General features: G+C 37.9%; 2 protein-coding genes across 2 annotated transcripts in view; one reads left to right on the forward strand and one right to left on the reverse strand.

The window, feature by feature from the left end:
- LOC127622853 (long-chain specific acyl-CoA dehydrogenase, mitochondrial-like) overlaps positions 1–343 on the forward strand; it is a 12260-nt gene extending 11917 nt beyond the window's left edge. The window contains exon 11 of the mRNA XM_052096963.1: positions 1–343. This exon is cut by the window's left edge and continues 115 nt beyond it. The gene's annotated coding sequence lies outside the window, so the exon portion shown is untranslated.
- Positions 344–8163: 7820 nt separating this feature from the next.
- On the reverse strand, positions 8164–60361 carry LOC127622862 (tumor necrosis factor alpha-induced protein 8-like protein 3). The gene is made up of 2 exons (XM_052096977.1): positions 60161–60361; positions 8164–13901 (listed from the first exon to the last, which is right to left on the reverse strand). The coding sequence occupies exons 1-2, from the start codon at positions 60204–60206 to the stop codon at positions 13339–13341; spliced, it is 609 nt and encodes a 202-aa protein (XP_051952937.1). The 5' UTR covers positions 60207–60361; the 3' UTR covers positions 8164–13338.
- Positions 60362–64980: the final 4619 nt, after the last annotated feature.

A 64980-nucleotide genomic window follows, 5' to 3' on the forward strand; every position in this document is an offset into this window, starting at 1 on the left:
TCTTTATGTAGTGCCTTTCAGTGATTCTTATGACTAAATCAAGAGCTTCACGGATTGTTTGTTGATCATGAAATGATCTGATGAGTTATTCAACATATACAGAATGTGAACCTGCCATGTGACAGTCTGTACATCATATGATGTCTGTAGAGAGAATGTCTCTTATGTTTGTGACTTCACGCTGTACATATGGATCTGTTAAGCAACAGTTTCCTGCCAGACGAACACTGCAGCACTTTAGAGATGAGAAAAAATTTAGAGTTGTAAAGTTCCACATTTTTGTAGCGATTTGATTGTGTGAATGTCACAAATTAATTTGTATAAAGAAATCAGTCTTTATAAAGATGGTTGTCCTGTTTGTATCTAAAATAATTCTTTCTTCTTCCAAAGACATCGTTCACAAAACAAAAACAGTTTATGAATGTTAATCATGCATTGTGTTATGAATAGTGTAAACTCTGTGTGTGTGTGTGTGTGTGTGTGTGTGTGTGTGTGTGTGTGTGTGTGTGTGTGTGTGTGTGTGTGTGTGTGTACAGTGTGATTAAGCAGAGGTGGGTGGTCTGTGAGAGTTAGTTAAACAGTGTTAAAAAGAGAATAAAACCAGAGTGAACAACTCTCCTGCCATCTCGCCCTCGCTCTGTCAGGGGTATAATTATAGACCCATTTTCCTTTTATTCAAAGATATTAAAATATAGATTCATGCAATGTAAGTTGAGGGTAACTATGGATTGGAGATAAAATCAGCTTTCAGAAGCAAGTTTCACTGCCGCTCAATTCACGCAGAGTTACACAAGAGTCATGTCGATTCACCAACGTTTTTAGATGATGTTTTTGAGTGATTCTCTAATTAATCACTGGATTGTAAGAGAGAACTTTCTTAGAGAGCAAAACTGTAAGGCGAAAACAATCTTTTTTTTTCAAGCAGGTAGAAAAATGTAGCAATCAAAAAAAACATAAGAGTGACATAGACAAACCTATTTAATATTTATTGTCTGAATTAAAAAATTACGACTTGGAAACATTTGTAGATTGTACTGGAAAGGTGTACATGGTATTAGCAAATTCACATGCACCTTTCCAAAATGGAAAAGACACCTGTTATTGTACAAGTACAAATAGTAGGTCTACAACTAAAAACATTCGAGTTGGGTGTAATATAATTACTTTTCGTCCAAAAAGTAGTGTAAAGTACATTCTAAATTCTTGTAATAGGACTGCAGTTACAAACTTTTCAATTAGTGAAGTACATTACTTGGGTTGCACACATTTTAAATAATATTATTTATGTAGAATACATTTAAAACATGAATTATCTTCAAATGTCTGTGTTTCTGTGACAGTTGAAGTGTATGCCTAATTAAATTAAAAGTATATTAATTAGTATTAGTGATTACTTTTGATATGATGTAATCAGTAAAGTATTTGATTAACTGAATATTTATTTAAGTACTAGAAAAAAAAAACACAATCAGAAAATGCTGCTCAGGGACTTTTGGGAACACTACTGAGTGATGTCTTAAATCAATTTACTGAAAGAAACTGTCCAAATGAACTAATTCATTTAACTGTATCTGACTCAGCTAGTAACAATCCTCCGCCCCTGAAGACTTCAAAAGCACAGCTTTGAACATCATGGATGTTTACCAACCCTTTGTCATTTGTCTTACTAAGAATCCCGTTAGTGCACACTGTGTGTGTGTGTGAGTTCATCTGTAGCCTGTCGATGCTTAACGCTTGTCATGTCTTTCTCTGTTCTCTAATACTACTATTATTACATTTATGTGCGACCCAACCTAGAGCTGTCTGCTGCTACAGCTAAATTTGTGCTCCCAGTCGCACATTCTTGATCTGTGAAGCCACTGCGTGGGAGATCCAGCACACTGAAGCTGTTAAAACCGTTGTGTCATTCCTCATTAGCAGCCTCAGACAGGGTCTGCACATTTATTTATTTTTTTTCACATTTTCTGCTAAATGGATTTGAACGAGCAAAGAGAACTACACAATTAGTCATTGAAAGCATAACCAATTTAGCCTAAATATTTGAATATTTTTTAATATGCATCTACAAACACGCAAGACATTGACAAGCAGTCTCTCTGTTCACACTGAAAGTGATGAGCTTACGTAATGCTGCACAATCACAGCCAATCAGAACATATTTGATATTTAATGTTTAGCGTCAGTCGCTAGTCCACCTCTTGAGGTCAGGAGAGTGAGGTTTATACACATTGCACAGCTATCTATCAGCTGGGTCCCATTACACTCTCCCCCCTAAACCTTACTCCCATCCGGGTCATGGCACCATTGTGATGCTCCTGTTCTACGTGCTCTGTACAGGACTTAAACTGGTTTCTCTGGTATGGGAGGCGGGTGTGCTAACAAGGAGGCTAAAGGCTACAGCCCCTAGCGTCAGTCACTAGTGCACCTCTTGAGGTCAAGAGAGTGAGGTTTATACACATTGCACAACTATCTATCAGCTGGCCACTGTTACGCTTGCATCTGATTAGGACATGGTGGAAAGGGGCATTCATACTGACAACAACAACGCAACAGGAAACCATTCATTTTCAGTGAGAGTGGCTGATTTAACCCTCACTGTAAAAGAATATTCCAGGTTGAATACAAGTTAAATTCAATCGACAGCATTTGTGGCATAATGTTTCCCATGGAAACACTGATCACGTATGCCGACAGCGCCAGAGACACGTGGGAGAAAAATAACTAAACAAACAGAACAGACCAACGTACTCACCAGAACCATAACATAACCAACACTCTTAGAAACATAATAAACAATTTGATGGGGAAAAAAAAAAAACAGACTTGGTATTGGTAATACCAGCTTGGTATTATTTAAAATTTCACAAATTAGTCCTGCTGATCTCATATAAGGACATACCTTTTTAGGAAAACTATTTGCTCCAAAAATGTATTATTATTAATATTATTATTTTATTGCTTGTTTATTAGGGGCTACTACCTACACATCAAAAAGGGAAATGAAAAATGCACACAGCATTCACGCCTGGGTCTCAGGACGTTAAAAAATAAAAGCAAAAATCTGGGTTACTGGAGGAAGTGGAACTATAGAAACAAATGGGGACAATTTTTGGAGGGGTTAAAAGCAGAAGTGTTTAGCTTATAGTCAACTAATGTAAAGCTAATGGATCACCCACACACACAAAACAACAACAAGCGACTGAAAAATGTATTTTCATGTAACCAAAACCAAGATTTAGATTGAAGAAATAACTTATATCACTTGTTGGTTTATTGTATTTCACCAGGTTTATCACAAACCCTTTCAACATATGAATTACATATATCTATAATTACATTTTCACGAGTTAAACAATGGATTTACTACATTGGAAATGCAAATTGTTCATTTCTATTAATGTATTTAAATTTGCTAGATTTGGTATTTCATACATCTGGAAATGGATTTCAGATATCAAGAGAATTGAAGAGTAATTAAAGATATCATAAAAGATTTTCTTACTAGTTACAACAACATTAAAGATATCTGATATGAATTAAGGTAAAAATAATCTATAATTAATATAATATTCATATTTGGTGTAATGGTTAAGAGTCAGGACTGATCATATACTGTAAAGGTTGTAGTTCCTAGTGGATTGATGGAATATAGTCTCAATGTTGTTCTATTCCTCTTGTGCTGTTGAGGACTGTCCTTGCAGTTAGTGTGCTATAAGTCATTTTGAATAAAAGCGAATGGATGGCTAGTAATGAAGAAAATGTTCACCAGATGTTTATTGTTAAACCATCAAATGTACACTGTTATACAAGCTGTACACTCACTACCTTAAATTGTAGCAAAGTGTCATTTCTTCAGTGTTGTCACATGAAAAGATATAATCAAATATTCTAAAAATATGAGGGGTGTACTCACTTTTGTGAGATACTGTATCTCTGCTTGATTTTTCGGTGATGGCATGGATGTCGTCCTTTCAGTCAGCAGTTGGATCTACACACAATGGATTTGCATTCCAACCAAGCGCAATGCGTTAAGGAATACTTTGAGCTAATATTGGAATTTCCCTAGTTTCCCCCCCATGGCTTGCCCTGGGGAACGAGTTGGTCAAGGCAATGCTTTTGTTCGTGAGGGTGTTTCGTGCTATCTGGGTACTATGCGTTGTTCACCCATTATATGTTGGGACCAGTTTAGTTCTTACCTGTTTTTTCAGTACACCAATTTAGCTCAGTCTCCCCTTAATTTACACTGGTGAACGAGCATTGAATATTTTCAGCTTGAGTTTTGCCTCTACTTCCATGACCAAGGGTTTTGGGCACACATAATATAATTCAATGTACTATAAAAATAGGTCTACACACGAGCCTGATGGGCTTGTAATGAAGGATGAGCCCCAATTCAGTGAATGAAATTGGACCGTATAAATGTATCTGTTTCTCTCCTGTTTGCCCTTCAGTCAGTATAGGGATGAGTTCGCTGTTGTATGCGCCTCAAACGTCTGACAACCAGAATATGGTTCAGTTTTCCCCCGCAGCTTGCTGTGGAGCGAACATTAAAGAAAGCCACTGTCTCCATGACCAAGAGTTTCGAGACATGCATAACAGAATTCGATGTTCATCAAGCATAAGTGTACACAAAACACACAGTTAATATAAGCACCACACATTGTCCCCCATAAGAATTCTGGGACCATTGTTGCGAGCCTGCTTGCTCTCAATTTCCTTCCATGTTCACACATTCTTCCCCGTTCTGTGCTAGGGAAGATGGTTTATCTGGCATTCTCTGCTGTAAATACATTCAGAGTGACTGCTTTGATCTGCCTGATCTCCATGACCAAGGGTTTAGAAAAATGTAAGTGTACACAAAACATAGTGAACATAAGCACCACATGTTGTCCCCCCCATAAAGAATGCTGAGGCCATTGTGGTGAACCAGTTTTCTGATATGAACATCTTTCTTAGATTCGCTTTCGGGGCAAAGTGTATCAATGTTTCATCCTTCTGTTCGGACTTGCACTGGCACCACGCACTTTCACAAAATGCATGGATGTGGCATTGATGCCCTTGAGGCTTTAGGGCATCTGCGTTTTGAATTATCTTGACGATTGGTTGGTGATAGCCCACTCCTGAGACTTTGGCTGCCCAACATCGAGATGTCATTCTCAGCCATTTGTGCAATCTAGTGCTGTGTGTAAACCTAGACAAGAGTGTTCTGTTTCCAAGGTAACAGACTCTGTTTCTAGGGGTGGAGCTAGATTTGCGGGCGATGGAGGCATGTCTGTCCCCAGTTCGTGTACTCTCATTCCCCCGGGGTCTAGTACTGTTCAGAGTTGGATGTGTTCTCCCTGCAAGAACATTTCACAGGCTTTTGTGGCTCATGATCGCGGCTTCCGCTATCATTTCCCCAGGCGTGTTGTATGCAAGACCGTTTCAGTGCTGGATGAACTCCACAAAGGGACTTCAACCACTGACGCATGCATTCCGTCTCTTCAAAGTGATGCGTGGGTGCTACCGAATTCTGCTTCCATGGAAACGGACATGCCTTCTGATGTCGGGCGTGTTTGAGTTGCTGTTTGTGTGAATGAAAACCGCATCTGCACCTAATAAGCAGACGTGGCTGCGTACATGGGAAGATCTTGCATTTAGATGTGATGTCTGTGCATATACAAGTTGTGAACTGTTATCATGGTACTTTGGTGACAATTTGGCTGTTTGTTACATAAAATAAATATTATGTGCTTGAAAAGAAAAAAAAAGCTGTTTGTTTGACGAATGACAACAGCTACTAATGTAAACAAACATTTTAGCATGCATCAGAGGAAGATCTTGTTTGATGAATTGACTGTGTGTATAAGATCTGCAAACATTTTATCATGGTACTTTGGTGATGAGTTGGATGTATGTATTTAAAATAAACTTATTCTGTGGTTTAAAAGACTGTAAGAGTAACTCTTTGAGCAAATCAAAGGTTTAAACAGTACCTGTTTTTGAGTGTATAACTGTAAGATGATTGTGGTTGTAAAGCAACATAGCAACTTGGCCTATTAATGTAGCCTGTAGATTACAACAAGCATTGGCAGACCAAAATATATATATATATATATATATATATATATATATATATATATATATATGTATATATATATGCATATATTTAGTAAAAGCTGTATTTACAAGAACGCATCCACTTACATATAAGTTATGAACAGGTGTAGCTTTTTGCCCTGTTTTTTGCTTATAACTTCAGTAAACATAAACATGCGGTATGAAACACATGGTTACTTAGAGCAGATGCTCCAGATTCAAACAAACCCATATACAACATTTTAGTTCTTTTGTTGGTTTAATTACTTTTCTGGATGGATTCAAATGTTAACTGCAAATACCCTCGATCAATGAATCATTAGCAACCCTAATAGGTATTTTACAACAGCTATGAACGTGGCTAATCCAATCAGAAATTAGATATCTGTTATTTTCTAATTGGCATATCAGCATGAACCAATCAAACACATACAGACAATAAAACACAGACCAATTAAATTAAGTTGAAATGACAAAGGGACACTTGAGGGAGTTCATATGGAATATTTAATGACAGATAATAGTGCTACATCCTGGGGTTACTCAACAGGCTTGTGGAATAATCACATTTCACTCCTGCATGTACACACACAAATTTACATGCTGAAACATCAGTCTCTGAAAAGACCAAGCACAGGATCATGGGAGCTGCTGTGACACAGAGTTATTTACAATCTTTCTGCTGCACTTCATCTGTTTATTATGGCTCACACTCTGTTCAACAAAGGTACGTGCCATTTTTCTGATCAGCTCTTTTTTTGATCAAGCTTTTGTGATATTATAGGAATAGTTTATTCAAAATGTACAATACTGTCATCATTTGCTCACCTTTGCGTAGTTCCGAGCATGTATGACTTTCTTTCTTCTGTGGAACACAAAATGAGATTCTCTGATGACCATTATATATATTTTTTTATATAATTTATTTAATTTTTTTTGTCATTTTTGGAGCTTTGAAGCCTCAGTCCCCTTTCCTCTTTATTACATTGAAAACAGTACTCTGGAAATTTTTTTGAATTACGTGCGATTAAATAAAGAGTGAACTTTCAACTTTCACATAAATGAACTGGACATCCTTCTTGGTTCTTATACACAAGTTAAGGATGCATTGCTAGGCCATTCTCAAAGGATAGTTGGGTCCAGTTTCATACAGTGCATTTAAAGGGGCTTGTAATTTAAAACGTTCCTGAAGTTGTACACAAAGTGCAGGTTTATGGGACACAGATTCATTCCGGCTTTGCACTTAACAGGATTTTCCTCAAACAATCACCTGGTATGTTGGCGATACAGACCAGGATTTGACTTTAATTTGCACCTGGGTGACCATCCCTACAGGCTGGGTTATAATTAGGGCTGGGTGATATAGCTAAACACCTGATGACAATCTCAATATTTTTATGTTTTTGATGAAAATGCCACATGGAGACTTCAATCAGAGTTATGAGTCGATGCACTGACAGTTTGAACTGATTCATGGAGGTGAATCAACAGCGTTTTTGCAACTGAAGTTATAACAGATTCATCCGAATAATATAAAAAATATTTGTATGACTGACTTTCCAACAGGCACAAGGATAAAGTGACATTTTAAATATGCATATAGGAAATTACAAAGAATTTCTTAATCAGTGCAGTCAATATTTCTAAAGTGTAAATCTTATTAATGAAAATGTGCATGTTGTGATTTCAGATCGGACTGCCGTGATCTCGACTTTGTTTGCGGTCTCTGTTAATTGTTCAGGAGATTATTAAGTGTAACATTAAGACACAATAACATATAAAATTTCCACTACTTTAAGTGTCTTTGTTAATGTTTCACACGATTCACACGTGATTCTCATGTATTCATTTATAGCCTAAACCTGAGCGTGATGTTACATTCCTGACCTGAAGTGATGATTTCACGTCTTTATATATTTATGTCCACATCAGCTGATTAAGAAAATGATCTGGTTAAGACTTTATTCTGAAAAAATGAAAATAAAAGTTGAAATGCTCCATAGAGTATTTATTCATCTATTAATATTCCTCCTAATGTAAAACCAAGAAACTGAAGTCTTATTTTCTTCTTTAAACTGTGCTGCCTCTGTTAAGGCTCTATATAAATTTGTGCCTTAGTGTAAAAATTCCTGATAGAATCACGGGACTTTCACCTGTTTGTAGGCTATATTGGTTTTATTTTCATCTCTTTTAATGTTTGAATTTGTATTTATTATTCACTGTAAAATGTGTGATTGACATTTCACATTTTGCTCAACACCTCCTGCCTTCAGAATAATGTTGTTACACATGAACAGACAATGCAGATATTAATATCAGAAATACCTGGAGAAACCAGTTAACAACATATTCATCAGTAAATGTAGCCTACAAATTCAGCGACGTCTAGTAAGAAAAAAAAAAGAATAAAATAATACTTTAAATTATAGTTGTATAATAGCAATAATAATAATAACAATGATAGGCTATTATTATGAAAAGGCATATACAAGGCATATTTTATTAATAGAAACTATAAATGTAAGAGTAACATTTAAAATGTTTTGACGCACTTCCTTTTTAAGCCCCGCCCACACCCGGTTTTATCTGAATACAGAGACAGATAATTTTGTCATATGAACCACTACAGATACAAATACAGAATATAGCTGCAAGCAGCAATGCGGATTCCTCCTCAAAATGGCAAATCATTTCAAATTGATCAGTAGATGGTTGGGGATAAACCCTCCCAATTAAGGAATTCAAAAACATGTCTTTGTCTGAATCCTAAACGAAACATTTTCAATGTACAGGAAAATCCATACCGGACCTTATGGATCCTTGGGGCTTTTTTGTTCCCAATGAGAAATGAGGCATGTACACCAAGTTTCAGAAGAATTGGTTAAATGGCTTGGAAATGGTATCACTTTGAAAATATGTTTTTGGGGCATGGCCTGTAGCGCCACCTATGGGCGAATGTGGGCCATTCTTGGTTTGTGGGTTCCTGTTGGCCTGTAGTATCAATGTACAAAATTAGAAAATATTTGACCAGAAAATGGGAACTTTGGAGTGACCTGTAGCGCCCCCCTAGGGGCGAATATTGGCCATTCTTGGTTTGTGGGTTCCTGTTGGCATGTAGTATCAGTGTACAAAATTAGTAAATTTTGGACCAGAAAATGGGAATTTTGGCATGGCCTGTAACGCCCCCTAGGGGCGAATGTCGGTTATTCTTGGTTTGTGGATTCCTGTTGGCCTGTAGTATCAATATACCAAATTAGTAAATTTTGGACCAGAAAATGGGAATTTTGGGGCGTGGCCTGTAGCGCCACCTATGGGCGAATGTGGGCCATTCTTGGTTTGTGGGTTCCTGTTGGCCTGTAGTATCAATGTACAAAATTTTAAAATTTTTGACCAGAAAACGGGAATTTCGGCTTGGCCTGTAACGCCCCCTAGGGGCGAATGTCGGTTATTCTTGGTTTGTGGATTCCTGTTGGCCTGTAGTATCAATATACCAAATTAGTAAATTTTGGACCAGAAAATGGGAATTTTGGCATGGCCTGTAGCGCCCCCTAGTGGCGAATGTTGGCCATTCTTGGTTTGTGGGTTCCTGTTGGCCTGTAGTAACATTGTACCAAATTAGAAAAATTTTGACCAGAAAACGGGAATTTCGGCTTGGCCTGTAGCGCCCCCTAGGTGTGAATGTCGGTCATTCTTGGTTTGTGGATTCCTGTTGGCCTGTAGTATCAATGTACAAAATTAGAACATTTTTGACCAGAAAATTGGAATTTTGGCATGGCTTTTAGCGCCCCCTAGTGGCGAATGTCAGCCATTCTTTGCACAGTACTTCAGAGTGATGTCATCTTGAAGCATGTTAGGTTTGAAAAACCATCAGTCAAAATTACATTTGATTTATTGACACGTATATATTGTTAAAATTTGGACATTTACATAAACACGCCCCTTTCAGCCATTTTGTACCATATTCATTTTTCCTAAGTAACGTTTTCAAGGATGTCCATTCTACACATGTACCAAATTTCAAGTCAATTGGAGCTACGGTTCAGGAGAAGAAGAGTTTTTTAGGTTTTTGCAAATTTTCAACGTACGGGAAAATCCATCATGGCGGAAGTTATGGGTCCTTGAGGCTTTTATGTTCCCCATGAGGAATGAGGCATGTACACCAAGTTTCAGAAGATTTGGACAAATGGCGTGGAAATTGTATCACTTTGAATGAAAAATCACTTTGAAAAATCTCTACTTTCACTTTCACTTCTCTCTTAAGATTTCTTTTTCAGTTTTTTTTTTTTTTGTGTGATTTAACACATAAGCATATCACAAGCAATTTTATTTCAAAGACTATCTAGGCACATAATAACACTGCATAGCTGTGACTGTTTATAACTATTTCAAAATGTACAAGCTCACACTTTAAATGGTGAGTGCTTTGTTTTTTAAATCATTAATAGCAACAGATCCAGTGAAAAAATGGAGATTGAGTGATTGTTTGTACATTTTAAATGCCATTCAAACACGTGGCATTTTACAATGTAAGAGAGAAATAAAAAAAAATTAAAATAATACCATTTGTACTTTTCAATTACTTGGGGTGTCAATGCTCAGGGCGAAGGCTAAATTGTTACTGTCTCTTTAAAAGGCTTTTATCGCATGATACGATATTCAAGGCACAGTTCAGTTTAATCTTTTGAGAACTGTGAAGTATCAATATTTTCGTTCTGTGCCATGCTTGTTGCATCTGTATTCATTTCAGAGATTATGGGTGTGAGATGATAAAATACAGACTGCGTGAATGGTTGATGGTTCACTTGAATTTTGTGACGTGTTTCAGAAAAATAATCGCCAAGACAGAGACGGCGCACCCGGATTATTTTCTTTATTTTACAAAAGCACAAGGTTTTGTTGTTATTGTAATTGTACACAAATAAAAGGACACATTTCATAGTTCGTAATGATGTCTCGCATGTTTCTGTATGGGCAAAAATGACGCAGTATTTTATTTAAGTTGTTTCCGCTGTTTCGAGAGAAAAATATAGCAGGACGTCACATGGAATAATGCCAGAATTCAATATAATTATACCAGATTTCTTTCTCAACTGTTTGTTCACTTGAGACATAACAGACTCCTCAATATATCATGTATTTTGACAGTTTGTTATATGAAATTGTCCGTTCAGACGCAAGCAGCGAAAGCGAAATCTTATCGGAGTGCGAGCGTTTTAGACGTGACGCGGCTCGCTGTGTCACACAATCTGCTCGCAAACATGTATTTTAGTTGTTTTCACATTTGTTGAGTTGAATAGTGTAAAATCGCTTGAATGTTCAAACAGGCAAACATTGTATACAACCGACAAACCTTCGTGAAGATGCGAGCAAAAATGATCTCGCCTCGCGGATTGCGTGTTGTCAGAGACAATTAAACAACATCATACTCGGAAGTTTTGATACGTTAGGTTAACGCTGTCTCGATAGAGAAAAATCTAACAGGACATCACAGCGGCATCACTAGACCCCTTCAATAATTCATAATTCAATATATTGATACCCGATTTCTTTATCAACTGTTTGTTCACTTGAGACATAGCAGACACCCCAATATATATCATGTATTTTGGTGTATGAAATTGTCCGTTCAAACATGAGGCGAAAGAGAACTCTCATCGGCGTGCGAGCGTTAGACGCGACGCGGCTCGCTCACTGTGTCACACAAACTGCACGCAAACATTTATTTGAGTTGTTTTGCCTTTGTTGAGTTGAATAGTGTAAAATCGCTTGAATGTTCAAACTGGAAAGCATTAAAACACACAATTGACTTACCTTCGTGAAGACACAAGTAAAATGTCATTTGGCTTCTAAGTCTGGAGCTCCACCGAAATGCTTCATTAGAGAGATTGCTACAGAAGAGCTGTATGTGGTAGACAGAGTTACTCCAGTAGAGGGAGCCTCTTTGCTCAGCCAATGTAAGTGAATGGGATTTTACATGTGGACCGTATTTATCCAGTAGAGGGGGCACTTTTGCTCAGCCATTGTAAATCAATGGGATTTTTAAAATTTTTGATCATCTTTTGTGTGTACATTTACATAAACACGTCCATTTCAGCCATTTTGTATTGTATTCATTTTTGCTAAGTAATGTTTGGAAAGACATACATACTACACACGTGTGCCAAATTCCAAGTCAATTCAGGAGAAGAAGAGTTTTTTAGGTTTTCCAAAATTTTCACTATACAGGAAAATCCATAATTATCCTTACGGAGGAATCTAATAATGGTTTCACTGCACACCAATAGTTTTAACAGTCTTGAACATTTCCATACATCAAATATCCCACACAAACTTTTCGAATGATGGCACAAATGAATCACCGATTCAAATTTCTAAGTTGATTCATTGAAATAGATTTTTGAACTGATTCAATGAAATGAATCAAATAAATCAAACTTAACAATGAACTAGCATTTTTGCTACAGAAGTTTATGCTTAAGTCATAACTAGTGAGTCGTGAGACAGGAAAGCATCGCAACTTAACGGCCAAAAATAAAGTACATTAAATAATTGCGACATTCACAATGTTGCTTAATTTTATTTCTCCATCACACCATCACATATATTTAGGGTGTCATTCACAAACCTTGCACACGCATGTATTATACGAAGATGGTTTGGGTATGTTTTATGCAAATTAGTAAGTGCTTGCACACACTTTTCTCATTTAGAACAATCCGGATCCATCTGTGGATGCAGAATTTTCAGATTGAATTTCATCTACAGATGTGTTGAAATGTTTCAATTGGTGCAATTAGACCGAATGCAAACGCATGACCAGATGTGATTTTTTCCATTCAAAACAATGACTGCAAAATTAGAAATATCAATGATTTTTGTCCGAAAAGTTATTCTAAATGCCCGCTACTTCGGCAGGTTTGACAGCTATGAAAGAAGTCAAAAAACTATTGTTAACATTGCAAATATATTGGGGACTGTGTGCTTGACATAGCGATTCATGACTGCTTTACAACGAATGCAGTCCACTGCGAACAAATGCGAAAGTCACATGTGACTATCCGAGACAATGTGTGCGGTTTTAGTAAATGAGACCCAATGTTTATATTTGATATATTGCCCAGCCCTAGTTACAATGATATCATTAAGTTACCATGACACCCTATATTTCCCATAGAAACAACAACACATGTTTCGTAAAATCCCTCACATTAAATCCCAACAGCCTGATGGAGTCTAAGAAACCGCAAACTGGAGGTTTGGTTAAAGTACACCCTCATCCAGGAGTTTGTTTACCCCATCACAGATCTTCCTCAGGTTGAGTCTGTACTCTTCAGATGGGCCATACAGCTCAGTTAGGAAATCCACATCTGCGAAATGGTTGAAAACATGGTCGATCCGCCCGTGGGAGCGTGCGGTCAAGTGATGCTCCACCAACTCATGAAGAAGGTCCCTACACTCCATCAATAGCTCAGAGAGAATGCCGCGGTCAAATGTATACTCCACCTCGTAAAAGCTCACCACCGTCATGGCCGCCTGGTTCATCTTCTTTTTGAAGCGCTCCACGGTCTCCATCTCCTCAGAGCTGAACTGGTTGTTCCGATAGAGGATGCCGATCTTCAGTGCAATCTTGATGATGTCTTTGATTATCTTGTGGGCTTCCTTCTTGCTCTTGGTGTACTCACGACTGGCCTTGTAAAGTTCGTCCAGAATTTCGCTACTGGTGTCGTCCGTGAGGAGGTTCGCCACTGCCATGGTGGCCATTTTACTCAAGATCTTCTTTTGGGCTTGAAGGGCCAAACTCTTGGAGTTGAAGCTCTCTTGACCTATGAAGAGAAAGGACAAAGAAAAAGCAAAGTTAGCCACTCAAAGAAGTTTTCCAATAGAACAATTTTCTGTGAATGGGCTATAACGTTTTAAACACTGTGTCGAACACGTGTCACAATCTTCAAACAGAATGCTGTACTGAAAGGTTTAAATCCTTAAGACATAAAAACATTTCAAATCTTCTGACACTCGAAACCCATTCTGCTCTAAAAAGGCTGTCTCAAAACAATAGATACAGACACAAATTCACTAAACATTTGCATCACTTTTGCACTTTTGTATCAGCACTAAACCCTGCATCATAGTTACTAACAACACAATCCAGTTTAACCAGGCACAGTCATTTCATTAGGATACATCGAAATTATAAGTGGTTCATTACACATTTTGCGGCAGTTCCGAGGTGAATGGCACTGAAAGTGAGTAAAATTTTCTCAAACCGTTGAGGCTTTTAAAGTTAATGCTCTATCGAGTTTTAAATAAACAAAACCATAATTCCTATCCTATACCTTAAACCTAAATAATAGTGTCATAAAATCAAATGTGACATGAAAGAAGCAATTGCTGAAGCATCCACATTTTGTGGTGCTTCTATTAAACTTTTGGCTCATGTGTCGACTTGCGTGCTCTTCAGGATTCGCTACGACGCAATTTGGTCGCAACTCAATAAGCTTGTACATATAGTAGGTTGTATAATGCAAACTCTTAAATGTTAAGTTTTATATTTTAGACTATAGGCACTAGAGTAAAAGTGTTTAGATGTCATGAGATTGTGAGAAACAGGGTGAAAAGTTTGTGTTTTTTAACTGAAAATCTGCCGTGTTACTTGTGATTTGTGTGAAAGTGAATAAAAGTCATTGTTGTTGTTGCGCCTCTGATGTTCATTTTAGGAAATTTCTGCGATACGTACAACGAGCCACTTAAAAATAATTTTACAAAAATGCCGGTATAGTGATTCTATAAGATCAGTTTGGATTTTTCGACTGTGTTTGCACCATTGCCTTATTTGCATAATTACTTTACTGTTTTTGCACCCCATTCACTACAGATAGCGCATGCAAATAAACAGCTGCTTAAAAGTAATTGCAAAAATGGTTTAGAAATGTGCAGCTAGTTCTGAGAAAAGCTTTAGCATCCTTTGTTTGTAGATGCACTTTATTGGATATTTTTAAGTGTGGCTTAAATGTCTAAATGCTTATTTTGGGGTACTGTGCAAGTCACCATAATTGTATTTTGTGCAAAAATTCAGCGCTGTCAATTCATTAATGGTTTAAACAGTGCTAATGAATGGTGTATATATATATTAGCTGCCTGGTCAGACTGCTCAGATTGTGCTTTATGACGTGCAGTCCATATAAGCAAGGTAAGCAGTGCTTACCTAACAGAAGGGTGAAATGAAAAATTACACTATGAAATATTTAAATATAACTGTTAATATAAACTACTGTTTTCATTCAAATTCTTCATCTTTCATCTCAGTTGAGCAGAACAGACAGTTATTCATTTATTCGGCCCTTTCATTCAACACTGTTCCTTCATTCAAAGTCATTTACTACAGTCGTTACTACAAATGGCCAAGGTAAGCAAGCTTACCAAAATGAGTAAGCCAATCAGAAGCTCCTTTCACAAGTCACGCTATCTTTAGTTTTGTGTCAACACGTTTTAAGTTCACGTAACTAATGCATTATTAAGCGCTAAAATAGATATTTCAATGTAAGCAATGACAACCTATGCAGATTTGGTAAAGTTAATTTCAATTAAATATCGAGAAAGAGAGGCTATTGAACTTTAACAAGCGGGTTACTTTTACAACAAAGTGACAGAGATGTTCATTCTCAAGGAGAGATGCATGGATTTTGTTTTTCAAGTAAAGGTAAGTTAATATATTTATACAAATCTGTGCTACTGATACTAGGTCATTGTTTCTGTTTATTCTGAGGCTATGAAGTGGTGATCTGGCAATCATGTCCTTCTTGTGGTATGTTTTATAGTTCTAACTTTTAAAAATAAATATATTAAAAAATGTAGACTGCCGTGTCTACGTTACATTTGCCTTGTGCATTCAGGTTAAGATTGTTGTCTTTGGATGTCAGATTAGTTAATTGTCGCTGTCCATTCCAGTGGTTCTGAATTTCGGGAATAGTGACATGTGAGGGCTTTGATGAAACTTGTAACTGGGAAACTTTTTCTTTTTGCTGTATGTCAAAACAAGCTCTTCTGGCACTATGTTTCATTGTATGATTTAATGGACATAAACATGTTCGGCTCAATATATGACAATCTTTAATTTGTGTGGTATGAGCAATATTAATGTCCTGCAATTTAAAAACAATTGTTTCTATTGACTGGTGAGTTCTAAGGGAACAATTTATATCTGTAACATATCCGCAACATTAAACACACCTGTATAATGCGTTTTGGACACAGCATTTAATAATGTGTATTAAAAATCTTTGATGCTTGCCCAGTCTCAAAGCCCACGGCACATGCCTGTGGTACCCAGATTTCCTCATTGGGTGTGTTAGAGAGATCTTCGCTGTCACTAGGTCTGCAAGTCAAGTTTGCTGAGGTTTGCCGTCTCTCTCTGATCTGTTGAAGAGGTGGAAACTGCACGTTCAATAACTCCATAACAAGATCTGGGCCAAAAATAGGGGAATTCATAAAATGAATTGTGTTTAGGGAGGGCTAAGGTATGTTTTAGATCTGATAATGGATTGCAAGCAGGATTCTGTGACCTGAAAAGCAGATTCATGGTTTCATTTTGGCAGGTTTGTCCTCTGAATCTTTACAAGGTCAAACGTCATGTCACAGCACTTTGATGCTAAACAGACTGAGTGAAACGCTGGAGATAATCGACATCAGTGATGTGTACTGTACACTCATTTCCGAGGAAGTACACAGCCGCAGAAGTTTTCGGTCTTTTTCAAGACGGTACTGTGGAAATGATTTCATTATCTACTAGACATATTCCTCTTTCATCTCGCCTGTTAATAATGGACTTTTACATTTGACTTTTAAATTCACCAGGAAGTGTGTGTGTGTGTGTGTGTGTGTGTGTGTGTGTGTGTGTGTGTGTGTGTGTGTGTGTTTAAAGCACATGCAATCCAAGTAGCAACAATGAGCAACAGTTTTGTCTTGATTTTAAATGATTGAAATAAAACTTGGCCAAACCCGTTGGAAAGAATATCACAAATGAGATCTACTTAATATCTCTGTTTTTTCCAGACAGTAAACTTTACTGAACTTTTACTGAAGTCTGATGGTTCTAAGATGTCCCTGAAAAGTCCCTGTCATCTCACATTTGTCTCCTCTAGAGTTTCAGAAGAAATCTCAGCAATGTCTCAAACTCATTTTATAGCTCTATAATCTGACTATATGCCAGCAATATTATCATATAAATGTCTATTTTTATTTCTACTAAGTAATTTTAGGTACAAATGAGAGACAAATAGACACATTTGATACTGAAATTAAACAAAACTGAGGACATAGAACTTCCTAATGGAGAACTGCTTTGAGAGAAACCCTTTTATTGCCTAGAGGTTGATGGAGCAACCTATAAGCAATAACATTTTGCTCTGCAATATCTATATATGGCTTTCAACCTAAAATATCTGCTCCCAACGCAAGATACAGTATGGACAAAATACTGTAGGATGCAGCATCACATGTATTGCAGAGAAGGCAATCCTAAACTGAGTTAAGAAAAATTTCAATTATATTTCATCCTATACTGAAAAGGATCAATAAAAAAAGATGTCTAAGCTAATTAAAAATGGATTATTTTACCCTTTATTAGGGTTAAGACTCTTTTCACATTAACAGGTTTGGAGCATGGAAGTAAACTTGCAGGGTAAACGTCTATAGTGGTGAATGGAAGACCAGAGAAAATTAAATTCTTGCATTCCCATTTGTGCCAACATCAAAAGAAAAAAAAACAGTATTAAGTTCCCACAACTTACCACAAGAGGTAAAAAATAATAATAAATAAATCGAGAGTGGTGCCAAATGTACTGTCACTTCATTGGCAGCTGTATTTGAAACCCCATTGCAGCAGTGCTAACGGTTTTTATTTTAATTCTATTAAAGATAAAGTAATATAACTGTTCTAAATGTGCTCTAAATTATAAAAATGCATACAGGGCTGGACTGGGAAGAGTCTAGCCTTTTTTAGCTAGATTTACGCTGCTAAATGCATCATCACAGATTGTGAAAAGGGTCCATTGCGTGTTAGCGTAGCAATATGCTTATACCAGTCTCTATTGGAATTAGTTAAAGTTCCTGTGGTAGGGCGGAGGGCGGGGCCGGGTCGTGATCCTACACACCCGGTCCCGCATTAGGCTAATCAAGCCTCCCGAGAGGGATAAATGTCGACTGCAGAGGATCGTGCGGGAGAGAGAGATCGTTAACAGACATTGTCTTCTGTTTTAGTTCATTATTAAACTATTATTTATGTTGAAAAGCCGGTTCTCGCCTCCTCCTTTCCATGGATCCCTTTACAGTTCCTTAGTAGTTCAACCAAAAAAGAAAATTCTGTCATAATTTGTAAATCTGGACTTTGCAGGTTCATAAGCGGTATGAGAAAAGCTAGTTCACAGTGGCTTGCATTGTTTTTAGCGCTAAACAATGTGAACAACTGCTACTGTGAACAAGCTCCTCTCATAGTGCTCATGATTGCGCAAATGACCTAAAGATTTTTAATGCGAAATTACTGACATTTTTGGTTGTTTCTTAACAAAATCTGAACTATGATGCACAAGTGGCATGAATTTCTTTGATACTTTTGGGTCCTTTATAAGCTTTAGAGTGAGGCACTATCCAATGCCATGGTATTGAAAAAGCGGACCGGGTTCCGGATTCACAAAAAAGTTCTTAGGATAAGTAAGAAGTTTGTAAGAACGTTCCTAAGTGCAATTAGAAAGTGAGTACATGACAGAAATGTCATTTTTGGGTGAAAGTTTCCTTTACGTTTTTTTGCACTTAGCATGTTTGTTTGGTAAGAGAGTTGTTATTCTTATGAAGTTTAAAGAGGGTTTGGATGCAGCCTTCGAAGGTATCTTCCTACGTGGGCAGTAGACAGCAAAGCAGCTCTCTACGGCACCCTGTGTATTACACCCTGTGTGATATCGCAGGGTTTTGTAAGAAGGCTGTGTGGATTTATCTTTGGCAGAGCTGGTGAAATGGCACAGGGAGGAGGGTATTGTTTATCTGTAGGAGGCGCAGGCAACCTGAGAGGACATTATATTTAGATAACTCCCAGTTCACATGACACATTACAGAAGTGATTATCATTATAGATGCTGGTCTATCCTCTTGCAGACTGCCCGTCACTCTCCATTAGTGCCTCACACAAATCACCGTTGGGGTTGTCTGGAAAATACGTCATTTGAGAATGGCATTTGAATGCCACAGAAATGCCCGACCAGAGCCCCGATCTCTCTTATTTCATATACTGAGAACCAGAGTTAAATTCCCCTCTATACACACACAGCAGGCTTTCAGGTGAGATGTGTTACCTCAGTTTGAACATGGAGGCGTGACCTTTAACAAGTCAATTCTTAACAGGAATAACAACCCGTCTCATTAATAACCCGACCCGATAAAAGTTACGGAACACAGACGATCACCTCACAGCTCACAGCATGTCTGATTTTCGCATCACACATCTCCCCTTCCATTGTCCACCGATCGTGGAACTCTGCATAGGGCATCGATTTGTAATTGTAAAGCATTGAAAAGTAACAGCATCCATCTCCACAACAAGCCACACAATTATAATTTAACAAACGGTGTGGGATGAGTTACAAACAAAGTTTAATAATTGGGGATTATTCATATAATAACCCTCAGTATGAATAATAGTAATAGTGATGTTCACCTTAGCAAACACCCCTAAAAATAATCACCCAAATGATTTTTAAATAGCTCTGAATTTGGAGTCTGTATTGCGTGTGGTCGTTTGACTGTCTCAGAGTTACTGCTCCTCTATGTCAGTGCTGTAGTTTGTTATTGATGTGAATCAGGTCTTTGTTTACCATCTCTCTCCGTGATGATTTAATGTGTGTGAGTCACACACGACCTGTGGCATCAGCACCGCACTGCAAGTGCCGAAGCAAACCTGACTCTCTCTGTCCTCTTTAGTGCTGTTGTTTTAGGGGCATTGAGAGTCAGCTGAAAACAACACAAACAGAAAATGTGTGTGTGTTTAGCCATTCTTTGGAACAAAAATGGCTACCCAGGTAAGCTTGAGCTTCATTTGAGCAAACTCTGTTTTTTCGGTCTCGTGAAGGTGTGTCAGTTTTGACCTGTGTTCATCACCATAGCAACTTATGCTTCACGCCTAACCTGCTGGTTTTATTTTGGATCGCAAACTGATGCTAAACCAATCAGCTGTGAGTAAAGTGACATCTCTGACACAATGAAGACACTCCCCTGTATCTCTCGCTCCAAATTAAAGCGTAACTCACAGGGAAATGCCCATATGCCATTAATTTATATATACCGTATATATTAAATAATATATAAAAATAATATTTATAGTAAGATATCATAAGATGTTTTACTTGAGAGGTCCTGGAACCTTGTATCTTTTGAGGAACACATTAAACATGTTATTATTGTGTTTCTTTGCATTTCTTTAAATACTGTACCTGTAGGCAGTGCATGATGCTGAGAACCTGCTGAGACATTTTTTTTTGGCATTCTCATAATCTGAATCATGTCATTTCTGTGCCACTAGCACCACATAAAATATGAATTAATTTTTATTCTTAGGGTATGAGATAATACATTCTCAAATTGTGTAAATCAATTAAATTTAAATATTTGACATAAACGGAAATTTCACAATTAAATTTGATGTAATTTTCTTGTGTAAATCTCAAAAATGGACAAAAATTATATATATATATATATATATATACACACACACCCACACACACAAAACAATTAGTTCCGGTCCTCAAATCTGATTGGACGAGAGATGTTCTATGAGTACTGATGGTCTCACACCACTTGGATGCTCCACTGTGTGTATCACTCCACTTGTGATCATGAAGTGCAGATGTGTTAAGAGCCATCTTTCTCTTTACATTTAGATGGTGGAAAAAGACAATTTTTATGTGTAATATGAGCAAGTTGGTGACGTGAAGTGAGTCAGCGTCATTAGTGTTTATATTCAACAGTACTCCATGATCACTCGTATTACTACTACACTACTAAAGCTAGGACATAGCTTTAAATGGCTTTAAACTAATAACTGCAGCATTAAGGCTTATCACAGCTGAGGGACACAACAGACTGATTAATTACACAAAATCAAGGCGCTTACCTCTTACCGGAGTTTCCACACTGGAGATTATGGTTTCTATAGTGAAAGACTCTTGCACACCGACTACCGCGAAATAGGGAGAAATACCCCCGCTTTTTTTCCACTGAGAAAATAAGATACATTTCACCAAAAGGACATTATCTTCAGAAAGCTGACTAACAGACTACAGCATCATCAACAGGTTTTTGAAAAAATCAAAATTTTTTCAAATGTACTTGTCACTTGAACTGTTGTATATATACAATATCACACTCGCAATTGTGCTATATGGCCCTAAATCACCTTGATAACCTACAGACTCGTGCCTAGGGCCATATCGCACTCTTGCTCGTGTGATATTGTTTATATATATATATATATATATATATATATATATATATAAGAGAGAGAGAGTGTACTGTTGTGATACCATGGTACAATAATGGTACTTTGATATACACCGATCTGCCAGAACATTAAAACCACCTGCCTAATATTGTGTAGATCCCCCTCGTGCCGTCAAAACAGCTCCAACCCACATCTCAGAATAACATTTTGACATTATATTCTTCACACCACAATTGTACAGAGTGGTTATCGGAGTTACTGTAGACTTTGTCAGTGCAAACCAGTCTGGCCAATCTCTGTTGACCTCTCTCATCAACAAGGTGTTTCCATCCGCAGAACTGAATGTTTTTTGTTTTTGTCATTATTCTGAGTAAATTATAGAGACTGTTGTGTGTGTGTGAAAATCCCAGGAGATCCGCAGTTACAGAAATACTAAAACCAGCCCATCTGGTACCAACATTCATGCCATGCTCCAAATCACTGAGATAATCTTTTTCCCCATTCTGATGGTTGATGTGAACATTAACTGAAGCTCCTGACCCATATCTGTATGATTTTATTTACTGCTGCCACACAATTGGCTGATTTAAGATATACTGTTGTGGTGATGTCGGCGTGGCCTAGTGACGTCTGTGGAGAGCGAGGCCGGGAAAAAGCGAATGGTAAGGATTGACACCTGTGGGAAATTAGCTCTAACAGCTGTTCTGCGTTTCAGTGAAGCTAGAGGATGATAAAAAGGGTGTCCAGGCTGCCGGAGGAGAGAGAGATGCACGCTGACTGCTTCATGCATTTGATGTTGTGCTGAAAAGAAGTTTGTTGATTGACACTGAAAAGTGTAGAAATAAAACTCATGTTGGATTGTTTACCTGGCTCCTGCTTCCTCCTTCAGAAAGAACTCAAGAAAGTCAGAGACTTTGTCACAACTTTATGCCCCCAAAAAAAAACATTAAACATGGCATTACCATGTCCAAAAAAATAATGATACCATAGTCCGTCCTTTGATTAATGTCATAGATGCAGCAGGCAAAATTTCTAGTTCATAATCTGGATAATAATGACTGCAGTGTGTCACAGTGGGCAGACACTGAGCCCAGGGCTCTCTGGTACACATAATCCTCCCGTCTTACCAGTCATTTATGATGGTGACAGAGAAAGAGCTGCTAATGACTGCTGAGGTGTCACAACATCACACTAAATTCACCAGACAAGCTCACAGCAGGGGAAAGAGTGAGTGAGTGAGTGAGTGAGAGAGAGAGAGAGAGAGAGAGAGATTGACACAAGTAATGTAGGTACTGTGACAACACTAGACATTACTAAGAGGTATTTTTGGCCCACTAGCAATGTGTTTGTGTGTGTGTGTATCTCCGGAGGTCCTGCTTTAAAATCAATGTAAATTGAATCAGTGATGTCAGTGTGGCCAGTTTAATTGACTGACTGAAGAGGGGAAACAGGCAAGAGAAAATATAAAATATCATGTTAATGTAAATGTAATTCAGTTAACCTCAATGAGGTATTTATCTTTGTCTATGTATGTTTGGGTCAGGTTTTGCCTACATTGTGGGAAACAGGTTTGATAAACATACAAAATATTGTCTTAACATATATGTAAAAATGCAGAAAGTTTTGTGTTAGGTTTAGGGTTAGGGTTAGGGTTAGGTTTAGGGTTAGGGGATAGAAAATATGATTAGCTCAGTATTAAAACAATATAAGCAGGTTTGGGGAGAAACAGATTACTTGTAATGTTGTTAGGTAGTCAGGATAAAAAAATTAGGTGACTGTTATCCATTACAGTTACATAAATACCCATCGTAATCAGATTACAGTTACATTTTCAAAAAAATGGATTACAAGTTTTAATATCTTACTAAGATAGATGATAGGTGTTCACAGTCAGGAGTGCCTCGTACTGTTGCATGTGTAAAAAACACCTGTTTCACATCAGCACTCTGCTCTCCAGACAGAACATACATTATTTTCTTGGAAAGTTCGACATTATTCGCTCTTTAAAAGAGAAAAGCGAAACAACATTGAAGTTCAGTGGAATTTATGCCTTCCAGCTGTGAAGATGCTCTCATTATCCAAGGACCTGAGAATTTGAAGGTCAAAAGAGCCACACAGAAATGACATTAGCTAGGTTAGCTAAAAAGAGATCTTATTAATATGTGTTTAAATGAGTTAGCCTTAGCCTTAGTGCTAAAATAAATCTGTGGCCCTCATCATTTTGCGGGAGCAGGAATAGCTGCCAATACTGACATGATTTGCACATCATTACTGTTACGAAAGTTGCACATATTTGAAAGTTTTAGAGATCATATAGATTTTAACTTGACTTTTTTTACATATGAGCCATTGTGGTAATCCAAAGGTAATGAAAAGTAATCTGATTACATGACTTTCATATTTATGTAATTGGAGTATGTTACTAATTACATTTATTGTTAAGTAATCAGTAATCCATTATAGATGACATTAAAAAAGTAACCCTCCCATCCCTGAATATAACTCAGTGGAAATGTTCTCACCGGGATCGTAAAACGCAACCCGGTCTCATAGATTCACTTTACTAAACCTAAATATTTGCTAAATAATTTTTATATGGCTTGTTGTATATACCGCAGCAGTTTTCTGGTACAATGAACATTAGAGGTGCTATAAAAACTATTACTTTCATATACTTTCACACAAATCATGAGTAAAACGGCAGATTATCAGTTAATAAACACTTTTTACCCTGTTCCTCACCCAATGATATCTCATGACATTTAAACACTTTTACAATAGCGATGACTTGTAAGGTGATACATTTTAACATTTGCATTACATAGCCAACTACTTTTACAAGCTTTTTCAAAAGTTATCAAATTGCGCAGTCACTCAACTGATCGAGCATAGCACTTGCAATACAAGACACTGGATATGAGTCCTGAAGAGCATTTAAGTAGACATGTGAGCCAAAAGTCTCAAGAAGCACCGCAAAATGTGAAAACGTGACTTCAGCAATTGTTTTTTCATGTCACATTTGCTTTTTATGACACTATCAGTTGCGTTTAAGGTTTAGGGTATAGGGAGGTCGGTTTTGTTCATTTAAAACGTAACAGAGCATTGACCTTAATAACCTCATCTGTTTGTGAGAACATCTAACTCGCTTTTAGCGCCACTCAGTGGACAATTCAACTCGGAACCCATGTGATATGTGTAATCAACCAACGTAATTTAATTTAGCAAAAACAATTACAACATAGTCACGTAACATAAAATCACCTACACTGAGGGGACCAGAGAACTGTCCCTGAGGAAAATAGCTTAATAAACATCTTAAGTAATGTTTACATGAAAATTAAAAAATGCAGAAAGGTTTGTATGGTTCAGGGGTGCGGCAAAGAAAATATAATTAACTCACTATATATACACTCACCTAAAGGATTATTAGAAACACCTGTTCAATTTCTCATTAATGCAATTATCTAATCAACCCATCACATGGCAGTTGCTTCAATGCATTTAGGGGTGTGGTCCTGGTCAAGACAATCTCCTGAACTCCAAACTGAATGTCAGAATGGGAAAGAAAGGTGATTTAAGCAATTTTGAGCATGGCATGGTTGTTGGTGCCAGGCGGGCCGGTCTGAGTATTTCACAATCTGCTCAGTTACTGGGATTTTCACGCACAACCGTTTCTAGGGTTTACAAAGAATGGTGTGAAAAGGAAAAACATCCAGTATGCGGCAGTCCTGTGGGCTGAAAATGCCTTGTTGATGCTAGAGGTCAGAGGAGAACGGGCCGACTGATTCAAGCTGATAGAAGAGCAACTTTGCCTGAAATAACCACTCGTTACAACCGAGGTATGCAGCAAAGCATTTGTGAAGCCACAACACACACAACCTTGAGGCGGATGGGCTACAACAGCAGAAGACCCCACCGGGTACCACTCATCTCCACTACAAATAGGAAAAAGAGGCTACAATTTGCAAGAGCTCACCAAAATTGTAAAAATGTTGCCTGGTCTGATGAGTCTCGATTTCTGTTGAGACATTCAGATGGTAGAGTCAGAATTTGGCATAAACAGAATGAGAACATGGATCCATCATGCCTTGTTACCACTGTGCAGGCTGGTGGTGGTGGTGGTGTAATGGTGTGGGAGATGTTTTCTTGGCACACTTTAGGCCCCTTAGTGCCAAATGGGCATCGTTTAAATGCCACGGCCTACCTGAGCATTGTTTCTGACCATGTCCATCCCTTTATGGCCACCATGTACCCATCCTCTGATGGCTACTTCCAGCAGGATAATGCACCATGTCACAAAGCTCGAATTATTTCAAATTGGTTTCTTGAACATGACAATGAGTTCACTGTACTAAAATGGCCCCCACAGTCACCAGATCTCAACCCAATAGAGCATCTTTGGGATGTGGTGGAACGGGAGCTTCGTGCCTGGATGTGCATCCCACAAATCTCCATCAACTGCAAGATGCTATCCTATCAATATGGGCCAACATTTCTAAAGAATGCTTTCAGCACCTTGTTGAATCAATGCCACGTAGAATTAAGGCAGTTCTGAAGGCGAAAGAGGGTCAAACACAGTATTAGTATGGTGTTCCTAATAATCCTTTAGGTGAGTGTACATACTTTTAGAAAAGAATCTGAACCTGTTTAAACTCCATCTGCCATCTTTACCACTATAGCACTATGGATGAGTGTATATGTTCTTGGATGTGTGTTTAGCGCATGCACATTAATGTTTATGTGCTATGTTTGTACAGAAGGGGGTGTCTTGATGTGTTTAATTTTAATCTTGGTGTGGAAAATATAGTCTGTCAGTGATTATGTTTATTGCAGTTTACATTTGTAAGTGTTTAAATCCTCTTCTACACTAATCCTGCAGATTTCTGTTATAAATATGTATAACATTTATCATTGATTTTTACAGCTGTTGGAATACTAAGCATTGGATCAAATTAACAATCAAAAATTAAGTTCTGTCATAATGTACTCTAGTTCCAAACCTGTTTGCCTTTATTTCTTCAGTGGAACACTGAATGAGAAGTTCAGCAGAATGTGCAGGCTTTTGTTTTCCATACAACGAGAGTGAATTAGGACAGAGCCAGAGCCATATAGAGAGAGAGTTGCGACAACTCCATTGACTCCAATGGAACGTTTTTTTTTACAGCAATGGCGGCTCCTGGAGCCTCTCAATAGTTCCCGGAAGCAGCAGCAAACACATGCCGTGCCGTAGAGATGCAGCAGAACAAACCGTTTGCGACGCACTTTTAAAAGGTGAGACGTTTAAAGAATAATATTATCTTATTCTGAATATTATCAGTACATCTAAATAAAAATAACTTGTAAATTAAAACCTTATAGTTGAGTATTACTCATTAAATTAGGAGATAAGGGATGTTATCGGATAACTAACAGATTAGGTAAAGATTGGAGCTGGATAAAGTTAGTAACGAACACCCTATTAATTGTAAAATCTGTTCTCTTGATTCAGTTTCATCCATCGTTTTTAAAAAAAATTTATATCGTAATATATTATTACAATTTAAAATAACTGTTTTCTATTTTAATGTATTTTAAAATGTAATTTACTCCTGTGATGCCAAGCTGAATTTTCAGCCTCATTACTTTTGAATGGCAGTTTATATACGAGTATGCTTAAGTTGTTTTAAAGCTGAATATATTGTGTATATGAATAAGTATTGTAAGAATTATACATTAGATATATAATATTTATAATACATAAATAATTATATTACTATATATAGAATTGTAAGAATTGTAAACAATAAGCTTCATTTCACTAAATTTTACATTTACGTAACTGCTGCTAATAGTTAATAGTTCATTGACCCATTGTGCGGTCGCGAGCTGGAAATCACCTGTCACCGGCCTGTCTCTGTACTATCTGAAAAGTCATAAATATGACATTAGTTACCATGAGATTAGTGAAAACAATGAACATGAGGTAACATAAAAAGGCAACAGAAACCCTAGCCTGAAATAAGTTGAGGCAAATAACGGTAGCTGAACACTAATCCTCAAATATTAGCTGATTTGATCTTTAAAAAACAACATCGCTGTAACAACATACTCATGCTACATACATATGTCGGTGTGTTACATAAATATATAAAATAAATGCATTTATTGACTACTATTTACCAGAAATCGCAGTTCTGTCACTCTACTCTAACAGTTTAAAATGCCCGCCAAAGCATTTCCTGGAACTATCTGAAGTCTACGTGAATCACGTGACGATCAAGCATTTAGAACTTCCGTTGTCGCAACTCTCTCTCTACATGGCTCTGGACAGAGCTATTGAACTCAAAAAACACATCCCAAAATATTCCAAGACATCAGCAAAATTATAGTTTTGTGTAGGGAACAGACCAAAATGGGAACGGACCTAAATGGATATTCACTTAAAATCTTCTTGTTACCGATTGTCATTGAAGTGATTTTCAGAATCTGGAAGACTCGCAGACTTTAAAGAAATTTTAAGATGACATTTATTTGATGGATTCAACTGGTGGTGGTGGGGTGGTGGAGGTTGCCGTGTTAGCACACTGAAACAGCAATGTGATAGATTGTGAGCAGACTTACTGTATAAAGCAATGGCTTACATGTGATTGGCTGGGAGTTACCCCGCTAATGGTGCGATGATGTACAGCTGCTAGTCTTCCCGCTAGACCTACGCTGTGCTTATATTTATAGTCAATGAACTTAAATTTTGGTCTGTTCTTCTCACAAAGGAAATATATGTCTTCAGAAGAGCACAAGGCTTATGGACTACTTTAATACGGTTTGTCCTTTACGGAGCTATAGACAACCCTCATTCCCATTTACTTTCATTGTATGAAAAAAGAGCAGCAGGGACATTCTCTCTATCATCTCCTTTTGTGTTTAGCAGAAGAAAGTCATATGGGTTTGAAACAACATAAGGGTGTGTACATGATTTTTGGGTAAGTAATTCATTTAATTCTTCCTGTTTCCTGTGCCAAGACAAAATAGCAAAAGGAACAGCAATTCATTTAATTCTTCCTGTTCCCTGTGCCAAAAAAAATAAATAAAAAAAATAAATTCCAATCTCTGAGACTGAATAAACTGTTCTGATTCAGACTGCAGTGTGATTGAAGATAATTTCCAGTGCTGTGATCACAGAGTAATTACAGCTGGATCAACAGCAGGTGACACTATGTCCTGTTGAACTTAATTCTGGTCTGGTTTGATTTTGGGGAGCACTGCTTCATGTTCTGATTAGACACAACATTTGGAGAGAAATTGTCATATATCATCACTATGTACTGGGTGACTGTGTTCTTATATTTAATTTACATTTATATTGTGTTTAAAATGTGAGGTTTTGTTGGCCAGGAAGTAATCATGTTCACATAAACAACGGTGAGCTAGATTTGGAGTACATTTTTAGTTGGGGTTTGGGTGTGGGTTACACTCAAAACGAATTTTAAGTTGATAACAAAATTCCATTATTTAAAATAGAGTATTATTTAACAAAGTAAAACAATAATAAAAAAAAAAATACATAATATTTTTGTATTTGTTAAAAATGACACTATTCAACTAGATGGAATTTTGTTATGAAGTTGAGATGGGAAAAGTTAGTAAAACATGTTTCCCTGTTGACTGTAATACGTAATTTACAACTCGCTTTTGGCGCCACACTGTGGACATCTCGCCTCAACAACACTTCCAGCTTTGGCCACTGGGGGCAGTGATTCAAATTTCAATACGAATAGACCAATTTAGCCGCAAGACTTTCAACCTACTGTCACCGAATTCACAGTGTAAATCAGTCTGTATTTCAAGAGATGGACTTCATCTGTAAGCACAGAATTCCTGTTTATTATAACAGATTAATGAGAAGGCAATTTTAATGGTGTTTGCTAAGGCAAGTATCATTATAATATTTAGGGTTGGCGATGTAAACAAACCCCAGACGACTTACATTGAAGGAGGAACTAAATTCACCGTGTCGCAATGTCCTAACACCAACACAGTCTGTTCTCATAGAATCACATTACTGTATTTACATTTTTGTAAAATTATTTTTTGGCTCATTGTGCATTTTGTGCCAGTTTCCTGGTGAAATGAATACTAGATGAACAATGACTTTTATTCACTTTCACACAAATCAAGAGTAAAATGGAAGATTATTCAAAAACAATAATAAAAATAAACACTTCTTATGACATCTATGCCTTTACTATAGTGCATGACTTGGCGATATATTTAGATGTTTACATAAACTAACTAAATTCACAAGCTTGTTCAAGTGCGATCAAATTGCGCTGTAGCTGAAATGATAGAGCATTGCACTTGGGATGCAAAGGACCGGTGTAGTCCTGAAGAGCACACAAGTCGACACGTGAGCTGAAAGTGTTTCACAGAATAACCAAACATGACATGGTTGCTTAAGCAAATTGCATATTTTTCATCATGACAACATGCTAGCATCATTGAGTTTTGCATGGGTAACAACCACTATATCTGTTTAAGATGCAGCACAGCACAGATATAAAGTGTGAGATTTTGTTCAGATCTATTTTTCCTCCAATGTGTGTGTGTGTGAGTGAGTGTGTGAGTGAAGCTGTCAGCTGTGATTTCTTTCAAACACTTAAGACTTAATTAAAAAGGTGTTGAAAACACAACACTAAACACAACACGTGCGCCGGCAGGCCACTGTCACACCCAACCCCCAACTGTGCCATGAAAACAAATACGATGCTTTACATAAACAAATGTTGTATTTGTGTTCCTGTTCTGATTTGTCTGGATGGGATTGTGGTGTAGATATTATTAATATTTTGAATGAATAATATTCATATCTACATATAATTCATACAATAGTCATATCTGCTGAATGACTAAACGATAGGAGGCATGTAATTCGTACAGTTCGGCATGCGAGTCATTCGCTTTCAACAAGGAGAGAAAGGGGTGAAATGTACAGAGACAAGTTAATAGGTCTGCACAAAACAAGATCTCCAATTACTAGATGAGATTATATGAGGAACACATAAACAACAAAATTAAGAGTTATGTTTACCATTATACAATGTACTAAAAAGTTAAAAGTGTGATAAAAGCAGATACACGAAGCATATATTTTTGTTAAATCACTTACATAAATTCTTCTGTTAACATATTTGTTTATCTTTAGCAATAAAGACTAAATTGTCCATGTGAGGCAGGACTACTTTTCTAGGTTGTCCAACTATTCGTTCCTGATGTAATTCCTGTGATTGGAGTTTGTAGAACTCAGTTGTATGTAAACAGTTGCATGTAAACAGTGCTTTATAGACAGTAGCATCACTTCCTGGTATCCTTGCAAAGATATCAAACACAGGTTTACTTTTTTTGCTGCTCATGAAATGAGTTGAAAGATTGAACTTTACAAAGAGAGGGTTGGTTTGCAATTCACACAGACTGATCACACTGTGAAATTCGGCAAAATTGGGTTGAAAGTTCTGCTGCTGAAATCGGTCTGTGCTTACTGAAATTTGAGCCACTGCTCCAGTGGTCAAAGCTGGAAGAGTGTTGACCAGTTTCCAGGTGGAATTTCTTAACAGTGCCACCAAAAGCGAGTGGGTAAGGAGCTAGAAATATGACAAAAGTACTTGAATGTGAATTTTGTTAATTTTAATTCAAGAAATGTGACAATTAACAAAACTTAAGATTTTATGGCATTTTTATTATATATATATATATATATATCCAGTATTTGATATACAGTATTTGAAGTTCCATTAAGTGTCCATTTAATCTATTATTATATAATGAAGGAAACCACTTTGCACTGTCAGGGTGTTAAAAAATGGAACAATGTTGTTTTAATTCTGCTGGATCTGTTCTGTTACCCCCAAGGGGTTCTTTCGCTGCACTCACAGCTCTGCCATGCATGGCTGGAGAGTTTGCCCAGAACAGAACCATACTGCCAAAGCCAACAGATTGCTTTAATTGTCTACAAGTAAATAAAAGTATTCATTCAAGTATACAAGTCAAGTATTCATTTGATGAAGTGGTCCTGACTGAACCACTTTTACAAACTGAGGTAAGTCTAAATTATTTTAAGTACTAATCAACAGCTACATATGAGGTACATAGACATCACTGAAAATAACCCTGGAATATTACTTCAAGTATTTATATCTGCCTGCCTTTCCGATATCTCAGCCTCGAGGTGGGTTTGCCACCTTCAACACTTTGATAAGACAGAACTCCTCATCAAACCAGCCAGCACATCAATCGACAACAGGGTCACCATACAGCTAGACTTAGAAGAGTTTGATGACCACTTGAACTACACTGCCTACATCTTGACAACTTCTCGCCTGGTAATTCACATTTGCAGTTGTTCATCTGGAAAACCAGACCCATTTCTTGATGTACAAGCTGTGCAGCTGCTGGCCTAAGCTCTTGCCATCTCAACACTGGACTACTAAAATGCTATGATGCTCTAATGTATAACATTGTAGCAACCCACATCAGCCTTTTTCCACATCACTTTGTAAAGCTCAAACACTCATAATTTAAAAACCACTAATAAGATGATCTGAATTTCCTGTTCCAGTTGGTTTCCTGTTCTGGTTGCTGCCGGCTCGCTGCACGAGTCTGTTTGTTTGTAGCTTGCTAGCCTGCTTAGCATTGCTTATTCCTCCATGCTCATCGTTTTATTTGACCATATGCTTTATTTCCCCCCCACTTTTCTTCTGTTTCAACTGCGTGTATATTACAGTGGACCCCCGTTTTGCTTCTTTTCTTTTTTCCGCTGGTCTACATCTTGCATTTAGACTGCGTGCATTAATTTTCTCCTCTGTGTTTTACACATATTATTGTATCCAGATAATTTACTGATCAGGAACTAACACAACAACAGCAAACAACTGCATGAGGGATTCACATCGATCTCAAACCCTCGCTGCTCAAGAACAAACATAACAACAAACAATTGTGTTAAGTCATGCCATCCGCTCATATTATTGCTTCCTGCATTGCATTCCACGTGTTTACTCTAGCTTCTTCCATCAGCAGACAAGGGGTTTACATGTTATAAATGTAAGGAATTAGTCAGTCTGACAGAGAAGTTTAATGAGTTAGAGACATGGATCCGAACGCTAGTGGAGGTCAGTGAGAAACAAAAGCCGGTAGATGTGGGCAGTAGAGCAAGCAAAACACACTTTGGTTCTGGCTGTAGAGCCCCCACAGCTGAGAGTTTGGGTGACACCTCAGCTGCATACCCACTCAGCAAAGCGACACCACTCCCCTGTTCCTGTTAGGGTTTCCAATAGATTCTTCCCACTCAGTAATGCATCCACTGAGATTCGTGTTGAAAGAGCCTTGGTTTTAGGAGATCCTATTGTATGGAAATAGACAATATAGACTCCAGCCACTATTGTTAAATGCATTTACGGTTCCAGAGCATCTGATATCAGATAAAATTTACAAGTGCTGGCTAATGCCAAACATAGAATTTCTACAATTGTTATTCATGTCAGCACTAACAATGTCTGGCTTCACAAGTCGGAGATCACTTAAGATAATGTTAAAGAGGCGTGTGAACTTGCAAACATTATGTCAGACACTGTAATATGCTCTGGCCCCCTGCCTCATTGTGGTGACAAGGTTTATAGTAGATAAGTGTCACTGAATGGCTGGAAGTCTGAGTGGTGTCAGGAGAATTGCATAGGATTTATAGACAATTGGAAGAAAACCTCTGCTGTGAACACTGCCTCTTTCCAGGATGAGCTTAATACTTTTTATGCTTGATTCAAGGGAAATGGAAAGAGCTCTCACGGCCGAAGCTACAGAGGTTAGTTAAATCTCAGTCTCTTTAACGGATGTAACCCGATCCTTCTGATGGGTGAATATCTGTAAAGCCGCAGGTCCAGACAGCTGGACTTTCTGTCAAGCAGATGCCAGCTGGTTAGAATGGGCAGCAACATCTCATCACTGACCCTTAACACTGGAGCCCCGCTGCGCTGTGTTCTCAGCCCACTTCTGTATTCCATGTACACAAATGACTGTGTGGCAACACACAGCTCCAATACCATCATTAAGTTTACAGATATTACGATGGTGGTAGGTCTGATCACTGACAATGATGAAACAGCCTACAGAAAGAAGGTGCACACTCTGATGTGGTGTCAGGAGCACAACCTCTCCCTCAACATCAGTAAGACCAAGGAGCTTGTAGTGGACTTCAGGAGAGAATACAGAGAACACAACCCCATCACCATCAATGGAGTACCAGTGGAGAGAGAGTCAGCAGCTTCAAGTTCCTCGGTGTCCACATCACAGAGTGTCTCTCAAAACTCAAAATGTCCGTCCACACTGAGGCCGTTGTGAAGAATTCTCACCAGAGCCTCTTCTTCCTGAGATGGCTGAGGAAGTTTGGAATGAACACCACATCCTCACATGGTTCTACACTAGTACTGTAGAGAGCATCCTGACTGGCTGCATCACCTCCTAGTACGGCAACAGCACTGCCCTCAACCGCAAAGCCCCACAAAGGGTGGTGCAAACTGCCAGACACATCATCGGAGGTGAGCTTCCCTCCCTCCAGGACATATATACCAGGCGGCGCATGAAAAAAGTTTGGATCATCAGAGACTCCAGCCACCCGAGCCATGAGCTGTTCTCACTGCTACAATAAGGCCATATTGCAGCATCAGGACCCGCACAAGCTGACTTAATGACAGCTTCTTCCCCCAAGCAATCAGACTTTTTAACTTTTGATCTCTCACGATCAATATACATCAGCACTGCACTTTATTAATCTTATACTGGACTGTCATAAATTATATTCTCTCTTAACAACACACTGACAACTGACTATCAACTGGCAGCCTGAATGTCAATACAGCACAATACAACCTACTGAATATTTTATATATACTATTTTTAATATACAGTGAGGAAAATAAGTATTTGAACACCCTGCTATTTTGCAAGTTCTCCCACTTAGAAATCATGGAGGGGTCTGAAATTGTCATCGTAGGTGCATGTCCACTGTGAGAGACATAATCTAAAAAAACAAATCCAGAAATCACAATGTATGATTTTTTAACTATTTATTTGTATGATACAGCTGCAAATAAGTATTTGAACACCTGAGAAAAATCAATGTTAATATTTGGTACAGTAGCCTTTGTTTGCAATTACAGAGGTCAAACGTTTCCTGTAGTTTTTCACCAGGTTTGCACACACTGCAGGAGGGATTTTGGCCCTCTCCTCCACACAGATCTTCTCTAGATCAGTCAGGTTTCTGGGCTGTCGCTGAGAAACACGGAGTTTGAGCTCCCTCCAAAGATTCTCTATTGGGTTTAGGTCTGGAGACTGGCTAGGCCATGCCAGAACCTTGATATGCTTCTTACAGAGCCACTCCTTGGTTATCCTGGCTGTGTGCTTCGGGTCATTGTCATGTTGGAAGACCCACCCTCGACCCATCTTCAATGCTCTAACTGAGGGAAGGAGGTTGTTCCCCAAAATCTCGCAATACATGGCCCCGGTCATCCTCTCCTTAATACAGTGCAGTCGCCCTGTCCCATGTGCAGAAAAACACCCCCAAAGCATGATGCTACCACCCCCATGCTTCACAGTAGGGATGGTGTTCTTGGGATGGTACTCATCATTCTTCTTCCTCCAAACACGGTTAGTGGAATTATGACCAAAAAGTTCTATTTTGATCTCATCTGACCACATGACTTTCTCCCCTGACTCCTCTGGATCATCCAAATGGTCATTGGCAAACTTAAAACGGGCCTTGACATGTGCTGGTTTAAGCAGGGGAACCTTCCGTGCCATGCATGATTTTAAACCATGACGTCTTAGTGTATTACCAACAGTAACCTTGGAAACGGTGGTCCCAGCTCTTTTCAGGTCATTGACCAGCTCCTCCCGTGTAGTTCTGGGCTGATTTCTCACCTTTCTTAGGATCATTGAGACCCCACGAGGTGAGATCTTGCATGGAGCCCCAGTCCGAGGGAGACTGACAGTCATGTTTAGCTTCTTCCATTTTCTAATGATTGCTCCAACAGTGGACCTTTTTTCACCAAGCTGCTTGGCAATTTCCCCGTAGCCCTTTCCAGCCTTGTGGAGGTGTACAATTTTGTCTCTAGTGTCTTTGGACAGCTCTTTGGTCTTGGCCATGTTAGTAGTTGGATTCTTACTGATTGTATGGGGTGGACAGGTGTCTTTATGCAGCTAACGACCTCAAACAGGTTCATCTAATTTAGGATAATAAATGGAGTGGAGGTGGACATTTTAAAGGCAGACTAACAGGTCTTTGAGGGTCAGAATTCTAGCTGATAGACAGGTGTTCAAATACTTATTTGCAGCTGTATCATACAAATAAATAGTTAAAAAATCATACATTGTGATTTCTGGATTTTTTTTTTAGATTATGTCTCTCACAGTGGACATGCACCTACGATGACAATTTCAGACCCCTCCATGATTTCCAAGTGGGAGAACTTGCAAAATAGCAGGGTGTTCAAATACTTATTTTCCTCACTGTATACTGTGAATTCTATATTTTGTGTATGTGTATTGTATACTGTACATTGTATATTATTATTTGTATATTGTGCTGTGTGTAATTATGTATATCTTAGATATGTAAATTGTGTTGTATAAATCAGATGTTTATTGTAAATTGGTATGTCTTATCACTCTCATGACTGCTATGTTTCTAAGAACTGCACCAGAGACTTTCACCCACAGTTGCACTTGTGTATGTGCTTCAACCTTGTTAGTTTGAAGTGTTTTTGGGGTAGACCTGGCCTGCCAAAGAGAGACAGACTCCATGCTTAATATGACACCATCAGATACAATTTAAAAATCTTTGTCATCATACCGGGCCGTATTCTGAAATCCTTGGTGAATTTTCAATTTCAGATCTAATAGTTATTGTGGATAGAGCTGTAATTGTTGGTGACTTCAACATTCACATAGATAATGAAAATGACACACTGGGATTAGCATTTATCAATATTCTCAACTCTCTTGGAGTCAGACAAAATGTAACAGGACCAACTCATTGCCATAATCATACGCTAGATTTAAACCTGTCATATGGGGTTGATATTGATATTATTGATATTCTGCTGCAGAGCGATGACAAATCAGATCATTACCTTGTTTCTTGTATGCTGCGATCAGCTAATGTTACTCAATCTACACCACTCTATTGTTCAGGTAGAACTATTCTTTCGACCACTAAAGATAGCTTCACTAATAATCTTCCATATTTATCCCATATACTTAGTAAGCCAATAAGAACAAAAGAGATATTCCCTGTAATATCAGAAACTCTTTTTCATATTATTAACTCTTCAGCACTGGTCATGCTCTATAAATCTGCCAAAAATTGAAATGGCATCTATGCTACCATTATTGTAATTGTTTCCTTGTCTCAACCTCGATAATCATATCACGAGGTTACCAGAGCTGGCCAGATCCACCTCCGTTCCTGCTTGGAGTCGAACTCCACTGCTATGTGTCTCTGAGTGATGATGACTAAAAGCTGCTGTGCCAGCCAGACATCACTTCAGTCTATTACTGGTTGAACTCCGATTCACTGATCTCTGCCTGCATCACCTTGGTCTAATGATGGACTACACTCTTAAAATGGAATACATAGACTTTCAATTATTTGCAAACAAAAGCCTTCATCGGCCAATTGATGCAAGGAGAGTGCATCAATGTGAACTCCTGCAGTTAATCCAGGATAAACTTCAAAAGACATTAGTCATTAATCTTACAGTTCATACAAACCCTTTGTATAAACACTGACCCTTAACACTTACTTAGTTTACTAATTTTAAACCATGATCTGCACTGCACATAAATAAATAATATTGCCATTATATTCATGCTGGTTATCCAAACTGCAAATGTAGGAACTGAATTTAGACTTTGCGCTGAGAGTAGACGTGGGTCAGAAATATCTTAGCAGAATTACCTATTTCTCAGGAAAATTGCAAATTGCACTTTGCAGCACTTCATTAACATATGATACACCCAAATATAGTCACAGTAGATTCCAAACTAGCAGTCACATGGGGGGAAGTTAAGGGCAACATTCTCATCAATCACAACTATTCAACCATCGCGAAAAGCAAATTGCATATGTGGATTCTATTTAGGGATGTGCAAGAGTAGTTGAATACTCTAGTATTCATTTTGCAATAACAATTCGTAAAGTAAAAATACTATTCGAATTTCGCAAAGGTTTGCTTTGCTGGCCATATATGCAGTGAGATGCATGTTAAATCCTGAACACACTAACTAAAAGTCACTGTTATAACAGAATGCATTGGATGGCGCTGTTGAACATGGACACAAGTTGATCATATTTGATGAGCAAAAATAATTTTACAATGTCTCTTTCTCATTAATTACCTTCATTTAAATAAAAGAATATTCAAGTATTCGTTTTTTATGAGCTTAAATATTTGAATATCAAATTATTGATGAATGCCCATCCCTAATTCTATTTTGAAATTCCACATCTAAAAATGCAGGTTAATGCTTCATTAACGGTACGAATGTATATGTATATATATATCCAACAGTTAGTTCCAGTCCTCGAATCTGATTGGACGAGAGACATTCCATGAGCACTAATGGTCTGAAAGTGTGTATCACTCCGCTTGTGTTTGTGCCGATCTAAATTAAAGTGTAAGAGCAGTGCACATGTGTGAAGAGCTACTGTTTGTCTTTTTTTTTATATTCTATATATTAACCAGCAGGTGGTGGCAAAAGATCATTTTTATGTGTAATATGAACCAGTTGGTGACGTGAAGTGAGTCAGCGTCATTCAGTGTTTATATTCAACAGTACTCCATGATTGCCCGTACTACTATTACACTATTAAAGCTAGGAAATGGCTTTAAACGAACAAATTCAGCATTAGGGTCATCACAGCTGAGAGACACCACAGACTTATTAATTACACAAACTGAAGGTACTTACCTCTTATCAGACTTTCCACATTGGAGTGGACACACTGTTTAAAATGGCGGAGGACATTGCGGTTTCTATAGTGAAAGACTCTTGCGCACCGGCTATCGTGAAATAGGGAGAAATATAAGTTTGACGGCTACTTTTACACTGAATAAGCTGATCTTCAGAAAGCTGACAGCATCTCTGCTTGGGTGTGGCAACAGGTGATCACACACGCTCTGTCTGTCTCTCTCTCTCTCTCTCTCTCTCTCACACACACACAAACACTTCTTCGGTTGTCCATCGAAATCCGATGATGACGTCCACTTGTTTAACGGTGAGATCTTTGATGGCTGAACAGTCCTATCCTTGACCCACAAGTTCTATTACAGATGGGGCATATATATGTTGTAGTAGTGATGGTATGGGTGATTGATGAAAGTCATGGCTGTGTGTCTCCTGTTGTCTTTTGGTTGTCCTCTCCATCTCCAGCATATGTGCCTCATCCCTACAAAGCTGTCGCCAGATGGTACGATCAGCAGCAACACACTCCAGGTCCTTGGGTCTGAACGTACACTTTCTCAGAGCAATCTTCATTTGGTCCTTATAGCGCTTCTTCGGTCCTCCAGCTGAGCGTCGACCATGATGTAGCTGGCCATATAGCACTCTGCGGGGTAGCCGGCATGGGGGCATCCTTATCACGTGGTCCAGCCACAGCAGCTGGCACTGGGTGATCATGGCCTCAATACTTCTGCAGTTGGTCTTTACAAGTATTTCAGTGTGAGGCATACGCTCATGCCATGTGATTCCCAGAATGGGCTGAAGGCATCTGATATGGAAGCGCTCTAAGGACTTAATGTGATGGCTGTAGGTTAACCAAGCTTCACAGCTATAGAGGAGTGTGGTGACACAGACCGCTTGATGACCTTTGTGGAGTAATGAAGGTTCTTATTCTCAAATACTCTGCGCCGAAGTCTCCCAAAGGCAGATGAGGCCTGTTTAATCCGGCTGTGGATATCGCTGTCGATCCCGCTATCGTCTGCGAGAATACTCCCCATATATTTGAATGATGGCACTACTGACAGTTGTTCACCACCAACAGTGAAGGGGGGTAGAGTGGATGGGACACTGGTACTCCATTGACAAACCACTTCTGTTTTGGTGGTGTTGACAGTCATCCCGATCCTGCTGTACGCTCTCACCGCCACAGCAAGGATGGACTGGAGATCCTCCGGAGTATGGGCCACAAAAGCACAGTCTCTGCATACTGCAGCTCCAGGACTCGCTCTCTACAGAGTTTTGTGGTTGCGTTGAGCCTCCTAATGTTAAAGAGATTGCCATCTAGTCTAAAGTCCACTGCCACACCACTGCTGTTCTCAATCTCTTTGTGGAGAACCTTGGTGACACACATGAGGAGTCCAAGTCATCATTTTTTTTATAAAAGTTTTGTTTTATAATGAAATAAATTAATTTGGTGGTACAATTATATTTTTGTCTACAAAACTAACTTCAAAAATGTAAGCATACGCCTTCAGATCAAAAGATTTCTAAGATCATAAGAAACATTTCAGTCAAGTGTTTCAAAACTTTTGACCGGTAGTGTATATAAGCATTAAGGCAATAGCGACATTACTGGTGGCAGCAGCCATGAGACATGTTTTTAAAAAGGAATAGTTCACCCAAAAATTATAATTCTCTCATCATCATGTCATCTCAAACTCATATGGTTTTCTTTCTTCTGCAGAACACAAACAAAGATATTTTGACTAGAAAATATTTAGATTATAAATCTTGACATTGCAGTCAAAAGACACGATCATGATTTCAACTAATGTGTCAAGCACTAAGTGTAATCGAGCTTGTTATGATCGGCAAGGAAACTGCATATGTCAAGATTTATAGTGAAAAAGGAGTTATATTTTGGTCTGTTATAACCCAAAACCAATTATATCACTTCAGCTATAAATGGTTAATTACACCAGTGTGTAAATATACAACTAAATTGTGATATTTTTTGAATTTCCTTGTAATTCAATGGCAGACTTTTCAACTTCCTAGAAAAATCAATAATAGATATCACACCTAAGGCTGAAATGATCAACAAAACAAAGTTTGAATGGAATCTGTACATTAAAGGTGCACTCAATATTTTTGCCATAAAATACATTTATACTCCTAAATAAATTAATAGTAATTATTAAACATATGTATAAAATCATGAGCACTCACATGAGATGAAGACTCCAGTCACATCAGTAAACTATTTTATTTAACATGACCAGTTGAATACCACTAATAAACCCTGTAACAGCCCTGTTCATGAACTCCCTCACTCATAGATTAAATTAATCATTGCTGACTGTGAATAGTGAATTTCTACTATGGAATCTGTAACTAAAAACTATTGATTTTAAATGATGCTGCATCCACACCAATAGGTATCAGAGTAAGTCCAAGAATACACAAACAAAGTTACTTTAAAGTCATTAAAAGGTTTGTGCTAATTTCATTGTAGAAGTTTAATACTTTAGTGGGGCTTGGGCTTTTATGGCAAACTCTAACCAGAAATTTGCTGCATTGCAAGCACTGCAAAAATGTTTTGTGGTATGATTAGTTGTGTGGTGGTGGCCAAGTCGTGGGCCTTTACGAATGGGATCTGCACCAACTCCACACTGACGTTTAGTCCTGTGAGGAGCTGTCAACTTTCAAAAGACGCTCAGCAGAGATGGCACTCACCATCTGAATGCTTGGCACAGGATGGTACTTCACTTTTTCCATCTCAGGAAATGGGAATGGAAGAAATGGGTAAAATGTGAAAGGAAACTAGAGAGCAGAGCAAGGGAATCTGTGAGTAATGATGGAGAGACAAAGAGTAAAATGCATTGGAAAGATCTACTTGGCTTCTGGCATAATGTAAAGGGCCAGAGCTTCCTATGAAATATTAAAAGTAAAGAGACAGGAACAGAAAGATACAAAGTTTAAAAGAGGGTACATCCCATAGGAAAGAATAATCGCAAATCTCTTTCCATCTCAATTGTTTCTCCAGCCCAAACTCAAAATGAATAGGGAATGCTGATTCTAAATCAATAACTGCTGCTCATTTGGAACTAATTCGCTCAGTTCCAAACAAACAGGCATCATAGACGTCCTTGTGACACTGATCCAAACAATAGAAAGCACCATTATACTGTTATAAGACATTTAGTTTTGACCAGATTCTAAGACAACATCATAAATACTGCAAAATATTTTGTTAATTCCTGGTGTTTATCACTATATTTCAATTCAGTTATATAAAATAGGCTATTTTATTAGTGTACATTAAATAAAAAATGTATACTCAATTGAATGCTGTCACACTACTAGTTTAACCCTTAAAAAATGAACTATGTTTTTAGTATAGTAATATTGTAGTAACCATGACTGTAATAATTATGTTTAATTATGTGTTTAATATGGTTGTCCTACAAATACCAGAGTGAAACTATATCTAATGTAGTACAGTCCCTTTTTGTGATGAAATGTCAGCCTAATTATTGAACTTAGTTAAAGTTGTTGATTTGAACTTATTGACTAGTTAAATATATCAACAAATTATATATCTACAACTTATTTTCTTTACAAATAGCATGTATTTGTTTGTTTTTTAAGTGTAGCTTGACTGTAATTTAACTACTTCAATTTGGGAATAGCTTGTAACTTGGAAACCTTCGATTTCAAAGTAGCATCCCTGACACTGGCGTTACGCTTATTATCTTTTAGTTTTTTGTGGTTCTCTGAATACATCATCTTAACTCAAACATACTTTCTGTCATCACTGTTAAACTGTTTAGTCACAAATACCTCATATTTCTCCAGATATTTGTAATTGATTAGTGCTATGCTAATCGTTATGCATGCACTTACTTGTTGTTGTTGTTTTTTTGTGCTTTTCCTACTTAAATATACCCTTACAAAAAACCTAAACTTGCTGCAAACTTTCCACAAATTTGCCACTCAATATTTTCACATGAAATGAGCTTATGATTTGCCACAAATATTTGCCAGAAGGTTGCTTTGAACCTACGGCAAACTTTTGGCAACCATGGACAATTTGCTGCAAGTAAATCTTATTTTTGCATGTGAAAATTATCATTGGTGAATTTTCGGAAAGTTTGCTGCAAATTTGCCATGAACTCAATTTTTGTAAGGGTAAACCTCACCTACATCAACTTTCCTCAAAGATACTTTCTGTCATCACTGTTAAATTGTAAGCACTGCTCGTGATCCTGTTTTTTTTATTATTATCACAAACAGCTCAACATTTAGCTTAACAACATGCTATGCTAATAGTTTTGTTTGTGTTTACTTTTTTGTGGCTTTCCAACTCAAATATAAACCTCTCCTACTACAACTTTCCTCAAAGATACTTTGTCATCGCTGTTAAAGTGTAAGCACTGCTCATGGTCCTTTTTAGTTGCAAATACCAAAATTTTCAATCAATATTTGTAATCTATTAGCTTAGCAACATGCTAACAACTCTTTCAAGACTCATAATCAACTGATAGCTGAATGAACTTGAATCAAACAATTTATTTTTGTGTGCCTCATTATCCTTAAAAAGCATTTAAAATCATCACTTCAAGGAGTTGTGATTTAAAAATTAAATGAAATGCAGAAAACACCTCTATTACCTGTCAGATATCACTTATATAGATGTCATGATGTTAAATATCAACAAAAAAGATGTCCATGGGCCGCAGTCAGATTGTTTGTTTAGCTAATAAGAAGACTTTCTGCTTGTCAGTCATTGTGCGTGTTCACAAGGCAGACCTTATATGCTCACATAAATGCTGGAATGGTGTCCTGCTCCAGTGAAACTCTCAGAGTCGGATGGCAAAATGCTTAGGGGGACCGACTGCCCTTCATCTGCTCTAGCACAACAGTGTCAATGTGTGTCTTTGTAAGCGCATGACTTTGAAGTGTGGGGTTTTGGTAAAAGGGGCTGTGGCTATTCAATGGCTGGTCTGGTGGAAGTTCCAGAACAGCTACATTTCTTACTGCACCTTTAGGCAGGTCCGCAGCAATGAATTCTGGGTCCCACTGACTGAATATTGCTCTGGGCCCACTACTTATTAAAAAAAAAATAATAATTTGTTGTGGCCCTCCTGGTCCTTTGGGCCCCTAGAATTGTTACCAACTTTCACCCCACTAGCTATGGCCCTGCCTTTAGGAGACTCAATTTCGGAAAGAAACCTAACTTAAATCAAACAATTAGCAGACTGGGGTGCGTTTCCCAAAAGCATTGTTAGCCAACTATGGTCATGAGTTCCATCGTTACCAACATAGTTCAACGATTTGGTGTTTCCCCAAACCGTAGTTCCAACGGACATTCACAAACAGCATCGCAAAGTTGTGTGGTTGGAACTACAGCTCTTTACATGTGGTTAGAAGCATATTTTATCTGACTTTGCTGAGGCTATATTTCATTCTGTCAAGACTTTGATCACGTTTTCATGCATTTAAGAAAAAGACTTATTCTGAGTTTTGCAGAAAGCCTTTCTGAAACCTCATGCAAACACGAATGACCAGTTTAAGTGCTTATAAAGCCTGTTAAGAGAAAGTGCTTTAACAAAAGTTGTTTCTGTTGGAGAACACAGCTTCTGTTTCCATGTTAACACACAAGTGCCATTCTTGGCTGCATTCAAAACCTGATAAATCAGCTTCCATAGTGCACTTGATAGGGAGAACAATCATAATAGATCAAACTGAATTTGAAATAAAAATGGCTCAACAAGTAAATTCCAAATGACTGTTATTTTGGAGCCCTTTAACGAGAATGGACATAGGGATAATCTCTTCTGAATAGAATATGGCCATTTGAAGAGTGCATGTGTTTTTGTGATCTAACGCGTTCAGGTAACCCTGAAATCTGATGTAAAGCAAAACACATCTATTGCAGCGCAGAGCATCTGTCTCATTACACGGTGCACACTGATTTCATGTCTAGCTGCTTTCTTGCATTAAACTTCTTCCTAGTGTCTGTGTAAATGAGCTATATTAATAAAAGTTTCCCTGAAGTTTTTACTACACCGCCTGTATAACATCATTAGTGACAGTTCTGTGTTGTTGAACCAAGGTGGTTCGAATGATGGATGTGCGACATAGTTTCTAGGTTTTTAGGAAACACTTGTGACTAGCCAGTTAGTTTCTCTAATAATTACGCAGTAGGTTACATCGTTGTTCAAGAAACACACCCCTGGACAGCTGTCATCTACATTGAGGCTATAATGGTTAAAATTAACATTATTCTGTGAGTGTGTGTGTGTGTGTGAGAGTGTGTGTGTGTGTGCGTAAGTCTACGTTTCTGTAATGTCTGATTAGACATTATCACACTTAAAAGGTCATACTTAAAAGGTCAGTTCCATGAAATGCTGGATTTTGTCCCGAGGTGATTAAAAAAAATGAAATCAGTTTATTGTGTGGTAATTCAGATATCTCTAACTAACTGACTGCATAAGGGTTTATAGGTCAGGCTGATTTGATGTACTTTGCTCTCTAAGACGCTACGCAAAGTGTTGCCCTATGTTCTACTTCTATGAGATTTTGTTGTGTGTGTGTGTGTGTGTGTGTGTGTGTGTTGGCTCGGTTAAATTTGTGCCATGCATTATGAAATCTTCTCCAAACCCCATATGGAGACTAATGTAAATTATTATCTCATTGCTACAGAAAACTCATGGACAAATATGATTTGCTTATCAGTGCTGATTTGCATGGGGCAATTCCCCATCTTGCACAGAGAGGCACGTATGTCAGTTTCTTCGCTTGAAATCAAATCTAATGATGGAATACACACAGAATCTACTCACGGTCCGGACTTAATAATACATTTAAAGAGTGAGATGAAACTCTGTTCAAAAGCTGCTCTGTGATTATTTAGACTTTGGTGAGTCTAAAAAAGAACAAAGGAAGAAAACCAGACAGATAACTGGCCAACCACTGTCAAATATGAGTGTTCCCCTCCAGAAAAGCAGCAGCACAGGGTGATTATAAGGAACGCTTTGAGGGCTGGGTTACACTCCCTCTTGTCTGGCACACATATAAGTTTTCCAGACTGAGCACAAACCACAGGAGGTTTGCACCCAGCAGCTGATTTTTAAATGGTAGCTAACAGTTTTAGCATCCTTCCCAAACGATTTTGAAATGCCAGATGAACCCTGATACCTTTGTGCTCCTCTATCGAGAGCTCACTTGTACATCTTGTCTTTTTCTGTTTCAGTGCTGATAGACCTCTGTGATCAGTCCACAGACATCTGCCATTCTATAAAGAGAAACTGTCTTTTCTAGACATCAACTACATGGTATAAAGTATAAAGCAATAGTGTATATTAGTTCAGAGTTAATTTATTATTCTGTTGTTCCTACATTGTTAATACATTAATAAAGTTTACAGACAGTATGTTATTCACTAATATATACAGTATCAATTGATTTACTTTTGTTTAATGACATCATATATAAGCAGTTTGATAAGGGTGTTTCACTCTTAGTAAACAACATTTTAACCAGACCTAACCAAAAACTAATGCAAACCAGTGGGGAAGAAGTGAAGAACATTAAGAAGGCATAAATCCATAGTAAACAAAATAAATTATGTTTGCATTTTCATACGTATGTAATGAATTGGACTTTCATTTATTTTTAATTAATGTGCTTATATCTGTTACCATGTTATTTATATGTACATTTACCAATAATCAATAAATGTCTACTTTATGGAATGTTCCAGGTTTAATACAAGTTAAGTTCAATTGAAGACATTTGTAGCATAATATTGATAAACAAAAAAAAAAAAAAAAACAATTTCGACTCATCCCTCCTTTTATTTATAAATCTGGGTTACAGTGAAGCACTTACAATGGAAGTGAATGGGGTCAATCTTTGTATGTTTAAATACTCACTTTTTCATAAGTATAGACACAAGACATAAACTTTATGCGTATTAACATGATTTTAGTGTGAAAAAAATCACATACTAATCTTTTCTGTGTAAAGTTATTTCCAATTTAACATCTTCGTTGCCATGACGATGTAATGTCAACAAAATCTAAAATCCTAAAATGACTGTAAAAATGTCAATTTAAACAGCTTTACAGCTCAAACAATACAATTACTTTTACCAGAAGAGTTAATTTGAATTAAAAGTTTTAAACCCTCCCAAAATTTGCCCCATTCACTTTCATTGTAAGTGCCTCACTGGAATTTCCATTTTTGCTGGAGGGATGAGTCAAGCTTTTCAAGCGCTGCAACTTCCTGCAGTAAATACAAATCTACTATTGTTATTATATGAACACTTTGGGACAGACCACAAGCAGTTCAATTAACTGTGCTTACTACAGCATTCCTCTGTTAAATGAGTGAACACAGAGGAAATAACTGTGGTACGCCTCAGGGTGAAAGAGAGAGAGTTTTAGTCAGTAATATTTTTGTCTGTTTTCACTGATGTGATGTTGTTAAATGTGGAGAAGTATTCCCCCATTTCATTTCAGCAAAAATGCTCTTGCTGTCTTTGAGCTAAAAATATGACTGTTTCTCCTTTCCAGAATAAAAGTGCCAAGAAGCTCAGAAAAGTGTTGAGATGGTTATTTTTCTCATTTACACACACACACACATAAACACACACACACACACACACACACACACACGCGCGCGCACACACACACACACACACATGTTGTGTTTCCATGTTTTATGGGGACTTTCCATAGACATAATGGTTTTTATACTGTACAAACTTTATATTCTATCCCCTAAACGTAACCCTACCCCTAAACCTAACCCTCACAGAAAACTTTCTGCATTTTTACATTTTCAAAAAACATAATTTAGTATGATTTATAAGCTGTTTTCCTCATGGGGACCGACAAAATGTCCCCACAAGGTCAAACATTTCAGGTTTTACTATCCTTATGGGGACATTTGGTCCCCACAAAGTGATAAATACACGCTCACACACACACACACACACACACACACACACACACACACACACACACACACACACATTCCTGAACTGTCCAGTTTGGAATCTCTGTCCTTTTATCTTTTTGGTGGGGCAGATTTTCCTCTGGCAAGGCACAGATCCACAAAAAAGGAGGTGGAGAGAGAGAGTCTACCCTTTATTCTGCTCTGCAGATGACTTGACGTTCTCTCTGCAGTGTGTATGTTGTGTAATGATGACTTCTGGTGGGTCATATGGTGCAAAAGATCTCTACAAACTTGAGTGAGTCTTTATTAGCATGTTACTGTTTGCTTGGATTGAGCTGACCTCAGAACAGTTGCACATATTACATGGATCCAAACTTGATTGAACTCTGTTAAAAGTGCAATGTGTAATTGTTAAATGTTAAAATACTTCAGGGGTGTTCACACTGACGACTTATTGCTCATGTGGCTGGAAAATGCCATGTCTTGCTGAAATTGTATGACTTTATATCACATTGTTGCTGCAAATCGCTGTCAGCGTGAACACCCCTTTCCTCCAATCCTTGTTTAATTTAACTAGAAGTAAGACACTGGTAGGTTGAGTTCTGGAAGTGTAAACCAGGGATTTGTAAACTTGGGTCTGGGACCCCCAGAAGGGCCCGAGGTGGGTGTTTTTTTAATTTTTTCCTTTATTTTTTAATTTCAGTGAATTTCTTTTTTTTTTAATGCTGACATTATTTGACATTATTCCAGTTTCATTCTGAAATCATAACATTAATCACAATTATTTTCTTCTAGTCACAGCCATAATAAGAAATAAAAACTGTTAGAAAATAACTATATATTTATATACAGTATTATGAAAGAAACATCTTATTTGGATTGTTGGAAAGAGTAAACATATTTTTTTACATTAGTAAAAGTACTGTTACTGAAGAAATAATTCACTTGAGTACAAGTAGAAGTACTGAGAAATATTATGACTCAAGTAAGAGTAAATAAGTAGTTTGCCGAAAAACTACTCAAGATACATTACAAGTTACTTTATGAAAATTCTATTATATATATATATATATATATGCTTCTGTTTTTAGAAAGAAATTGAGGCTTCCCTTCACCAAGGATACATTAAATTGATAAAAAAATACTGCCAAAATCATGAAATCATTGTTTTAAGTGGTATTTATTAAAACAAAATCTTTAACCGTGATGGCAAACATATAATGTGTCACCTCTTCCTTACAAAAGCATTCATAAGTGCTAATTTGGTACTCAAGAAAATGTTCTTATTATTAGAATAATTGAGAAGTGATTTCCGCATGGTAGCGCAACCAAATACATCGTGTTTGTTCCCCCATTTGCTGAGGTATTGAGTTCTTACAAGTTACAAGTCAAATTCTGGTTTTAAAAATAGGCAAAAAGAAACACATTTCCCCTAAAATTCTATTTTCACATAAAGTATATTGTTTTAGAGAGATAGAGGCTATTCCATGCATTACTGTTTTGAAAAAAGAATCTCTAACCAGGATAGAGAGGGAAGTGGACGGCCCTGATGCACAACAAAAAGACAAATAAATCACATTCTCTAGTTTGAGAAACAGACACATCACAAGTCCTAAACTAGCAGCTTCTAAATGCCAAAGACTTGCATTGCTGCAAGAGGATTCTTGGACAAACAGAACATTTTAAGAATACAATATTTATTTAAATAGAAATAGACATTTGTAACATTCTAAATATCTCTAAATCGTCTCTAAGCTACATAATGTGCATTGTGACTGAAACACATTCCTATTTCAGGTTTATTCTCATTCACGTATGTCCAAGTATTTTCCATATTAAGCTAACATACTGTACAAAACTAATATAATGTAATAGTATAGAGGAGGAAATTTATCCTCTATGATATTACAGCAATTATGCAGATATGGAATGAGATTATTAAGCAAACTGTTATCAACTCCTACATGCCAACTCAATGAAATAAGGCAAAAATAAACATTTCACACAGTGTTTAGTGAGAGATATGATAGATTCAAAGGCTAAACGTGGTTCTTCTCTATAATATGTATTATTGTATTACATTTGTAATTATAAAGTCTTAATTAACATTATGGTTATTTAACATATTGTGATATTACTATTAGGTAAATTGTAACATTTGTTTACATTATATTTTGTCATTTCTCATACCTTCTGATTACAGTAGCACAATACCAAACTGATGCAGACTGATAGAAGTAGAGTCTGTGCGATGGTTCGAGGAACCGGACGGTGGGGAAAAAAATTATGTTCAGTGAAAAGTCAAAAGATCGCAATGTATGTCATTGTAACTATATCAGATAATATTAATAAAACATGGGAACTTGTTGCGTGGGCAATTTTTGCATCCATTTTTTGAATTTCAGGGGTATTTTTGTTAATTTCGGTGGCATTTTTGCCTTGAGTCCATGTTAATTTCCGACACTATTGGCATTGTATCTTACTATGGTAATTAAAAGTTTGTTTTAGACATATAGTAGCAAATAAACATGATATCCCCACATATATGTCAAACTACATAGCTTTTTTCCAGAATAAATTAAAATGTGCTGAAAATCACAGTATTAAAGTTCTTGGATAGTGACAGGGCAGAAAGTCTTGGAGAAGCTAGAGAAGAGAGGACACCGGTGGCAGTCTACGTTTTAATTTATAAACAGATTTAGCACTTATAACTTTCTTCTTCCCCAAAAATTCTGAAATATTATGTTTTTTATGCTTTGTAATTGTGGTGAGAAATAATTGTTGTGAAGTTGAATACAGTATTTTTAATCAACTCAAGTAAAAATAAATGTACAATTGTTTAAAAAAGTAGTAAAATGTGAAATATATACTCAAGTACTGTAATGAGAGTAGTTGTAATTCATTACATTCCACCACTCCTTATTTGTTAGAAATAAGGCTTGTAATTCACTATTTCCTGTAAAGATGTTAAGAAATAATAGATTTATTGTAACAAGTGTTGTACAAATAAATTAGAATTTAAATTCAATATTATGAATGTAATGTTTCTCTTCAGGTTTATTCATCTAACATTACTTCAATAGATGAAACACACTATCAATTTGATAAAAAAAGTAAATATTTTCCAGGTAATATTTTAATAATTTATTTTGGCTTGGGGGTGGGGGGGATTACTGTCTATTTAAAAGGACACTAAAAGATGACGAGTGGGGGTGAAGGGGTGGTCACTGTTTGAATGTGCATTTTTATTTGAAATTCGACTAGTATTTGAATTTAGAATTTTTATTTGACAGTCGCAACGTCTATCCCTCACAGTCTCGTAGTGATCAAATTACAATGCCGCACACCCTGACTAATGTCGATAAAACAAAACCATACTTTAACATACCAAATTACAAAGCTATTATTAGTTGGTAGAGTGCAAGTTTGGTCAAATATTTAGCCCAAGACGGAGCACTTCTTATTAAAATTAATGGGAGAAATTGGAACACCCAATATGTAAGTCCCACCTTACAGGTGAAAGAGACAATCAAATTTAGATACAGATATTCAGTCAACTTAAGAAAGTGCATTACCAGACCAACCTTAAAATAGCCTTTTTTAGTTTGAACTGACCTAATGAAATGCATTTTTGTTGCCAGATTTGATGGCTTAAATATATTAAATATTTGAAATATGTTCTTTGACCATAATCTTGACTGACCGTTTTGAGATTTGGGTCTTTCCCCATTCAAGCCGACTGGAGCTCCACTTTTGTAATGAATGAGGCTGCCTCTCATTCATCCTGCCACCAGAGGGAGCCCTCACCTGTGTATTAGCCATGGACTATTCCTTCTACACTCCTTTCCTTTTTTATTTCCATATTTAAACCATGCCTATTCCACTGTCACATTGTGAAGTGGAGTGTGGAGTGGTGGTGGTGTAGTGGGCTTAAGCACTTAAGATGGATGTTTCTAAAGTAACAGCAGTTACCATATGGTCTCAACCTACCACATTCAAAGAACTACAGGGATTTCTTGGCTTTGCCAATTTCTATCGCTGCTTCATAAGAAACTACAGTATCATTGCAGCACCACTCACGTCATTGCTCAAGGGAAAACCCACCAAGTTGCCATGGAACGACGCCGCTAGCAAAGCCTTCATCTCACTCAAGTCAAGCTTCACGACTGCTCCCATACTGAAACACCCCGACCCAAATCTTCCTTTCAGCGGTGAAGTGGATGTTTCAGATTGTGAGTTTGAAGCGGTCCTGTCACAACGCCACAGTACCTCAGGCAAGCTTTAGCCATGTGCATTTTTCTCCAGAACATTAAATTCAGCAGAACAAAACTATAATGTCGGGAACCAAGAACTATTTTCCATGAAGGCAGCACTTGAAGAGTGGCGTCACAGGGGGCAGTCCACCCGTTCCAAGTCATCACTGATCACCAGATCCTTGAATATATCAAGACAGCCAAGAGACTGAATCCACGTCAAGCCCTATGGTAATTGTTCCTCACCAGGTTCAATTTTACTGTCACTTACTGCCCTGACAGCAAGAATAGCAAAGCAGATGCACTTTCACGCAGGCATGATTCACCCCATGTTCAAACTCACCCTGAATCAATTCTACCACCATCTGTCATTATTGCACCTATTAGTTGGGATATCATGGAAGAAATACAACGAGCACAACAGCACAAACAGTCACCACCTGACTGCCCCCCAACCAAGCACTATGTACCACAAGCTCTAAGTCAGAGAACTATCCAATGGGTCCACACTTTTTATTAAGCACAGGACACCTTGGCATCCAAAGAACAATCCCTCTGGTATGTAATTCCTTCTGGTGGCCATATTTGATTCGTGATGTTACTAACTATGTGAAATCTTGTCAAGTGTGTGCACAATCCAAGACCTTCAGATAACTACCCATGGGATTGCTCCACCACTGCCAATACGACAAAGACCATGGTCCCACCTGTCCATCAATTTCATCATCGACATGCCAAACTCCATCGGATACACCACCAGTCTGGTAATTATTGATCGATTTTCAAAATCATGTAGACTTGTCCCTCTCAAGTGTTTACCCATGGCTATGGAAACTGCTAATGCTCTATTTCACCAAGTATTCAGAGTCTATGGATTACCAGACATCGTGTCCGATCGAGTTTCACAATTCACATCCAGAGTTTAGCAGGTATTCTGTAAGCAACTGAATATCAATGCGAGTCTCACCTCAGGCTATCACCCTCAAGCCAACGGACAGGTGGAACATTTAATCCAGGAGATTGGCAGATATCTTTGGAGCTACTGTAGCCGTGAACAGGAGAAATGGAGCAACTTCTTGCCCTGGGCCGAATATGCGCAGAATTCCCTCACTCATACCTCTATGGGGCTAACCCTTTTCCAATGTGTGCTGGGCTATCAACCCCCCATATTACCTTGGTTAGGAGAACCATCTACGGTGCCAGCAGTGGATGATTAGATTAGGCAGAGCGAGTGGGTGCGGGACAGTGCATTTGTCCACCGACTGCGAATGGCCCGAGCTCAACGCTTTTAGGATGACCGGCGGAGGTGCCCACACCCCAACTATCAGCCAGGACAGAGGGTCTGGTTGTCCACAAGGGATCTCAAGCTGTGGCTACCCTCCAGGAATCTCAGTCCAAGGTATGTGGGTCCATTCAGAATTATCCATCAAATAAACCCAGTCACATATCATTTAGAGCTTCTTACTAACTACCGCATCTCTCTTTCCTTCCATGTGTCCTTGCTGAAACCGGTCCACCTAGTGTCTGGCCCCAGAATCTCGGATCCTGAGCCTCCACCTTCATTGGAGGTTGATGGAGCACCAGCGTATATGGTCAAGGAGATCATGGACTCAAGGGGACAAGGGGGCCAGATGTAATATTTGGTGGACTGGGAAGGCTACGGACCAGAAGAGATTGTAGAAAGCCGCCAAGTACATACTGGACCCGTCTCTGATCCAAGAGTTCCACCAAGCTCATCCGGACCATCTTGCACCACGACCAAAGGGTCGTCCATGCCGTAGAACAAACTTCCTGCACATGGATCCTAACAGCGTCTCCATGGCCAGTTCATTACAATTTTAATGCCACTTGAATCCATTGAAAATAACAGCCTGGGAGCGTTCCCAATATGGCGGCCAAGTGGACTGATTTGTCTAAGTGGCCTTTATAAAAGGATAGTTCAGACTCTAAATTCTGATTAGACGAGCCATGTGAAATAAATGCACAACCCCATGAAGCAAGTTGCTACATTGCTTGGAAACCATAAACAGCCCACAGGATAATGAACTATAATCCCTTTCAAAATAAATTGTTTTATTGTTTTATTGTTTATTACTGAACATTCCTCTTTCACATTAGGCCTGTTGTTGCGGTTTTATGCCAGCAATAAGCCACTTGAGCCCATGTATTATTATTATTTTACCATTTTACCAAATTTCATAGCGCTTTACATCGTGCCGGAGAACAACCCTTACACACAGTAAAAATACAATAATGCACAGCTTCTTGTGACTTATAATGTTTTTATTATTGTGTGTTTTTGAGAGTGAGTTACTGAGGGAGGAAAACAGTATGTGACATTATTGCTTGTCATCCATTTATTCACTTGGCTTTGAGCCTGAGGAATGCGCACACACACACATTTATTACTTCTCAAGCAGTAATGTCAGTGTGCTCCAGACAGTCTTTGTTGAGAGATAAAGGCTCAAGTATGCTGACACAACAAACACATTCACGCAAACCAATTGTATTTCACCAGGTACACAATCAAGACCTTTGATTACTAAAACACACACTCTGACCCAAAGCAAAACATTTCAGTGGTATCCCCTCAAAACTTTTCAAAAACAGTTTCTATTGCCAGAGGACTCATACTGACAAATGTGGACAAACTCAACACAAACTACAAGCTCCTTTGCTTTGCTGCTATATTGAGTTTATCTCTGCTCAGCTGAGAAGGAAGTATGAAAAAAAGAGATCTCTTTAATGTTTCCTTTGTGTTAGTCTCCAGCTTCTCAGAATTTATCCTAAGTGAAGACTCTCTTCATCTCACATATACCTCCTTTAGAGTTTCAGAAGTAATCTAAACAATGCTCAGATTTGGTGAGCAGAGTCTGCAATCATAAGTCAGAGATCTCAATATTAATTATTTCAAGACCAAATGTATCTGAGCTGTGCTAACCATATTCAGTTTATAGCTCTGTAATTTTATTTAGTCACCAATGCACTCATTTATGTCTATTTCTATTTCTCAGAAATTGTTAGGAAAACATCTGAAACATCTCTTAAAGGAATATTTCACCCAAAAATGAAAAATATCTCATAATTTACTCACCAACATGCCATCCCAGATGTGAAGGACTTTCTTCTACAGAAAACAAATTAAGATTTTTAGACGAAGTTCTCAGCTCTTTTGTTAAGTGTTAATAATCAATTTGCGTCCTCAAACTGTTGTACAGAACAATAGCGGATAATGTGTGTAGACTTTGTGTTCAGAATTTCTATTTGTCCAAAAGTAATAATTTCTAATTATGTCACAGACATAAAGCTGAATATAAAGTTCTGCGACTTTTGGATATCTTATTGAGTTGCAAACAAAACCTTAAAAAATTACCTTTTGATGCCACTAACCTGGCAAGTCCAGTGCAGGCTGATCTTAGAGTGAAATTTGGAAACAGTAGGTTGACATTTCTTAAGCTAAAATTGGTCTGTGCTTACTGAAATGCGAAACACTGCCTCTAGTGGCCCTAACTGTTGTTGGGCGTATGAGCACATGTGAGCTCCATTTTGTGTAATTTCGGTGTAATTTTTCACAGAGTGGCACCAAAAGCGAGCTGTATTCAGGTGGTAATACAGAGAAGAGGAATGCATATTTGATAAACTTAACAAACCAAACCCCAAACCTAAACCTTACCATCAGTGGAGTAAAAATGCTAGAGAGAAAAATGCAACCTCTGAATTGAGCTTGTCACTGATGATACAAAAGCTATTACTTCCTGGTTTCAACAAGGGATGTGAACACCGGTCTACCACAATGCTAACGCAATGCACTTCCGGTCACTCCACAGAAAAAGGTCAATACAATGAGCTGATCCAAACATGTCTAAAAGGAGATGGTGCATGTCATTGAGTCAGTATAATGTGGCCAGTCCTAGTGTACTGGAAATCTTGGAAACAACATGCTGACTTCCCGTGTGATCATGCTTTTCATTGTTTAGTTCTTCCTCAGAAGCGTTCAAAGTTTGAACCTGGTTCCGCAAATCAGATTGAAATTTGCAATTTCAACCAGCTCTTGCTATTTTTGTGTGCAGTATGCATCAGACGGTGAGTGAATGGACTGTGGGTGGTCTGTGGGCGTGCCATCTGAAACTTGAGGTAAACTGGGGACTTAGTCAGCCAAGAAGATGAAGAGAAAATCGAACACAGATGAGTAGTAACAGGATAGATCCAGAACCTCAGCGATCTTTGAGTGAGACCTTCAGCCAAACCTCACAGTAGACTGAAGACCTCAATGTTTCTCACAGAGGCACACAGAGCAGCTCTCAAAGCACAAACACAGAAAAGAGCTGGTCTGACAGATGACTGGCTAATGTAATGACTCACAACTGACATTGCTACATTTATGCTTCTTAGAAATGGTGGTCGCCCAGCAGTCCAGGATCCAACTGGACTAGACTATTTTATGGGATTCTTGCCTTGTTACTTATTGAGAAAGACAGGAAAATGAAAGTGAGAGGGGCAAAGTGATCGAGAATTAATGGCAGCCAGATTCAAATCTCTGTTCCATTGAGCACATTGACCCTCAAAGAACTATAAGCTACATATTTGGGGTTCGATACAAGTTAAAGGAATAGTTAACCCAAAAATTAAAATGCTCTCATCACTTACTCACCCTCATGCCATCCCAGATATGTATGACTTTCTTTCTTCTTCAGAACACAATCAAAGATTTTTTTTAAGAATATTTCAGCTCTGTAGGTCCATACAATGCAAGTGAATGGGTGTCAACTCCATTGACACTTCAAAAATCAAATAAAGGCAAAATAAAAGTAATCCATTTAACTCCAGTGTTTTAATCCATATCTTCAGAAGTGATATGATAGGTGTGGCTAAGAAACAGATCAATATTTAAGTTATTTTTTTGTGAGAAATTATTCTCCCTGCCCAGTAGAGGGTGATATGCATGAAGATGTGAAAGTTAAAGAGGAGATTAAGTGAGCAGGGAGGAGAATTTATGGTAAAAAAATGACTTAAATATTGATCTGTTTCTCACTCACACCTTGAATATCACTTCTGAAGACATTGCTTTAATCACTGGAGTCATATGGATTACTTATCTGCTGAATTTTTGGAGCTTCAAATATGTATGTTTGTCCATTCACATTGTATAGACCAAAAGAGCTGAGAAATTCTCTACAAATCTTGATTTGTGTTCAGCAGATGAAAGAAAGTCATACACATCTGGGAAGGCATGAGGGTGAGTAAATGATGATATATTTTTCTTTATTTTTGGGTGAACCATTCCTTTAAACTCAATGGACAACACTCCAACCTGTGGATTACCACACACAATATTTTGTTTTGTACAGTTTTGAAAGTATAGCCACAATACTTTAACATTATACATCTTAATTTGAGACTGGTTTGACAAAATATGCTACCAACCGAGTCTGTGTAAAGTTTTAACCAATCTTTCAACACCTGTCCTGACCATGCAATGCCTTTAAGCCTACTAACTTTTAGATAATGCACAAAGACACTCAGAACTGTAAAATGCAACAAAAAAATCCATATTAACTACACACACACAGTATATTTTGTATAAATAGGGGAAGTGATCCAATTACGCCCACCCAAATGTAAATTTTACATGTTTTCTTATAGAAATGTCAACAGCCTTCTAGCCTTGGGATTAATTGGATCACTTCCCCTATATATATATATATATATATGTATATATATATACATATATATATACACACAGTATCTCACAAAAGGGAGTACACCCCTCACATTTTTGTAAATATTTGATTTTATCTTTTCATGTGACAACACTGAAGAAATGACACTTTGCTACAATGTAAAGTAGTGAGTATTCAGCTTGTATAACAGTGTAAATTTGCTGTCCCCCTCAAAATAACAACACACAGCCATTAATGTCTAAACCACTGGCAACAAAAGTGAGTACACCCCTAAGTGAAAATGTCAAAAATGGGCCCAATTAGCCATTTTCCCTCCCAGGTATCATGTGACTCGTTAGTGTTACAAGGTCTCAGGTGTGAATGGAGAGCAGGTGTGTTCAGTTTGGTGTCATCGCTCTCACACTCCCTCAAACTGGTCACTGGAAGTCCAACATGGCATCTCATGGCAAAGAACTCTGAGGATCTGAAAAATAGAATTGTTGCTCTACATAAAGATGGCCTAGGCTATAAGAAGATTGCCAAGACCCTGACACTAAGCTGCAGCACGTTGGCCTAGACCATACAACGGTTTAACAGGACAGGTTCCACTTAGAACAGGCCTCGCCATGGTCGACCAAAGAAGTTGAGTGCACATGCTCAGCGTCATATCCAGAGGTTGTCTTTGGGAAATAGAAGTATGAGTGCTGCCAGCATTGCTGCAGAGGTTGAAGGGGTGGGGGGTCAGCCTGTCAGTGCTCAGACCATACGCCGCACACTGCATCAAATTGGTCTGCATGGCTGCCGTCCCAGAAGGAAGCCTCTTCTAAAGATGTTGCACAAGAAAGCCCGCAAACAGTTTGCTGAAGACAAGCAGTCTAAGGACATGGATTACTGTAACCATGTCCTGTGGTCTGATGAGACAAGATAAACTTATTTGGTTCAGATGGTGTCAAGCACGTGTGGCAGCAACCAGGTGAGGAGTACCTGCCTACAGTCAAGCATGGTGGTGGGAGTGTCATGGACTGGGGCTGCATAAGTGCTGCCGGCACTGGGGAGCTACAGTTCATTGAGGGAACCATGAATGCCAACATGTACTGTGACATAATGAAGCAGAGCTTGATCCCCTCCCTTTGTAGACTAGGCCGCAGGGCAGTATTCCAGCATGATAATGACCACAAACACACCTCCAAGACGACCACTGCCTTGCTAAAGAAGCTGAGGGTGAAGGTGATGGACTGGCCAAGCATGTCTCCAGACCTAAACCCTATTGAGCATCTGTGGGGCATCCTCAAAAGGAAGGTGGAGGAGCACAATGTCTCTAACATCCACCAGCTCCGTGATGTCATCATGGAGAATTGGAAGAGGACTCCAATGGCAACCTGTGAAGCTCTGGTGAACGCCATGCCCAAGAGGGTTAAAGCAGTGCTGGAAAATAATGGTGGCCACACAAAATATTGACATATTGGGTCCAATTTGGACATTTTCACTTATGGGTGTACTCACTTTTGTTGCCAGCGGTTAAGACATTAATGGCTGTGTGTTGAGTTATTTTGAGGGGACAGCAAATGTACACTGTTATACAAGCTGTACACTCACTACTTTACATTGTAGCAAAGTGTCATTTCTTCAGTGTTGTCACATGAAAAGATATAATCAAATATTTACAAAAATGTGAGGGGTGTACTCACTTTTGTGAGATACTGTATGTATATATATATATATATATATATATATATATATATATATATATATATATATATATATATATATATATGAGAGAGAGACTTCCATATTGTAAGTGCATTACTGTAATCACAATTAATGTTTATTTTTACAAACTGAGGATAGTTATTGTTGTTTTTTCTGTCCATAAAGCTTAAGTTGTTTTTCACCCAAAACATTGCTTTAACATGAGGACTGCAGGTCTGATCTATGTGAGTGGATATCCCAAGGTGACCTAGTCGAGGTGAGATCACTACCTCACTCAGTCAACATTGTGTCCTTGAGGGAAAAAACAATGAACCCAAAGTAAGTCCCTAAAATTATTTTTCAGCAAGTCAATAAGGTAAGAATAGTCTATGTAAAAAAGTCAAATGGCTTTTTGTACTGCTCACAGGTTCTTCCATAAAGGTCATTGAACACAAGAATTTCAAACATTTTGACTGCATTGGTTAGTAATATTTTATGGGTGAATGCACTCTTGTAACTGCATAGCAACTGCAAAATGTTGGTGTAATTTTCTTCATCAGTACCAGCTTCTGTTCCTTTCACGACAAGATTTTTATCATGATCACAAGGAACTACCTGGTGCTTTATTTTAGGTCTCTAGCATCTTCATTTGCTGTTTTAGCAGTCAGACAGGTTATACAGTATCACAAGCAGTAGTCTGTAAACCTTTGGAAAATCAGTGCTTACCAGACACCCCTGTTATAAAGCAAAGTGCTGCTGTTCAGCTCTCCACCGCCCTGCGTTCAGAGAGCTCAAATATCACAGATGAATTGCTTTTCAGAGAGAAGAACCAAAGAAGTAAAGCTCAGAAAAGGCAGGAGCTCATATACAGTGGGGTTTGGAGGATAGAAACCCCGTCTCTGGCTGTCACGCTTGGCGAAAAAGATGAGCATGATGATGAATGTTAAATGTGTTAATGAGAAAAGTAGCAGCACGTGCCTGTGCTCGCCTGCGCTGCCAGACAGCAGCTTCTGAACGGAGTTTGACAACTAAATGAAGAGAGAAAAAAGTAAAGAGAGTGGATGTCTTACCTGGAGAGAGTTCTCCCTCACTCTGATCCCCAGAATCAGAGTCCATCTTTCAACGAAGAAACTCTCCTCTTGTCTTGTCTTTTTTTTTTAACACTTCCTCAGTGTCTGTGCACTGAAAACTGTTTTCTTCCGCTCAAATGCACTAGCTGTCCGTGTTCAGAATTTCACTGACACAATGAGTGCGAGCTGTTTGCGCTCTCTTTTTTCTCTCTTCGTAGTCAGACTGCCTTCTTTCAATGACTCACTCTCTCTCTCTCTCTCTCTCTCTCTCTCTCTCTCTCTCTCTCTCTCTCTCTCTCTCTCTCTCTCTCTCTCTCTCTCTCTCTCCTCCCCCTCGGCTAAGACATTGTGATGCCTACAAAAACATTGAGGAAATAGTCAGTTTCTATATGAGCACCTCTCTCTTCTTGCCTGTAAGGAATGTTTTGCAAATTAAAGAGGTTTTCTTTTACTGAGACATTGTGGAGTATTATTTAATGGGCAAATGTGGTTTTTCATATAAAGGAAATGCTTTTTGGATGAGTTTTTAATTACAAGTGAAGTGAATGAGGACTGAAACTGCGTTGTGGATGGTTCTGTAGAAGTTGGAGCTGCACTATCCAGCTCCAAAATGATCAAGAGTACGATGGTGTCTTAAAGGTGTACTAACTATGTGCTTGTGTAATCTTGGACTAACAGTGACACTTAGTGGTGTGAATTTAGCATCATTCAAAATCAATAGTTTTATGTCACAAATGTCATTCACTGTTCACAATCATCCATGATTAATTTAATCAGAGAGTAAATGTGTCCAATAACAAGATGGTTACTGAGATTATGTGAGTAGTAGTCAGCTGGTCATGTGATTCTAAAATGGCAGCCCCCATGAGGGCGCCCTCTCCATGTAGAATAAAACCGTTTTTATGAGGTTAATAATATGACTAGAGTCCTCATGTGATGAGAGCGGTTATGATTTTACACATATATAAAAACTTTTAAAAAAATCCACTTTTAAATGGATAGTTCACCCAAAAATATAACGTCTCTCATATTTAATCACCCCCCATGAATTCCCTGATTTGTGTGACTTTCTTTCTTCTGCAGAACACAAATTAAGATTTTTAGAAGTATATCTCAGCTCTATAGGTCCTTACAATGCAAGTGAATCGTGACCAGAACTTTGAAGCTCCGAAAGCACATAAAGGCAGCATAAAAGTAATCCATATGACTCCAGTGGTTAAATCCATATCTTGTGTGGTATGATAAGTGTGGGTGAGAAACAGATCAATATTTAAGTCCTTTTTTACAATCAATCTCCACGTTCAATTACACATTCTTCTTTTGTTTTTGGCAATTCGCATTCTTAGTGCATTGTATGGATCCACAAAAGCTGAAATGTTCTTATAAAAATCTTAATTTGTGTTCGACAAAAGGAAGAAAGTCAAACATATCTGGGATGTTATGAGGGTGAGTAAATGATGAGAGTATTTCAATTTTGGGGTGAACTATTCCTTTAACTAGTTGTTAAGACAACAAGCAGTTGTATCCTTCATGCTGAACAGTGATTTGCAGCAACAAAGTGACCGGTAATAATAAATTTTCAAAGATTTGGTGGTTTACATCGATATGAGGAACAGACAAAGTTGAGCAGGGTTCAAATTTATGCAAATGAGAAATGCCGCGAGTACCAATGGGAGTGCAGACAGTGGAGCTCATGTGATCTAATACCTGATATGTTTGGATTCTGCAGTTATAGTTCTGCATTTATACCTTACCAGCCATTGCTGCAATGAGTGATATGAAGTTTTGTTGGTCAATTGCACTCTTTCTTTCTTTCTTTCTTTCTTTCTTTCTTTCTTTCTTTCTTTCTTTCTTTCTTTCTTTCTGTCTGTCTAGCTTTTTAGTGTGTCTGTCCTGTGATGTGTTTGTCCTTCGGGAGTGTCTGACAGTTCATGGTGTCTCAGCAGGGATCACTATGGCAGCAGAAGGCATGAAGGTGCCGCAGGGTTGAGTGTGTGTGTGTGGTCAGCTGTCACATCTTAACAGACAGATGGTCATGAACTTTCACTCTACATGCCCAATTTATGTCCCAATTCATCTCAGTAGAGAAGTCAATCGTCTCAAAGCACTCACGCTAAAGTTCAGCTTGAAGATTTGTGGAAGAAACCTTCATAGCCAAAGATGTGACACTTGTGACTCTTCTTTATTCATTCCCTTTTCTTTTAGTTTGTGAAACATGATGTTACCTATTTGGTTTGTGACTTCAATGTTCTGAAAGGCATAATTTTTTTTCAGATGCTGCCAAGTGAGGTTTTATGGTTTTTAACATTGGTTAATCATTAACATTTCAACTTTTGTTCAACCGTTTCTCCAAAAATTCCTTAGGAGAAGAAAAAACAGATGCAAAGAGAGTCAATTGTAGACATTCAGTAAGAGTATAGAGCTACAAAATTAAGTGGACAATATAGCTCAGATAATTTGTTCTTGGAAGAGTTTGAGAAATGTTTGACTTCTTATTGAGATCTCAGACTTTTGAGCGCAGACTTTGGTATCTTGGCGAATCTAAGCACAGGAAAGCTACAAGATGTAAAACTTACACATGCTAACATTATTTTAATGTGATAAAATCAGTGGTTTACCAACATTATGGCAGTTACCAGATTAAGAAACATTGAGGCTCTGGTAAATTCAGTTAGGGATTTTATTAGGGTTGTGCATAACGACTAATTTCACTGATGTTTAGATGTACATTTTGGAATCGACTTGTCTAAAAAGAAAAGAAACCTTCATAAATAAGTTAAAAAAAAAACATTGTTTATGTGACCTGTTGAAAATACTTTATCTATTCAAATAGCCAAATCATCATTAAATATAGAACATGACAAGCATTCACTGAATCAATATTAGCGAACACAGGCATATTTATTGAAAACAATTGAATGAATTGTGCAACCCTTATAGCCTGTTCTAAACAGAATTCAACAAGTAAAAGTTACTCAACATATTAAAACAGTCAGGACATTGTTAAAAATGATTAACAGGTAAGACAAATTTATTAGAGAAAAAAGTTGCAGGTATTTCACGATGTATATTATGATATAATATGACTGTTTGGTGAAGAACATTAACCATTAACAATTACGATGTAAAAAAAAATGACTAGGATAGAAAAAAATAGGCCTGTGAGAAATGTACAATAAACCTGTTGTATTTTTCTAAACATGACATTCACTCAGAATTAAAGATAGGTTAACCAGTTAATCAGTCCACACAGTTTAATGGGGAAAAATATTGACCAACCAGTAATTCCAGAGTCAATTGGTCTAGCAGCATCAGCTTCAGTCAACTACAATAGTCTCGTACATCTTTAGATTATATCACACTCAAATCATTTTAACACGTCTCTATCACTCTGTAATCTCTTCTCACATAAATCATTCAAATTAACATCTTTTTATTAAAGAATAGGATACATGCCATGAGCTGCATCCCAAACCGCACACATCTACACTATTCTACATCATTTTGTAGGGTAAGATGTGTGAGTAGAATGTTTGCACTGAAAATGCAACTACGAGTACCTGGAGGATGCACTTCTGAGTGTGGAATGTTGGACACTTCATGCACTCAGTGCTCACAGCTTGCAGGACATAGCGGAAGGAGCGGAATATGTACGTTGTTTGGGATACAAGTGTTGAACTGAAGATTGCTAACAGGCTGTTGCTAGTGGCAACACATTACATGCGTTTGAAACGTCACTTCTGTCAGCTGTTAAATGGCGAACACTTCTGTATATAGTCAAAAAACATTAAGTGTTCCATTTGGGATGATACATTGTGTATTTTGTAAGTGCATAGTGTTTATCATTTGGGACAAAGCTATACTGTGCAGGATGCAGTATGCAGCATGTTAATATTCCATTCCACACATAGTCAAGGATACTGTCTTGTGACACGGCTAACAAAATGTATTAACATTAATCCTGCAAACATAAATACTGCTTCCTGTCTGTTACACACACACACACACACACACACACACACACACACACACACACACACACACACACACACACACACACACACACACACACACACACACACACACACACACACACACACAGCTGCCAGACAGAGTGAAAATGATGAAACAACACTTTAATGGAAGTTAATTGCTGTCTAATTTACTCGCAGATTAAACCCAGTACAGAGAACAGCACGACTCAAGCAGTTACTGCCAAATGCATTCCATGAAACACCACCATGAAAAATACTATCCTCAATGTGCAATGACAGAAAAATCCTGACTTCAGGCAAAGCACAAGCTGCTTCTAAATGTCCTGATTTTCTGGTAAATACAGTGCGATGGTGAGTGTGGGTGGAATGCATGTGTTCAAAGCGTGTTACTGTTATGTTGTCTGATTTCCTAGTTATTCATAGCAAAGCTATTTCAGGTCATTTAGATTTAGAACATTATGGCTCAGTTTATATAACGTGTGTTTGATGAATATCCTGGACAATTGTAAGAGAAATCACAGGATTCATTCTGATTTAATAAGAAGACTCTTAGGGTTGTGAATCTAGTTTCATAAATGTAAATATGAATATTAGTAATACAGTATGTTGGATGTTGTTCCATATTAGTTCCACACACAGTAACAGAGGGCCCAGTATTTTATAAGGGCTTTTCAAAAACCACAGCGAGGTTTGCGGATTTGATCTGTCTGATGCCAAAGCCAGATCTGAAGTGAAATGTACCTTTGATGTGATCTCAGTGCTGGCTGAATGCCCATGCTCAATGAAAGAGCAATGCTTTTCTGTTTCTCTCTGTGCCAGTATGAT

The sequence above is a fragment of the Xyrauchen texanus genome, chromosome 29, assembly GCF_025860055.1.
Source record: "Xyrauchen texanus isolate HMW12.3.18 chromosome 29, RBS_HiC_50CHRs, whole genome shotgun sequence".
Classification (NCBI taxonomy): domain Eukaryota; kingdom Metazoa; phylum Chordata; class Actinopteri; order Cypriniformes; family Catostomidae; genus Xyrauchen; species Xyrauchen texanus.

Coding starts and splice junctions, on each gene's coding strand:
- LOC127622862 (XM_052096977.1), bottom strand. CDS start 60,206: ATGGACTCTGATTCTGGGGATCAGAGTGAGGGAGAACTCTCTCCAG. Junction 13,902..60,160: donor TGAGGGAGAACTCTCTCCAG/GTAAGACATCCA, acceptor TTCTCTTCATAG/GTCAAGAGAGCTTCAACTCC.